Below are 72,089 nucleotides of genomic sequence, written 5' to 3' on the forward strand. Positions count from 1 at the left end.
GTATATTCATTATTCTCATAGTGGATTATCTCTAGTTTGCCCCGTGGTTTTTACCCTTCACATTGAAGGGGTTTTCCACGTATATCTTGGTGTTCTGTTTGATTGTGTTTCCATTTTATTCCGCTGCGTATTTTGGTCTTCTAGTATTTGTTCCTATACAAAGGTTATTCCTCTTTTTATCCCCATCACCAACATCATGCTCAGCAGTCGAAGCCCATCTTGGACATCCAACAACCCGCATGCTCATCTTTTTATTTTTGATCTTGTTAATCGTTACTGCTCCAACGTCATGCTCAGCAGTCGAAAACCATCTTGGACATCAACGACCCCCACATTCATGATATTACTGTAGCACAACAAAGAGACGAAGAAGCATCTGACGTTAGCCAAGGTGATTAGTAAGTAACATATTGATCTAGTAAGAAGAATCAGGTCAATCCTTAAAATCTCTCATTAGTAAGTAACATATTGATGCATGACTATTACCATGTGATATGGAAGTGATGACCTAATTGACACCTCAATAATACATGAACCACATGAGACCGAACATGTAAGCGCTGTGGGCTGCACTCCTCAATGCCTCGTGGTCAACAAGAAGTCTACATTTCATGTGGATGACATCTCGACATCATGTGACCAACTCAGACCAACCATTATCATAATTTGGATTCAACATGCCACATTACTACGATCACAATTAAGCTTAAGAGCAACATATAAGTTACCCCATAACCATCATCATTCACGAGAGTAACGATCCTTAGAATCCACTATAAAAAAAAGGGGATCCTTAGGTGCGTTCCTTACAAACATTAATACATACTCTAAGAATTCCATCCAAATCCTCTGAATCTCAAACTAACTTAAGCATCAAAGAGGCACTCAATGAGAATGCGCTCAACATAGTTTTATAGATTTGGTACCTCAAGAGTCGGAAAAACTGTATCTTCACTCAAATTGAATGAGACTAACTTGGCCAAAAAACTTTAATTAGCTCTTACTCAATATCTAACTCGAACAATCAAGATCTGAACTAATAACACGAAGACGTAAGGACTCTTAGTCCCACATAGCTAGAGGACAACTTTCTCCCTCTAGCCTTTCCTGCATATACTAAAATCATACAGCATTTTTTTAAAAGTCGAAGAGAATTCAACATTTGTCTTTTTTTTTCCTTTAATATTAAAATTTTATAATGGTTGGTGGTCGAATCATCCGTACGTTCATGCACGCCGGCGAGGTGGATCTCTCATTACAACCTGCACAATGGCTACAAGACGCTTACAGGTTTACTCGTTAAACTTTTTATTATCGATCTTGTTAATTATTACTGCTCTAACATCATGCTCAGACGTTGGGAAGGTGGAAGCCCATTTGGGACCTCGACAAACCCCACATCCACGATATTGTTGTGTTCGCTATCTCCGAGCACAACCAAGAGACGAACGAGCATCTGACATGGGACAAGGTGGTGAAAGGCGAGACCCACCTGGTGTCCGGGCTCCAGTACCTTGCTGGTGATGACCAAAAATGAGATGGACGCATCCGCTAGGTACGAGGCGGTGGTGTGGGAGAAGGAATGGATGAACTTCCGAAAGCTCGTCTCCTTCAATCTAGCAATCACCAGCTGAATGCCTTAGCAGTATGCATGGCGAATAAAGGAAGCTGAAAGTTTGATGTGTTGTCACTTATGTCAGCAGTAGTATGTATGTGTGGCTAATAAGTCATCGACCTACGTTGGTGAGAGTCGATGCATTGTTCCCTCATTAATGCAGTGTAGTTTGTGGTCGAAAAAGTTTAATAATTTGTTATCACACAGTCCATCTTATATTTCATTTGTTTTTCTATTCTTTTCATGATCATGATTTAGTAGCTCTTGTTTTACAATAGACACTTAATCCAAAAAAAAAAATTTGTCATCAAGAAACGGACCAATTTATTTTATTTTATGTACCATGACAAACATGAAATAAGTTATCTCCATTCAAAATTAGGATATGTGAGTCGAGTTCTCTCTAAATAGCTGAATTGCAAAATGTCACAACACAGTACATCAAGCTTTCAGATTCCTTTATTCGCCATGCATATTGCTGAGACATTTAGCTTGTGATTACCAGCTTGAAGGAGATGAGCTTTCGGAAGTTCTTCTCCTCCCACACCACCGGCGTCTCATACCTGGCGGGCGTGCCCATCTCATATTCGGCCACCAATAGCAGCTTGCATGTCATCTCGGCCACCACCTTGGCTAACGTCAGATGCTTCTTCGTCTCTTTGTTGTGCTACAGTAATATCATGAATGTGGGGGTCGTTGATGTCCAAGATGGTTTTCGACTGCTGAGCATGACGTTGGAGCAGTAACGATTAACAAGATCAAAAATAAAAAGATGAGCATGCGGGTTGTTGGATGTCCAAGATGGGCTTCGACTGCTAAGCATGATGTTGGAGCAGTAACGATTAACAAGATCAAAAATAAAAAGATGAGTGTGGGGGTCGTTGATGTCCAAGATGGGCTTCGACTGCTAAGCATGACGTTGGAGTAGTAACGACTAACAAGATCAAAAATAAAAAGATGAGCGTTGGGGTCGTCGATGTCCAAGATGGGCTTCGACTGCTGAGTATGACGTTGGAGCAGTAACGATTAACAAGATCAAAAATAAAAAGATGAGCGTCTCATAGCCATTGTGACGGTTGTAATGAATGTCTTATCAAAGAAGAAACACATAATTTGAAGCTTTCCACTTGAAGTTTCAACACCTATTAACTATATAATATATATACGACATGAAAGATCACACACTATGATGTGACGATACATAAGGAGAAATTAGCTAAGATCGGGAAGAAGGATCAGGTCGAATAAAGACGTGTGTAGAACTTGTACTGTCTTGTTCTTAAAAATAATTTATATCTATTAATTAAAAATAATATTTTTGATAATAAAAAGAATAAAATAACCTATATCTAATATAATAATAGCTTTATCAAGTAGATGTAGGGTGACCTCGTCAATAATCATTATAGTAACTTTTGCTCCATTGCTCACCTTAAGTTTCATCTCGTCTTTCGCCAATCTCTTAGGTCTTGTCAGAATTTGCAACGAATTACAAATGTGATAAGCATTATCGGTATCCAATACCCATGTATTATCATAAGAATCTAACAAATGGAGACTGATCATGAATGTACATAAAGTTTCTCTAAGCTTCTATTTTACCTTTTCTGCAAGGTACTCATTGTAGTTCATCTTCCAATGCTTGTCTTTGCCGTAGTGGAAGCACTGGCTTTTATTTTTTACTAGGTCCTTCTTTGCAACCTTTGTTTTATCCAGTTTGCTCTTGCCTATGCCCTTCTTAAGGGACTTCTCGGCCTTCCTTTTCCTTTTTATCAAATACAAAGGTGATTGGATTTAGGTCAAACTATGTTAGCACCCGACCTTATATCTACTGTTTTCTTTACTTCCCGCTCCATCGGCTATCTGAACTCCCTTCTTGACCCGAACTCAACTTACCTTGCCAACCTCTCCTCTAGTAACTAGAACTATGACTATAGCCAAGAAACTACTAGAAAAGAATACTAATATCTACTAATATATAATAAGAATTAATAGCCTAAGGGGAATGCTGTTAGGACCAAGTCGACACTAAGAGGGGGGGGGGTGTGGAAGGGTGAATTAGTGTTGTCATAAAATCATGTCGATTTTAAACTTCTACGATGAAAACCAATCGAAAAGATGTTAACTTGAAAATACCTTCATAAGCATAGTGGAAGTAAGAAAATAAAGCATTTTGCAATGAAAATAAAGAGTTTAAAGTAAATGCAAACTGAGTTTTATAGTGGTTCGATCGTCGTGACCTACATCCACTCATGATTTCTCTTTACTCGAGGCTATTGACTTACACTACCGATCTTCCTTCAATGAGCGATGATCAACTACCCTTTTATACTCTTTTCTCCTTTTTGCCGGCTCAAGAGAGGACCTTTACACTTCTCTTTTAGACCTCATTTCTCCCTTAGAAACCTTCTAACTCTAGGAGAAAGAGACTCACTAATCTAGAGAGATTATAATTTTTACTCAAGTATTCTTTCCCCCCTTTTTGCTTAGATTCATGCTTTATCATGTAGGAATATCTAGGGTATTTATAGATCTCAAATGACTTCAAAATTGGAGCATAAAAAGGTCTCATCCCGGGTTTTCCGGGTCCTGATGGCACACAACCTATGCTATGCAGTACTACCGCCTGCAACACTAACACTGGGTGATACCACTGTCCAGTCTGGTGGTACAACTACTTGACATAGTCTGGGAGATTGTGTTTGGGCGATACCACCGCTTAGACAAGTGATATCATTGCCTGATACTAGGCGGTAGCACCGCCCAGTCTGGTGGTACTACCGCCTAATACAATCTCGGAGACTATGTCTTAGAGACCAAGCCTCTAGCGATGCTATCGCCTGGACCGGCAGTTTCACCACCTGACCCAACTTTTGGGTCACTGAATGAACCATTCTTTTGACCCAAAACAGCCCCAACATAGGCTCAATTGGCCCCTAATTGAAATAGCTTAATTATATTCTAAACCAACTTAATTATAACTAAATCTACTTCGATCTAGATAATTATTACAAAGTATTAATCACATATTGTCCGGCATGTCATTGGTTCATCGACGCTTCATCCAATCCTTCGGCGCATCGTCCTCTTTTGCAACCTTTTGCCCAATCAGCATGTTGACCTCTGCAACGCATATCTCCTTGGCGCAATGTCTGCTCTTCTAGGCCTGATGCCCAAACTCATGGCACGAAGTCTCTTGCCGACATGACGGTCGATCTTTCGGCTCGACGTCCAGTCTTTTGACATGTTTTATTCCAGCCCAACATTAATTCTTCCTGCTTTAATTATCTCTTCATGGTCGAAGCAATTCCAATATCACTAAAAATGCAGATTAGATCATAACATTATCAATTGGTTTCATAATCACAATTCGATATTCAATAATCTGCCCCCTTTTTGATAATGATAACCAATTGATGATGGAGTTAACCTTAACTCTCTCTATCAATATGCCATATTGATAGAACCTTTAAATTCAAAAAATCATGCAATGTTTCAAAATATAAAATCATCATTACATGCATGATTCCAAATCATCATTCATAATTTCAAAATATTATATCATACCATGCATGATCATCATACCTTCTCCCCCTTTGTCATCAATAAAAAGAAGTGCAACTATCAAGTTTTAGAGATATGAAAGCTTACCTATTTAGCAAATTTTTCGTCACTTTAGAACATGCAAGCTAGTGAATTCTTTCTTCTCTTTTGAGAAGTGCAAGCTAGTAATTTTTGCTCCCTTTGCATTGTTCGAGCTAGCAATTTTTGAGAATCTTTTTGTGATGTGCAAGCTTGCAAGACTTTCTCCTTTGAGATGTGCAAGCTTACGAGTTTTGCCTTTCTTTGTAAGCTAGCAATTTGCTTTTCTTGAGATAGCAAGATAGCAATTTTCCTCCCCCTTTGTTATTGTCAAAAGGAAGGGAATGATATAATAATGTAAAATATTTTAATCATTACAAGGCATATAAGCTATAAATACAAAGGAATCATGTCATTAAAGATATAATATCAAAGATCATGAAGAATTAAGTCATGAATACCAAAAGACATGATTTATTTTGACAAATCTTCCTTTTAGTAAATAATAAAAAGAAACCTTAGGAGATCAAAGATCTTAATTCATGAAAAATCTCAAGTATTGAATATTGAGAATTCAAGATCATGATATAGATAAAGATATTCTTATAGCAAAAAGAGTTATGAGAGAATACATAAAGGATCTCGATTCATGTATAATATTTCTCAATTCAATATGAATCATAAAAAATTATAATTTCAAAAAATTATGATTTTTTTGGAAAATTCTCCTCTTTAGTAAACGACAAGAAGAAAGGAGAACTTGGTTCATGCATAAGAAATAACGAGTCATCAAGTGAAGAAATCATGATTGAAATGTCAAAAAGATTATCGGATTCATGCATTTGAATAAATATATATATTTTTAAAACCATCATTATTTTAACTCATTCAATTTGTTAAATCATCAAAATCACTTTCAAGAGATTCTAGATTTATCAATCTCTTATTGAAAAATCGATAAGATAGAGATAGAGAAATTTTCAAAATGCATTCCCTTTTAGTTGTTTCAATTTAAGTGATTTGATTTCATACAAGCATGTCTAAATTTTTTATGCCAAATCAAAATAGGCATCATAGTTTAAAATCGAAAGAGCAAATATACTTTGATTTTGAACTATGATTCCCCCCCTTGAATCAAACTCCTGATGAAAACCCTGAGGAAGTTAATTCAAGCGAAATGGCGCGACAGTGCTTCCTGCATCCATGCTACAAGAAGAAAGCGCGTGATAAAGCAAAAGTTGTAACAAACAACAGAAATGCTACAAAATAAATCAATCGCAAAGGAGCTTCCAACCATCGTTGACGGATCAGATGATTTATTTAGCTTCGACGAACGCGGTGCGGAATTATAAAAAGCCGCAGAACTCGGCTAGGTCGAGGGAGCCCATGTCGCCCCTCAAATTGTCGAAGAGCGGGGCGACCCGCTATGCGTGGTTGCAGCACTTCCTCCTCAGCGCTCGACAACCCTCGAGCAGCGAGGACACCTCGGCCACTGTAAATTAATTATCACAAATTATTATTTTTTTCTTTCTTAACAAAAATTTATTATCACAAATAATATATTTATTTTATTTAAATTATTAACTTTCTTATTTAGTATGGTTAAGAAAATAATTAAAATTTACTCTTTATTGCTTACACTTTTTTTTTTCTTTTTTAGTCGACTACATGAAACTAGCCTTAAAATATTAATGGGATCGAAACTACTGCATCGTCCAAATCATATTGATATTGAATTGGTCTAACAATTAATCATCATGTGAATAGGATTTTGGGATAATGTGTCGGATTAGATCATTACCTAATCCATATCACATGGGTGCTTAGTATAGGGATTTTGCTTAGACCCCATGTTGTATGATTGTTCTGATGGAGATATAAAGAGAAATGACTTTTGTATATAAACAAATACTAGTAGGCTATAACATACAGCGGAATTAAATGGAACCACAATCAAATAGAACACCAAGATATACGTGGAAAACCCCTTCAATGTGAAGGAAAAAAACCACGGGGTAAACTAAAGATAATCCATTATGAGAATAATGAATATACAAATCTCAATCTCTTGCCCTAAACTCTAGCAACAATTACAAGAGAATAACTAGGATACAAGGATCATGTCACTGTCCACAATATCTACAACCTTCCCAAGTAATCATAGTCAGAGTCTACTATAGATTTAATCTAACCTGAGATGAGAACACTGCTATATGATTGAGAACAGTCTCTCTACGTTGTCCTTGTTTTCTTCCCTTTCTTTCTCTTGTTTTTCTACCTTTTTCTTTTGTAAAGATCACCACGTTGCTGTAGTTTTTCTCCCAAAAACATAGCCACCTGTCTACCAAAACGTAGCCACCTGTCTACCAAAACGTAGCCACCACACCCCCCTTTTATTGATCTAGGGTTAGGTCAAAGGGGTGTGGGCTGTGGGCTGATAAAGCCCACAATGGGTTGAACATGGGCTGTCAGCCCAACAACCTCCCTCTTCAGCTCATAAGAGAGGCTGTCCCATGACTCCTCAATGTGAAGCCATGTCGACCAGCTGTCGGCATATCTCCTGTCTTTCTTTTGGTAAGGTCTTCATTCCATTTGGTAGTAGTACCAAATCATAAGTGTAGTTCTTCTGAGGAGCATCCATCTCTTCCTGCATAGCAACTAACCACTTCTCTTTCTGCTCACTTTCAACTGCTTCCTGGTAACTCTCTGGTTCACCTACATCATTAAGCATCACATACTCATCTGTAGAGTATCTTCTGGAATGTTGACGTTGTCTAGAAGATCTTCTCAACTGAGATTCTGCTGGAACTTGCTCTCCTACTTCTTCTTGCTTAGTATGTCCTACAAGTAGATCAACATAAGGTTCTACACCATCTTCCTGCACATCTCCCCCATCACCCTGATATACTGGAGGAATAATTGGGTTACAATCTGCTAATCCTTCTATAGAAGTCTTGGCTGGTGCCTTCTTCTTCAAATCCTCAAAGGTTTGATCATCAAAGAAGACCACATCTCTGCTCCTAAACACATCTCTGCTCCTAAACACCTTCTGCTTTTCTGGATCCCAAAGCCTATAACCAAAATGATCATGTGAGTAACCAAGAAAAATACATTCTTCAGTCTTACCATCCAGCTTGGACCTCTCATTATCTGGAACATGTGCAAAGGCACGATAACTAAACACTCTCAAATGCTTGTAGGAAACATCTTTCCCTGACTGCTTTGCAATATCACTATCTAGGACTGTGCATGGTGACAAGTTGATCACATCAACTGTAGTCCTCAAAGCCTCATCCCAAAACCTTTTGGGTAGTTTGGCCTATGAAAGCATACATTTGATCTTTTCCATGATGGTGCGGTTCATCCTCTCTACAATTGCATTATGCTGAGGTGTACCAGGAACTGTCATCTCATGTTGGATCACATGTGACCTCCAATAATTATTAAATAATCCTGTGTACTCACCACCATTATCTGATCTTATGCATTTCAATTGTCTTTCTATCTCCCTTTCAACCCTAGCATGAAACTCTTTGAAGACATTAATCACCTGATCTTTAGTCTTCAAAGCATAGACCCAAACTTTCCTAAAAAAATCATCTATAAAAGTGACAAAATAAAGTGCACCACTTATACCAGAAACATCAATAGATCCACCAGGAGTTTTTGTCCTCAAAAGACCATATACATCTATATAAACACGATCTAAGACATGCATTTTTCTAGACATAGCAGAACTAGCAAATGAAACTCTGTGTTGTTTACCAGCCAAACAATCAATACAAGGGTTCAAATGTATATCTCTGAGATATGGTAATACCTCTCTCTTGGAAAGAGCTTGCAGCCCCTTCTCGCTTATGTGTCCCAGTCGCCTATGCCACAACTCCATGCTGAAGTCTTTTTCTGTAGCATTTAACTGCTCACCATAAGCTTTGGTCTGCAACCTGTACAAAGTATGACATTTCTTTCCACTAACCACAATAAGAGAACCCTTACTGAGCTTTCATTGCCCTTTGTGAAATTTGTTTTCATAGTCTTCATCATCCAATCTTCCAACTGAAATTAAATTCAGCCTTAAGTCAACCACATGCCTCACATCCTTAAGTACCAACTTGCAGCCAAAGTTGGTCTTTATGTGGATATCACTCATGCCAATGATGTCTGCTATGCCATAGTTGCCCATCTTGACAACACCAAAGTTTCCAGACCTATATGTAGCAAAAAACTCCCTCCATAGTGTAGCATGATAAGAAGCACCTGTGTCAATCACCCACTCAAGATCTTGGCACACACAAGAAAAAATATCATCAGAAGGAGACAAAATCAAATAATCACCGCCCTGCACTGTAGTTGTGATATTATCTTTTGACTCTATAAACTCCACTTCTTTCCCCTTTTTCTTGCTCTTCTTAGGTTGCTTATATTGGTTCTTGTAATGTCCTTTCTCACTACAGTTATAGCAAACAATATCTTTTCTTGATCTTGACTTACTTCTACCCGTGCGTGAACTGCTTCTAGACTTTGACCTTCCTCTATTATCTGAGATAAGTGCCTGTGAATCATTCTGAGATGTTGCTGAACTCTTTCTTCTCAACTCCTCATTCAACAAATTGCTTATTACTTGACTCATGGTGACAACACCATCAGACGTAGAATTACTAAGGAAAACCACTAGTGTCTCCCAACTTTCTAGTAATGAACTAAGAAGTAACAATGCCTGCAACTCATCATCAAGAGACATTTTTATAGAAGATAATTGGTTAGTAATACTCTGCATTTCATTCAAATGCTTAGCAATAGAAGCACCCTCTCTATATTTTATGTTCATAAGTTTTCTGATCAAAAAAACTTTGTTGCCAGCTATTTTTCTTTCATAGAGACTTTCTAACTTTTTCCAAAGAGAATATGCAGAAATTTCAGTAGAAACATGGTGAAAGACACTATCATCAAGCCATTGTCTAATAAACTCAATTATTTTTCGATCTAACCTCTTCCACTCATCATCTGTCATAGTTGTGGGTTTTGCACTATCCCCTTGCAAAGGTCCATACAAATCTTTGCAATACAAGGGATTTTCCATTCTTAGTTTCCATATCATCCAATTGTTTCCATTTAAACTAATCATGCGAGAAACATTACTGGCCTCCATGTTCAAATACAAAAATTAAATCACCAAAACCCCGCTTTGATACCAGTTGATGGGGATATAAAGAGAAATGACTTTTGTATATGAACAAATACTAGCAGGCCATAACATGCAGCGAAATTAAATAGAACCACAATCAAATAGAACACCAAGATATACGTGGAAAACCCCTTCAATGTGAAGGGAAAAAACCACGGGGCAAACTAGAGATAATCCACTATGAGAATAATGAATATTCAAATCTCAATCTCTTGCCCTAAACCCTAGTAACAAGCACAAGAGAATAACTAGGATACAAGGATCACGTCACTGTCCACAATATCTAAAACCTCCCCAAGTAATCACAGCAAGAGTCTACTGTAGATTTGATCTAACCTGAGATGAGAACACTGCTAGATGATTGAGAACAATCTCTCTGTATTGTCCTTGTTTTCTTCCCTTTCTTTCTCTTATTTTTCTGCCTTTTTCTTCTGCAAAGATCACCACGTTGCTACAGTTTTTCTCCCAAAAACGCAACCACCTGTCTACCAAAACGTAGCCACCACACCCCCCTTTTATTGATCTAGGGTTAGGTCAAAGGGGTGTGGGCTGAACATGGGCTGTCAACCCAACATGTTCAAGATGAGCAAATTATATCTTAGTTGCGGATGAAGTATTTTGTTGAGTTATGCTTGTGGGATCCAAAATTATGCTTTAGACAAATGACAATAAAAGAAATCCTCATATATCACAGCAACATAATCCATCACGATTGAAACTTAATGATGAAGTCTGACTTACATTATCACGTTGTAGAGGAGCTTTACCATAAACCCTAAAAGATCGATTTAGGGGAAGAAACGAGTTATAAGGCTGCTTAAGTCAAAGACCTCCTTTTTCTTTTTTACTTTTTAATTAACATCTAAAATGATTATTTAGCTATTGATAAAATTGATAATTTCTTAGTGATGTTGCAGTGCTATGTCTTCCATTAGTGAAGCTGACAATATTAGGATAAATAATGTTAAATATCTTACTTTCAAAAGACTATAAAAATATTAATATAATTTTTTAAATATAAAAATTAAAATACTAAATGTTGGTGAATTGATGTGCCGTGGCTGGTGAGTCAGCATGGCCTGGTTCACAGGTCAATGTCGGGAGTAAAAGATCGGCTTGTCGGGTCATCGAAGTTGATCGATAGTAGGCCGGGGTACTGATGTCGGGATGATGGTCATTGTCTCCTGGTAGGGACGGTAGCGGCTCAGGATATTCACTCTCTTGGTCGAAAGTCATTGGGCACCAGTCGGATTGTCGGAGTCGCCTGGGGGAGGACGCCTTCGTGATATGGACAATCTAGTCTCGAGAGTGGCCGCTCTCCTGCACAGAAGGCCCTCGTCGGGTGGTGCCCGACTTTGGCCCCTCAACGAGTAAGTTAGTGTTTTGCTCTCTGTTTTTTTGCCTCCTCCTGGCCAGATGCTGGCCAGGGGATTTTATACCACCACCCGAGGGTAGGTCGTACGTGGATTTGGCGTGGCGGCTGATTCTCGAGGGGGTAGTTATTACCTTTGTGCGACCGTTGTCTTGGTACGCTCGGAACGATGAGGTAGTGCCTCTGTGCGGCTACCATCCTGGGATGCGCGACCACCGTCCTAGGATGCACGGGACGACGAGACAGCACGTCTGTGCGATCGCCGTCCTATGGCGCGCGGGACGATGTCAGACGACACTGTTCTGGACTTTCCGAGGCGTATTGGGGGACGTCTTGGTACGAACTCTGGGTCAATGTACGGGAGCTCTCCTTTTGTTGACCTGGTGATGGTGTGGCATAGCGTTGACTGTGGCATGACCAGGATCTAAGATTTACCTTATCACTTTTCTCCCCCCCCCCCCCCCCCCCCCCACCGGGGCGTGCCATGGGGTCCTTGCAAGAGGGCGAAAGGCGTGCCTAGGTTGGAGTGCTGTAGATGTATTGATTGCTCGTGAGGGGTAGTCGGGCTAGCTCGTCGCGAAGATGCTCGGTGGGTGGCACCTTGTGCTTTGTGGAGGGTTTGAACCGAGGTCTGCCATACCAAAGCGTACCGCCCGATATGTACCGGTTCGATAGGTTACCGGTACGCGGACCACCCGCTACCGGGCGGTACGCCCCAAAAACCCCCGTATCGGGCAATACAGGGCAAAATTGGGCTGTAACGGTCGAAATTTTGACCATTACCGCCCGGCACCACTCGGTACCGCCCGGTACCACTCGGTAACGGTCGATTTCGACTGTTACCGCACTATAGCACTGCTACAGTGTTCCAACGGTCAATTTGACCATTGGAGCTTTTTCTCCTCCTATTTAAACCATTCTTCTCTCCCCTATTTCATTATACTCTCTTAAACTCTCTCTCAAACTTTCTTTTTCTCTCCTAAACTCTATAAAACAACGATTTGTGAATTCAATCGAGGCTAATTTGGGAAGATTAAGAGGAAGAACTTTCTAATCAAGAGGTATGTATTCGTTTTCTTTAATTAGAGAGTAATTAAGATATTTATTATTTAAGATTATGATTAGTGTGTTTCATCATGAATAATATTTATGAATAATATTTATGATAGTAAAATAAGTTTTATTAAAGTTATTTAATACTGCGATTAGTCATTTTAATGATGATTTAATCGAAATTTGTTTGATTTTATGTCAATCCAATATCTTTAATACTTATTAGGGTGTTTGTCATGTTTATAGTGTTGAAAGAGAAGTAATTAGTAAAAAATTAACTATATTAATCATGTAATTAGTGTATCTAATGATTTTAATACTTCTTTTATGCATGTAACATATTTATGATGATAAAATATGATTAGTTATGATTTAATAAAATTACTTAATATTGTGATTAGTAATTTATGATCGATATTTAGTTAATTTAATATGTTTATACATTATAGTTTATTTGATTTAAATTTGGTATGATCATGGCACCAAAGGAAGCATGAAAGCTAGATGGAAACCGTCATAATTGGCAATGTATTTATTGTGACTATATTAACAAGGGTGGAGGAATAACTCGAGTGAAAATGCATTTAGCTGGTTGGTATCCTGATGTTGCAAAATGCAAGAATGTTCCAACGGAGATCCGTAAATTATTTTAAAGCAAGCTTAAGCAAGCAAAGGAAGATACATTAAAAAAGAAGGCAAGAGTTGAGGAAGAATATCATAGGGCTACACAGGAACCAGTTTATGATCAGTATGAGGGTTGCGGCGATGAAGTCGACCCGGATCTCACAGCTTGGATTCGTGCATCATTGGAGTATCAGTATACGGTCGATGAAGCAATGAGGCATCGACGACCTGACTCACAATTGGAGCATGGTAGTGGTAGTGGAATCCAGAGGTCAACCAGCATGAGGCAACCAATTGCTCCTTCTCAATTAGGTCGAACTAGTAGCATGAGGTATGGTGGACTCCATGGTTTTATGAGAGGTCTTGGCAGGAGGTCCGCACCAGATATTGTTGATATTGATTCGCAAGCCTATCCCCCATAAATAGCGAAACAAACACGGATTGACGATGCATACACAAAAGAAAAAAAATGGGATATTGGGAAGGCAATCTCAAAATGGTTCAACTTTCATAGGATTCCAACCAACACAGCCCAAGGTCCATATTTTCAGAGCATGATCTCTTCTATTCATAAGTCTGGCACGGGGATCCAACCTCCAACACCGAAGGAGATTTACGGTGTATACTTAGATGAGGAGGTGACAGAACTAAAGGATTAGATCAAATTCTTCAAGAGGCAATGGAACGAATATGGGGTGACATTGATGTGTGACAGTTGGGCAGGACCAACAAGAATAAGTATCATCAACTTTCTTGTTTATTGCAATAGAAGAGTGGTATTTCATAAGTCCGTTAATGCTACTGAAAAGATCCAAGATGTAAACTACATTGAGAGCTTGATGGATACTATGGTAGAGGAGATTGGACCACAGTATGTTATCCAAATAATAACCGACAATGGAGCGAATTTCAAAAAGGCTGATTTGCAATTGATGGAAAAAAGAAAAACTTTGTTTTGGACTCCATCTGCAGCTCATTGCATAGATCTAATACTGAAGGATAGTGGTGAATTGAATTCGATTAAGTATTGCGTAGCTCAAGCACAATCAATTACAAAGTTTATATATAATCATCATTGGGTCCACGCATTTTATTGCCTTCGACCTGGAATTACTCGGTTTGCTATCAATTTTATTGCATTAAAGTCATTACAGCAAAAAATGCATGGCTTGAAGGCAATGGCTAGCTCACAAGAGTGGTATGAATCAAGATATTCGAAATTGAGCGATGGAAAAAAGATAGAAAAAGCCATTCTTTCCTCTAGATTTTGAGAGACTATAGCAGAAATCATAAAAGGTGTGGAACCACTTTATATTGTCCTCCGTAAGGTCGATATGGACAAGTATCCACAGATGTTGTATCTTAAATATATGCTGATTTTAGCAAGAGAGGAGGTTAGGAAAACATTCAAAGATGATTTTAAGGCCGACCAATACGTACGAATCATTGATCGTCAGACCGAATTTCATATGGATCAAGATATCCATAATGTAGGTAAATTTATTTTCAGAATAATTTAATTTATTATTATTTAGATAATAAAAAATCATACTAACAAAATTATGTTTTGCAGCATATTATCTAAACCCGACAATTCAATATTGATATGCTCTTGGAACGCAAAATAATTTCCTAGCAACACTACAAAATGTTATATATCGGCTCTTGCTAAACACTACCGAGGCAGCCGATGCTCCTATGTAGGGTCGATTATTTCGAGAAATAGTTGGTTCATTCTCCGACGTTGTAGCAGTATCGTGTCATTACACTATGCATTCTAGTAAGGAAAAGTTATGCATATTGATTATCAATTATATTTAATGTTAATTATTTATTATACTAATAAAATCTTATTTATATCTTTTTACAGTCGAGTGGTGGCTACAATTTGGAGGCAATGCACCACATTTAAGGAAGGTTGTCGTTCATGTACTTTCACAGACAACAACATCTAGTGGTTGCAAACGTAATTGGTCAACGTTTGCATTGATTCATACGAAGGTCCGCAACAAACTCTCCTACAGACGGTTAGAGAAATTAGTATATGTCCATTATAACATGAGGTTAAAATTGTGATGTGCTGAGTTGGATAAGGAGCCAGAGGAATCAGATATTGATCCCATTGACCTCCAATTCTACAACGAAGATTCAGAGCCAATGTTAGATTGGATTGAAGCAACAGAGAACCAAGAGGATCCTTTACTTGATGAGGCGGGAGATCCTTAGCATCCTTCACGTTTTATCACTGAGGCAATAGAAGAAGAAGAAGCACAACCCCAACAGGTGGAAAATCCCCCTCGATTACAACGTGGTAGGAGTCAAACTGCTCGAGGAACTACCGACACCCAATGGTCACACTCGTCTGCCCAACGTGTAATGGCAAAGGGGAAGGCAGTAGCATCAGTTGCATCATTGGAAAGAATCGGATCAGACGACGAGACACCTTCACAATCACATTCTCTTTCTCGCTCGGTCCAGAGATATGACAGCAACACGGATAGTAGTGCCTCGACAGATATTTTACACATTCTCTTTCTCGCTCGGTCCAGAGATATGGCGGTGATGCCAGGCATTCGTTGGTCTCGTCTACACAACTTGAGAGTGGTGAATGGACTGAGGAGCAATATTTTACACATGGCACTCAAGATTCAGATCATGGAACTCGACAAGGTACTGGTCAAGTTTATATACGGAAGGGGAAGGGGAAGGGGAAGGCACTGGATGAATATGAACAAATACGATAGAGCATACATGATATAGACACAGAAAGAGGCTCATTATATTATGGAGAATCATACGGGCAACAACAATATGTTGATAGTTGGGCATCCTTCTCTGAGCAACAGCATGATACAGAACAACACCAATATATACCTCAAGAGCTGCCTCGGACAAATATGATTCATGACGATCAGTCTACGATCAGCACTACATTGATGCATCAATGACACACAGTGTATCAATACACTATGTCATAGGATAAATTTCATAATTGGGCCCAACAAACGTATCATATTGATATGTATCGGATCGAGAACCCTGATCTACTACCCGTGGAAGCCCATCGTTTGATTTGGTGGTAGAATCAACAATCAGGTATATCTAGATATGTGATAATTTAATTTATTTGAATTTTAGAGTTTATATTGTAACAAAATAGTCTAACAATTCAACTGATTTTTTAGGGTTGCATGACTCGGGAAAACATATATGCGTAAAAAAGATTTGAATATCGGTCGAACAAGTATGTACTAATCGGTATTAAAAATTGGTTTTTGTTGTTCTTTTCGATTGTATTGGATGGGTTTATCTGTGTTCGATGATGTTGGCATTTCGGTATCGGACTGATATTTAAATCCATGGTTTATGTTTATCTGAACACATGGAATTGTTTTGCTCGGAGTACAGAATGACTGAGTATTATATTCTATTGAAGAGAAAACAAATCTGACAAAAGCATATAATATAGATTTTACTACATTTCTAATTTAATACATAAAAGAAATTGTATGAAGAATGAAGAAGATGAAGGACAGACTTTGAAGAACAACAGCAAGAAAGTGCCATCCATTTGAGGAATTATCTTTCGAGGAAACCCAACACCTTTTAACTTTGTTGTTGAGACTGTTCCAAGTCCAAGCTCGCTAGTCTATTCCAAAGACTAAATACCAGAAGAAGTTACATGACTTTTAGTAAAAAGATCACTATCTTTGAAGTATTAATGCCTTCGGTCATTTCGATATCAATCATCTCCATTAACACAATAATTTTTTGTTTTCTGCAGAAGGATTAATCAGGAAAAAAAAAAAAAAAGGGGACACGAAATGAGTCCCCAATTTTCTTAAAAGTTTATTACAGAGCTTTATACAGTAATAATACCTTCTCTAACAGCTTAGTGTTCTTAATAATAATCGTAGCATCTAGTTGACGGTTTCCGATCTCAACACATTAGATGAGGCAGTGTCTCAGGGTCTGGCAACGAGAGCTCAGCATGTCTCGTGTAGCATGGAGTTTGTGGGTTTCGATGTAACACTTATTTCATAGTGTAATCAAATAACCCGTTCTAATATTTTTTCTCCACACTTACCGTGAACTTTTGCCTTATCGATAAACATTAAAACCAAGTATCAAGTAGCACCAACTAGACCTGGATTTAATGTGACATTATTAGTTCCGAGAGGCACCACAAAGAACAACCCTACTGATCCAAGAAACGTTCATACTTCTTCCTAGCATGGCTCCAACCAATGTTTCGGCTTGTGACGGGCTTTTCACAAGGCAAGAGGGGTTCCCCAAGCGGCGTTCAGGCTGTTTAGGAGCCGTACATCCCAGGCAGACACCAAATTTAGCACTTCAAGCAAAACGCACGGAACATATAGCCTCATCTCGTCTTAGCATTTACACAATTCAAGACAAAAATTATGGGCATGTTAAAGAATCACCCTGTAACATTAGACCAATGAAAAATACTACAAACCACCAAGGTTTGCTTGCCAGATGCATCAATGACCACCACCTGTGCTGCAGTCTCCATAAACATCACATCAGGTGCATTAGGCCTGATTTCACAAGCCGATGTACCCACGTGTTCAACCTACCAACTAGTGGAGTATAGCTCTCCTGTCATTTACAAGGATCCGTATAAACCTGAAATAAGGTACCATACAATCATCAGCTAAAGCGGTTCAAGGGATCCACTTTTTAGCCTCTCCATCCGTGCTTGCAATCCAGATAATGCCTTCTCATCCATTGGAAGAATATTGGTTTGTGTTGGTGTTTCCCCATCAACACGTTCTCCATGGAGCACATTACCATTGATATGTGCTAATGGTCGGCCTGAACCATCCAAACTGCCAGCGGCAGCAGCAGCTTGTATGCTTTTCATCCGCTCTCTGATGGCATCCAGTGTCCCCATTGTAACTGCAGGAGCTGGTAAAATTTAATTATCAGATGACAATTACCAGTAAGCCTAGCAATGCACCTGGTCATGCACATGTATAGAGAGAGAGAGAGAGAGAGAGAACCAGCTGGATATCGGTCCATCCGATCGTCTCCTAAGTGAGGCCTAAACTCTGATGCATCAGTTTGACCTCTCAGAGAAGCTGTTGACCCAACAGCATCATTGTCCACATATGAAGCAGCAACATTTGGGTGTATGCTTTCATTTTTTGCATTGATCAACTTCGTGTGTACAGGAGAGAGGGGTCCAAACTTTGGGGATGGAAGAGTTGCTATGGGAGGTGGAGTGGACATGGGAAGGCTAGAAGGTGTCCTTCCAGCTACTGCATTCTTCTCCATCTGGATGGAAAAATAACAGAAGACCAGATACAATAAACACAACTTTCGTGGTGCCAATTAGAGGCATATTGGGAATAATAACTGCTAACCTGAGCCAGCCCATCTCTGATATATGTTCTAAAAGCCTCACTTGCATTTTGGAGCTGAGCAAATATATCAACCTATGAAAACCAAAGAATTTCAACATATATACAAAAGAACATGAATCAGAAAAGTCATGAACAAATGATAATTCAGAGTATTTCCAACTAAGGTATTTACCTTAGGGTAGAGTTGGGTAATCCGGTAGAGTTCATATAGTCCAATTGTACATGTTTGCTTGTCACCAATTTTCTTAAACACTGCAGCAAGCTCTTGCTAGTGCAATTCAAAACAAAAGAACTCAGAAGCCAATAAGGGCAAAATAATAGGTGCATAAAAAGCGACAAGTAAAAGTTGAAACATGCAAGGTAGTGGAATGTCAAAAATGGTTAAAAGTGCAAAACTCAATAGTACCGATGGTGAACACACCTTCAATTGAGCATCTGCTGAATGGGTTGTAGGAGTTGGACTATTTGAAGCAGTGTCACCCCAATGTGTTTGTCCCATGGGGCCAGATGGAGTCAACATTCTAGCAGCTGCAAGAGTCTAAATATACAGAGATGTATACAAGGTCATAAATCAGTTCAGATAAAATCACAAATACAAAATTCAGGTTCAAGCTTCTCTACTCAAGTATACCTGAAGATTTAGGTCAATATAGGCAAGAATGATAGGCTGAGGTTCTGTGTCTATAGGTACCATAGAGAGGTGACCCTTTATAGCTGTACCTCGGAGTTTCACGAGTTCATGCAGAACAGTTTTAACCATCCGTAGTGGTTTGTCATCAGCTCCAGCCCTTAAGTTCAAAACAATCATTAAGAATTAGAGCCATGTAATTCTTCCATCCATAATGAAACAATTGTTAAATTGCTCAATTCACAAGCAAACAAAAAAATTCACCTCCTCCGTATCTCTTCCATCCCCAACTCTTGCAGGTATACATGAATGCTTTGAAGAATACGGTCAAGATCGACTTCATAAATTGTGCTCTGTAATACCTGTATCAGCCACATTCGATGAAGTGAAAAAATGCACTGGACTAGATAAAATCTTTGAATATTTTAGAAAGGCACCTTGGTTAACTTAATTAAACATTTAACAACTAGATCTGAGAATTTCTGATTCCTGGTAACGAGAGCTTCAGATGATACAGGAGATGGCCACCTCAAAGAGTCCAGAGGTCTCAATAAATTAATTAGCACGACGAAAGATGATGTTCTTTCTGCATTATCCTGCTCAAATATAGACACCAAGATATAAATAGTGGAGAAATGCAGACAATTAAAGGTAAAAACAAGAAAATTACGAACCAGAATTTTGAGCATTAAAACATTAAGTGCTTTCAGCAATTGGCTACCATCATCCATTAAAGGAACTCTTTCATCCAAAAGCCAAAGAAGAAGTTCAGTGATCAGGTTGTCTAATGTACTCTCTTTCACAGCATGAGCTAGTTTTTTGATCTGGAAGGTCTGCAGCAAAACCAATTGTTGTAAATTCTGTTCAAGACTGAACAAAATAGAGAACAAGAAATCCACTGAATAATATATACCTGCATAAGTGTATTAAGCACATATTTGCAAGATCTTGATGAAGCTCCAGAAAGGCTGAAATTAAAGGTATTAGGGACCTGCATAAGTTGACCATTAAGATCAGCAGAAAGACAATAGCACCTTTTGCAGAACATAATAGAGAAAAGATTCAACTACCATTGTGGCTAGGCACGAAACTAATCTGTCTGCATCTTTAACAAGATCTTCAATTACACAGCTGTCAGGGTCATTTGAGACCTGCGTTAGCTCATGGCATATAACTTTCATACCTTCAACTGACTGCACCAAAGCAAAAAATAACAAATCGAAAAGATATTAGAGCAACAAAGGCATCATTAAAAGTAGCACATGTTATAAACAGAGATGATCCTCTACAGGCCAAATTTAACCAAGATCATAAAAGAACCAAGCCATATTGACATTGTTCACGACAAATCCAGTTTTGGCCGATTTCTCAGCCTTATAGTCAAAATCAGCATAATCAACTCCACCACAGTTGGTTGATTTTGGCTAATTCTCATCAATTTAACAGCCTCAAAAGAAGAACATGAAGAGCTAATCAAGGAGTGTACGGGAAAGAAGAGGGAACCAGAGATAAAGGAAATACATAAAAGACAACTATGACCGTGAAAGACAGGGTACATTATTACTGCTTCATTTGTTATTTGTTAAGAGAGAAGCAAAGATAAGGAAATACATAAAAGTCACTCATAACTATGACCGTGAAATACAGGGTACATTATTACTGTTTCATCTGTTATTTGCTACAAACGTTGCATTGGTTGTCTCATCCAAGTGGCAATGCATCCACAATCATGTACATCAAAAAAGGTATAGAGTGAGAAAACAGGATTGACAATAAATAAGGAAGCTTTCTAAGAGAAGGAAATATCAAGAGATTGAAAATAAATTCCAAATCCTATCTTTCTCTCTTCAGTTAACATTATTTTAATTTTCCTTTTAATTACCCCATATTTTCCTGCATGGTGATTAGAAAAGCATTAGAGTCATGATAGGCACAGCATCTTCAAAAGTGCATGTCACCTCATCTCCCCCAAGAAAAACAAAATAGAAAACAACTTCCATTTCCTCCAACAAAGACAATAAAAAAGTGTAATCAGCAAAAAAATCATAAATTAACCCTTCTAAATTACCATGACCATAAAATGACTCCATGACAATGGAAAGGAAGTACTAATAGTGTTAAATTTAGCTAACAAACCTGCTCGGGCAAACCCATTGCAATAATATCAAGAGCTTCATGCCAGTCAGTGGGACCATTTGCACCAGCAAATTGTCGAGCTAAAATATTTCTTTCATCAGAGTGAGCATAAGATATATTTTCCCTGAATTAAACAGTTCATAATCAGCCAAACAGGGAAAAAGGGAAAAAAAGAACAAGTCATAACATGCATATGTGGGAGCACCTCATGCTTATAACCAGATTTCACACCTTATTATTACATTTACGAAATATCACACATACCTTGCTGCCATTGGAACAGAGACAGAGCGTGAGTAAACTTCTCCACTCTGTTCTGCTACATCTAGCCTGAGATTGCAATTAATGTACATGTTAGCATAGTATGTTAAAAACTTAAAATTGGTACAACAGTATATACATATATTTATAACAGACAAGACATTTCAGAGCCAAATATATACACTGTCTATCATAAAATTACATAGGACTACCCACTATTTAACTCACAAATTCTCATGAATACCAGACAGATATCTTTTCCACATTTTCTGAGACAATGCACCATGTAAAGAATTAACATGAAACATAACAAATAGTTGAGAATCATGCAAAGTAACCATATATATGGAAGCCCTTTAAGATCATTGTGTTAGGAAAACTCTAAGGAACAATAGAGCCATGAATCAAATTTTGGTTGTACTGGTTGGTACTGACTGGAATTTACCATGTCAGTCAAAGGCTAGAGTTATGTCAATCAAAAGTAGTGCTAAAACATCAGATTTATTGTGAAAGTTTTATTTTAAATTCATCTTTTTTACATAGAAGACAAATAATGCATAAGGTTTTCAAGTGGGTTGGAGGTGATTACTCATGTAGGCAGAAAAAACTAATTGGTCTGTCTAGTCAAACTTCACCTAGGAACTACAGGACAAGCAAAGCAACTAGCTGATCACCCAAATGCTGAGACAACTACTCCTAACTAACATTTGCTGTAGCTCAAGCGCTAACGCACAAGGAGGATATTACCGATGGCATGTCATGCTTGTTAATTTGGAATAGGCCAGCAGTCCCATTGTGTTTCTCTTCGAGAAACAGCTTCCACAAGGTCATTCAAGAAAGGTAGATGCCAAATAAGATTAAAAAAAGATAAACTTTGTTTTCAAGAAAAGGAAAAGAACATGTATTTTCTGAACAATTTGAAGAAAATGGTCAGATGTATATGTATTTTCTGAACACTTGGAAATTCTTTGTTCATTAAATTGTCACTTATTGTGTAAAAGCATTAAAAAATGTAGTTAAAATAAAACCCTACACATGGAAGATCTCCATAATCTAAGTTCAACCCATTCATTATCATGGAGAAAGACAAATTTAATACAAAAACTGAAAAATCAATTTCTACTATTTTCTTCCTAGCGACGAAATCCAAATAAAGAACCTGGATAATTTTACTGGGGAACAATGGGTAAACCAACCGGTGTATTGTTTTATAGACACTTTAATCAATAAGCATTTGAAGATTTGAATAAATTGAATGATATTAATAATAATCTGACAAATGGATTTCCTACAATTTTTTAACTTCAATCAAGTAAAACTCAAAAGGTTTGACTTATAAGCATAAATCAAATGGGAAAATCATAAGATGGTTTAACCTAATAGGGCAAGATTATATTAGACTTTCTGTGAGACAAGTGAGGTAAATTGAAAATTAATCGAGTAAAATTTTGAAGCATACAATATAGCTAAACGTAAGTCAAAAAAATACTTGAAGCCTATCTATCCACAACATATATAATGGATGTCCCAAGAGAACTAATATATCTGGAATTTGCCGTGGACCTAAGAAATACACACAAATACATACATTCATATATATATATATATATATATATATATATATATATATATATATATATATATGCACAAAGGGTGAATGATAAGACAGATCAATAATGAGAGAGACCCATTCTCTCGGACTGAACGCCTTAAAGCAGCTCTGGCATCACCAGGCTTTCCTTCCTTTCTTTTCTCCATCTCCCTAGCCTGAACAAAACACAAAACATATTGAGTAAGAAAAAGAAAAACAGCAGACAAGTAATCATTAATGGGAAACATCTCTAGCAATAAAATCATGACCTTTCCTAGCTCACCATTATCCTGTCTAAGACAATGATATTTCTATGCCTCCCATGTCAGTCAAAGCATATGACGGAGAAGTATATACTGACCTTCCATTTAAATCTATCATCAAGCATACTCCTTTGAGCATCAGATAGCTTCCCAACATATCTCCATACGTCCTCCCCTGTTCAATAGGTATAAATCTAAATGCAGGTATAATGAGGCACCAATATGGTACTTTTCTTTAATTGACAAGTATTATGAAAGGTGAAATCAATTTGTCACAAAATCAAGGGGCCTCAGTTACAAAAGAACAATCCCAGGGATAGTTGTACACTCAAGGCACAAAAGATGCACACCAAGATTTTTGTAAGCAGTAGCCATTGTGTTGAGAGCAGCTTTCCTAATTTCACCATCTCGTTCTGATGTTAACCCAGCAACAAGCTGCAAACATTTCAACTGTCCAATCTGCAAAAAGACAAAAAACAATAAGCATTTTGCACAAGGGCAAGACTGCAAAAGTATGATAGTTAAGGTTGACCTCAGCTCCATAATGATCAATTAAGTATTCAATAAAATCGACACACTCTATTCGAGTTCGATTGTTCTTTGAACGCAAGCCTTCCAATATATATGGAAGGAACTTTGATGCTGAATAGATAATAACAATTTGCTTCATCATTTCACGCATCTTCTCCCTGACCTTTTCAATGTTATGACCAGACTGCATTGAAAAACAAGATGAAATTACCCCACACTGCAGAAAGTGATATACAGAAGCTACAGAATAAATTCTGATAAACTAGGATGGATAATTATAAAATATTGTACATGATCAAATTATCAAGCAAAAAAAAAAAGAGTCAGTAATCGAACCGAGTAAACTGACATGCATTCGTTAGATCAAAATTTAAGCCAAAATAAGCATAAACAAATGAACCTTCTCTGCAAGGCATGGAAGAAACATTGCAGCTTCTGCCTCAGTCAAAGTGTAACCCTCATCCTTTAGAACACCAAAAAGCTCAGGAAGGAATTCAAGCACCTACATGTCATGTTTAGAGAAAAGATGCATCAGTACTCCATATTATAAACAGTTGCAACATAGCACCAAGAACCATAAACAAACAGGAAATTATTTACCTTCAACAAGCAGGTTGTGTTGGACTCACAAAACCGCAATACAAACCACCTTAAAAGTATGTCAAGTAGTTCAATTATTTCTTTCTTATTTGTTGCTAGAACCTATAATGACCAGAAGATGGGTAAGTTATTCAGATAATAAAGTACCTACAAATGATACATGCACAACATTGATAGTCAAAAAACTATAAAGTCAAAGGACCTTTTGCAACAATTCAAGTCCATCTACTTGCTTCTTGAAATCTGTGCTTAGAAGTCGTCTATGTAGGTCTTCTCTGAAATGCTTCACAAAATCATACTGCAGTAAAAAGTTTTAATATCAAATGATAGGAATATTTTATTTTTTATAAAAATACATATAAATATACCATTGTTGAAACAAATTTTTTTTCTGCATTCCTAAACATCATATACTGAGGTTTCTGCAAGCCTCACACTGGCATGGCCCACATGAATGACCATGTGCCCCGCCAATGGAGCCCACCAGCTTGACCAATCAACTATGCAGGGCCCTGAAAGTTTTCACATAAAGCTCTATACCACTAGCCATATATTCAAAATGCAGGGACTAGACATGTTAATGACATAGTTGCGGTCTTTATTTCGACATACAGGCTTTCCATTTGACAAATCTTTTGTTGCTATCAAAAAATTCATCAAACATCATCAACCAAAGAAAATCATATTGACTTTGTCTAAACCTGTGTGGTAAAACAAAGAACTAATTTTCACCTTCAATGCCATATGTGGTTCATCGCCCACCTATGTTAAATAGAAAAAAAACATAACATCCCCATTTTACTCCAATTCTGAACCTAGCAGACCTACCAAATATTTATTGAAAAAAATCAGACAAACATAACAATCATGGAGAACACTTTCTTCATCCTATGCGATCTCTGCAATATACATTTTTCTATGCATACCTTTCTATTGTGATTACTAACAACTGGTCATGGAAGTATCCCACCACACCTTTTAAAATTCTATATGGATTCATGTGCCCGATGTTCCAAATTATTTCTGAAGTTTGTTTTGTCTAACTGTGCCCATTACTGGTTTGCTAGATCAAACTAGGTAGAGTATTTATGTTACAGTACAAATAAAAAAGTGGACAGTTTCAAAATCCATTGATGTAAAATAAAGAATCCTTTTCCAGGGTTGGAGACAATGCAAGAGAGAATCCATGAATAATCACTTGTAAAGATACTACCATATTCAATTGAAATATCATCCCTTCTCACAGTTTGTAACATTTAAATTTGACTCTACATGTGATTCTCCTATAAGGAGGGAAATTAACCACAGAATTGGAATTGAACAATATATTAAACTGGAATCTTGGCAAACATTGACACCCTTCAATTTATGCAGCATCAGGCACATAACTACATATTGCTGGTGAAATCTTAGGCATTGCATCTTGTTAAATTTTCATCAATTAGGTTTCAACAGTGCACAAACAGAAGGTACTTTTCTGAATTTATGATCAGGGAAGCATGAGAAAGATGTTTCTGATAGTAAGCTTTTCTGAATCCAATTGTTAGTTAATGTTTGGAAATCTTATTCGACCACTGTGCATGAAAGGATAAGATTGCTGGTCAACATAGGGAGCAAAAATGGATTGGATATGTGATAAACATCTGTATCCAGTTCTACTTAGTGAATATGAATTCAGATATGGATGCTAGACCAATAAAACATTTTGTAACATCATTCATTCAAAATGGATGCACAACAATAACAAATTCAAGTTAGATCTAAATGGATACAGATGTGATATTCACGAATTTCCCATCAATAAGAAAAGAATCAACTCAAACCTCATTTTTCTAAAAAGGAATATGAAGACTTGAAAGCATGTAAAACAGAAAAATGAAGGATTTAAGAGAAAAAGAAAAAAACTAATTAAACATCTTTCCTAGGATCATACAGATAATTTTATACTCATTTATATATTCGAATACTTTGATTTTTGATATCCAAAGATGGATAGAATTAAATCAATAGATGTACCCACATGAGAAAGATTTTCAGTAAATAAATTCTGACATGAATACAGATCAACATAGATATACCCTCATATCCAAAACCTACTCCAATGGTCATCCCACCCCTTTCATGACAAGCTAAATGTCATTTTAACTCAACCGCAAAACATCTCAAACCAATGAGAATAGCGTTCCCATATTTGTTTTTATAACTGTATGTGATAAGGTACAAGAAAAATTTCAGATCAGAGTTATTTGAGATGCAAACCTCCAGATCCTGAATTTGCTCTGGACGTGGCTCCTCGAACTTGAATCTTCGAATAACAAGCCTCTCCCTATCTTCCTGCAAAGTACCCATCATAAATGATAAAGCTTAAAATCCTAGCAAATATGTTGATATTATCTCCACCATGGAAACACACCTTATTTGAGTCCTTGATGTTAAATAAAGCCTGTGACTGGACTGCAAGATCTTGAGCAGAAACAAAAGGGTCAAGTTTTGAAGCCCTAGTTGGAACACCTCTCTGTCAAAACAAAAACATAAAAGTAAGCACCATCCCTGGTAAATATTATCTTACGACCAGGAAGAAAAAACACACCATTGATGTAGTCTTGGTGCCAGGTCTAGAGCCACGGTCATTGCTAATGTTCGATCCTGGTTTTCCATTCTTTATGATCGGTTTTGATGCCAGACCCATGGAAATCAATCTTGTGGATTCTGAAGCTTCTAAAGATAGCAAACAAGAAACAAAATTTTAAAAAATAAAGTTGAGAGATAACTAAATTTGTAAGACAGGAGACTTGCAATAAGATACCTTCAGTCAGACTAGAAGGCTTTATCCGCTCAAGTACAAGAGCTAAGGCAGGCCCCTTTAGATCCTTCATACACTTAGTAGCCTAAGCAATTATGACACAAGATATACATGTTACTAATCCAGGACATCAAGGTGTGCAAGAGAAGAGGGAAGGAGGAAAGTAGGTAATGCTAAATTCACATACTGCCTCTTGTCCACAAACCCTCAGCACTTCACCTATACAACATTCAGCAGCCTTTCGAACTTCTGCTGATTTATCCTGAAAAAAAAAAAGAAACCCATCCACTATTTATAACACATCTTTCTCAAGGTACGTGTAACTAATGCATCTCTAAGTTAAGACCCACAGTCAAAGCAGCAGCAGTTGGCTTTAAGAGGTGTGAAGCATCAGACAAATCGTTAGCTTTTGATAAATGCCTTGTTAGCCAATCAAAAAGATCTTTTCGCCCCTCTGCCCCTAGTTTTGAATCAGCCAATGCAACAGTGATGTAAGGAACCTAGAAAAAATGCAGACAAACATGTTAGCAAGAAATAATGGGAGAAAGCAAGTTAAAAATCACAATATGTCAAAAACGCACCATCTTATCCAGGTGAACAGCAAGAACCCATGAATCTAAGGTATTTAGAGTGCATTCTCTCATATGCTTTTTGTTATCACCGAGACATTTCAGTATATCTGACAAAATTCCCTTTATAAAAAGAATGTCAGTTATTACATCAACAAGGCTAAAAGGTCCCTTGATATAAGAAAAAAGAATTTTTGTCGAATAGGACTGCCAACCTTGCTAGATTTCTCAACAGGAGAACCCATTGCAGATGCAAGACTTCCAATGACAGTCAAAGTTGCCATTACCAAATTTTTATTGCTATCACATAGACGGCCTCGAAGAGCACCAAACAACTCAACTGGTAGTTGGAGGAATACAATAGGCATCAACATCAAAATGAATTTGTTGATATTTGTAAATCAACTTTAAGAACATAAGGAGTACCAGTTCCAGAAGGTTGGATACGTTTATGTGCTTCTTCCAGAATCTTGTTAATGGACTCAATTGACTCCAAACGAACCTATAAATCCAGCGAAACATATTTAGACTGCATTATATCATGAAGACTAAGAAAGAAGATTAACAAAATAAAGCCATAAAACCTCATACTTTCCAATCAGGACTCCCTAGATCTTTCAATAGATTAGGTGTTATCTTTGCACTAATATCTTCGCGTGGCAGACCATCAGACCCAGCAGCAGAAATAGATGAACCAGAATCTAAGGCTTTTACTGCCTTCTTGGGAGCTGCAGCAGCACCCTGTCAATTACATAATAAGTACCAGAAGCTTCGACTCAAAGAACTCCAAGGAGAAGTCATATTCCAGCCTTCATTTTTGTACCTCATATGGGTTCTTTTCATACTCAGCATCCAGAGCACTTAGAAGAGCAGGCTTGACATCAGTCATAAAACCCTTGATATCTGCAAGGAAGCAAAACTTAGAACACTGTTTAGGTCTTGACCAACCAAGCCTTAAGCAAGCTGAAGAATTTTACCTGGGCCAACAAACTTATGTAAGGTTCCAATAAGTTTAATCGTTGCATTCCTTGTCGCAGCAGTACTGGATTGAAGCCCAATATCTTTGCAAAAATCAATTAGATCCTGCAACCACATATTTTTACAGTGAAGATAAACTTAAAGAATTTTTCAGAACACCTAATGGAAAAAACTCCAGATAGTACCTTTAGCTTTATGTGGGAAACTCCAAAATCTTCAACAGCAGAGACCATCCATGAAATACCCTCACTAAGAACCTTGGGGTTCTTGTGATCTTTCATGATTTTGTACAGCTTATATGTCATGGAAACAGCTTGTGAGTGGTTCAAGTATGACCAGGTGAAAACAACATACATGAATCTTGTAAGAAATGTACTCAATCCAATAACTACTTACTCTATCAAAAATAAATCCTGGACCAACTGCTTCAGAAAAAGTCGTAAGGCACTTCATTGCTTGGGAACGTGTTTTAATATCTGCAACCCTTTCGCTAATGCCTGTCAACATGATGCCTCCCTCAAAAATTACTTAATTGGTTATCACTATAATTCTAAATTGAAAAGAAGCAACAGTCAAGCCACTTGTTAAAAATCACATAAAGGTCAAAAAGAAAATACTTTTTTTGTCAAATGCAGTGTCCATTCTTATTTCAAAAAATTTGTATGCTTCAAGACTATACAAAGACTGATGACTTGGACAAGAACTAGTGGTATTTCTGGGCTTGAATCAGACGAGGCTCATTGAGGCCGGAGCACATTCATGTCAGAGTATAGCCAAGCCTTATGAGTTTCCAAACCTCAAATGGACTGATCATACAAGCACAAACCAGCTTTTCTAAGATTGGCTAAAAGAAAATTAAAAAAATGTTACCACTTTATTGAATACCTAAAAGGCACAGCACCACACATCGCTTAGGAAGCCTTTTCACAGTGGAAACTATGTATGTGATGACCTCAATGACCTGTTGTTGGACCTGTCCCACAAACATTTTTACATATCAAGAAAAGCATATGTCAGTGGCTAGCTTTTCAACATTCATGTGAAATTACCTGTACGTTTTTCTCACTCCATCCAGGAACAGCACATAAAAAACGAATCAAAATCTCAGCAGACTGATCAAGATTCTGAAGATTCTCAACCTCCTGCTTCAGCAGGCCAACAGCTGTCAGAAGGCATAGTGTGTTCAGCATTCAGTTGATCATGTATGGAAGGGATGGGTTGTTTTAGAATCAGAAAAATAAGATATTAAAATGAACAGAAGATTAATCCTCCTATGTAAGGACAAATTACCTACATAGACTAGACAAGCAAATTGACAAAAAAAGAGAAACAAACGTTAGTGGAGATCCTCTGGCAAAAGGTCATATTATCTTACAGAATTACAGATAGCAAACAAAATAAAGCAAGGGCTGGCCACATAAAACACTATCCTGATTTAGTTTTTCAAAGCAAATATACATTCGGTATTATTAACAACTTTGAGCAATAAAAGAACTGTTGGTCTAATAAGAATTTTATCCAAGAACGTTGAGCCACTTAAGGAACAACATATGTAAGTGCAGCGGCATGGGCCATTGATGGGGTCATGACAGTTGCATGTCATGCCAAGAAACATGATTATAGCTTGGCAAAGGGTACAGAGATACCAACAGCATATTACGGGCTTGGCATAGGGTCCACAGAACACCATACCTGCCACCATCACATTACAGGCATGGTATATACCAACTGACGTTAAGTGGCAACTGATGTAAAGTGGCAGCCATCATTAAGCAACATCGCCATCGCAGGAATTCAGGAATTTTAGAAGGAGATTTTAAGATTAAACGATAAATTCTGCACATTAAATACCAACAAAGTAATTGGAAAGAATGAACTAGCATCCATTAACTTATGGCCTGAAAAAAAAAGCTTCTAGTCATATGACACACAAAATGATAGAAAATTCCCTTGCTTATGATACGCAGTAATGCATACAGCATTAGAACATGAGGAGATCTTTAGCTGTTTGTTCTAGAAAAATAAACATAACTAAATGGATCCTTTTTTTTCAGTTATTAGGGTCGTGGATACATAAATGAATGTATCCTAAAAGAACATCAACAAACTTCAAACTGCAGGTATTGACAAAGACTAGAAGAGACCACAAAACTTGAGTGGAAGTACAGAAATACATATTATTGTCAATAAATTCTATGGAAACAACAGCAAGGCATAGTGAACAAAAACCTTCAAGGCGTTCCTTCCAAACACCACTCTTCAGCTGGGAAATAGTTTCGGCCTTTATAAGAGAACCCAATCTCCCTTCAATTTCCTCCAAACTCATTTCTCCTGGCTGATATTGACCAAAGTAAATTGAAAAATCAGTGCTACACTTTTTTTTGTATTGCATGTGTTCCAAAAAATACAAGATGTCTTCTATTTTTAAAACAATTTTATTTTCACATCACAAATTACCTCAACATCTTCGGTCTCAACTGATCCTAAAGCTTTTGATTGTCCTGCCCCATCGGCCTTTTTCACATTGGTCTTAACTGAGACACTTTTCTTCGTGGCCGTCTGATTAAACAAAATTATTCAATTTAATCATATTAGTAATTTGATCTAACAAAACACTTGTTACATAGTCATATCCCAACTCACCCCCACCTGAATGGGCTTCCTCCCACTAAGCATGCTTACAGCAGAACGCCTCACAAATGAACTATTGGCGCCCTGTACATGCAATGACAACAAACATAATTACTTTCTTACATTAAATATTACTAAATAATATATTGCACGCATCCATAGTACCAATGAGTCATATGAAAAGGGGGACTTGGTTATTACAGATGAAATTGCAAATGTACCAACATCATCAAGAAACAAGGCAAAAAATGTCTAGTTTTAAATAATTAAATGTGTGAAAAAGTTTATTTTCACTAAGTGTATGATAAAACAAGTGACAGATCAGAAGAACAGCCTATGTGTAATACAGCTTCAAACTTGGTTTAGTCAATTAACAAACCAACAGGCATAACAGATCACTGACGTTGATGAAATGGGAATTTGTGTTCTCTTTAAGTATAAAAAGTTGATCAAAAGGGAAAAAAGATAACTGATCCATGCACAAATTAATGATAAATAAATGAGTCCTTGTAGAAAATGTACAGTAAAGAAAAGTATAATTGAGTACAAACCTAAAGAAAATTTACAGCTTGCAGAATTAGCTAACATGCACATTGACATTTATATAGAATAAAATGTCTGTATGCAATAGTCATGGAGACATGAAAGAACAAAAAATGAAATGAGTAAGCAAACAAATTAGATGCATCTTGCACAAGTATCATGAACATCTGGAAACTCACACAAAGGTAATTAACAGTGAGTTGCTTAGTTTTTCCTTTTCTGATAAATTAGTTAAATTGCACAGAAATAAGAGGCTAATCATAGCCACAAGGAAGTTGAGGCAAGAGCCTCCGCACCTCAATCCTTATACTACAAATATAACATGAAGTGCCTCTGCACCTTGAATCCATACACTACAAATCCAAAAAATATAATTTTTAGGATTTTAGCCTCATATGAATGGAACCATGGCCTAAAAGATGAGCATTAAAGTCACTGTTGTCAAAAGCGCTATGTGCTAAAAGGCGCAAACATTCCATACCACCTGATGTATTGGTTGCTTGTCCAAACAAAACAGGCACTTACCTTACAAAAACTTTGAAAATATAACAAAGCTTATAGATAATTATTAAAAAAGAACTTCAATGAGACATTGAGTTTTATATCATTATATATGCAAATGATTACCACTGAAACATCAATTACATATATTAAATAGAATTTTAATTGATATAAAAATAAACCATAGCCATAAAGAAAATCAAAATGTAATACCTCCAAGCAAAAAATCAAAGTTCAACCCTACCTAGTTTTGATGATGTGGCCTTGACAACCATAAGTTCCATGGTGTTGATGGAGGAGAGAAGAAGAAATTACAGAGGGAAAGGCACGAGATGCGAACGCCATGACAGCGGAAGGAGCTGCCGTGCACAGAAGAGAAAGAAGGGGAGGTTTCTGCATAGTCCGCAGCTGAGCACGAAGGAGAAAGATTGGAGGGGAAAGAAGAGGGAACCAGGTGGCAATGGCAGTAGAATCTTTGTAGAGGTGAGAGGAAAGAGTAGTAGGGATGAGAAGAAAAAAGGAAGTGAAGAGCAGAGAAGATGCACAACAGAAAAAGGGAGAACTGGTCAGCAACGTTGGACCACCAAGATCAGCAGCAGCAGAAGTCCAACAACCCAGACCACAACATTTTCAGATAAGTTAAAACATGTGTCATATACTTCAAGATGATTGTCATCTACATTTATATTGATTACAGTATGCGTATGGGAACACACGTTACTAAATTAGGCTTCTATACATAAAAATGTGGACGTCGATATGTGTATGGGAGCATACATTACTAAATTAGGCTTCTATAGAAAAAAATGTGGACATCCGAGTCTGACAAATATTGCCATTGGTTTACCATATCATTCAAGTCTCAGATCATTCCAGCATGGCTAACAAGTTCTGGCTAACAAACTCCCATTCAAATTATCTAGTTTTATGTTGTCCAATGAAAAATAGGTAGATAAAACAATAATCACAACCAGCATGGTTGTGCAAAGGAGAATAAGAAAAGAAACTTACCCCATTACTGGATATTCTGGTGGTTGAATTTAAGATTGTAACTGGCAGCAAAATAATCAAAGATAAGTACGACAAACATCAACAAAAACTCAAAACTACCAACTCAACCAAAATGTAACTAGATTTTCGCACCTTCTCCTGAAGTAGAGTTCTCACCACCACCAGAGCTTCCAATCAGATCTGAGAGTTTCTTTTTTCTGACATCATCAAGTTTCTCTAATGATCTTTCTAAAGGTCTCATGCCAACCATCTATAACAAAGCAATAATTCCTCGTTTAAACTAAGAAATAGTTTTCCACTGGTGAAAAAGATACAAAAATGCACCTCTCATATGCAAATACCTTAGCTACAGCTGCCAATGCAGCAAAAGCAGCATCTCTCACTTCAGGAGTACCATCATTAAGGCTCTGCAAATTGTAATTAGAAAATTGTATTTAAAGGCAACAGATGCAATGACAACTAAGTTATGTTGTGGTGTTCTGGTAAGAAATGAACAATTCTTCCTATCTAACCTCCAGAAATATAGGTACATAATCCTTATGCAATTTAAGAACAGTTGCTTTGTTATTTGTCTCGATACAGAATGTGACCCAGTTTAATGTTAATGAGCGCACATGTGGAACCTTATTCTTGATAGCCAATTTAACATCTGCAGCAACAAGCAATTAATTATTCAGAAAGCAGAGAGAAGCTAACAAAGCTAATAAGACAGCCTGGTAAAACTTGTCAGATGACAGTCAAAATTTTGCATAATCAAATATCAGATTAGATACCACAGAGTACATCAAAAGTTTAGTTGCAACTTCCTTGACAATAATATAAAGGTATAAGTTAATTACCATAAAAGTTCCATCTGTTTTCGACAAAATGACTTAGATGAGAAGCATAAAAAAGATGAACAGGACAAGCTGAAATTCACACAATTGTCTGTGATGTAGTACTATATTTGTGCAGTCCAAATTTAATTTTCAGTTATTTTACCCTAAAAACATAATTGAAAAAGCACCTAAGCAAGATAAGTCTCAAACTTGCTGGAACTTTTTTTAAAGGAATTAGAGTATCCATGATCAACTATTTTGCTCCCTCATTATCTGATCAACAATCAGGGTGGTCCTATTCTTCTGTTGTTTAGCTGGTTTTCCTTTGACACCAGCCCATTGCATGGGATTAAAGCTGTCTTATCTCCCCTGTAGATAGATTGATAACTAGTTGCAATTGCTCACGGCACAAGGTTGCGATCATGATTTCTGACTCATTTTCATGGCTTTTAAAAAAGAAACGTGCATTGTTCAATCGACTTTTTAATTATGTTCAAGCTGAACCTGCTAGGTCATGCTACGCCAAAAGGCATCTTAGTTAAGACTCAAAACTTTTTCTAATTGTTAAAAACTGATTAAAAAGTAAATATTCAGTCCAATTCTGCCAACAATTAGATGACAATTACAGGATTAAAAGTGAGGTAATTTAAATTCTGTTATTGGTTACTTTTAGTGTCTGTTTCTGAACACATACTCATGGTAATCAGATCTTAAAGTTCAACATTTTTCGATATGTTTATCAATATAAAAACATATAAAAGCATTCATGCCATGATTGTATCTGAGCCAGATATTAAAAAGTTTAATAAAATTCTAGTTACTGAAAACGCATCAAGGAAAAGATATATAAAAGTCAATTGCACAAATGAATACAAATATTGAACAGTTTAGAATACTTTACTTTGTAAAGTTATAGCTTGAAATAATCAAGCATTCACGTCATGATTGTATCTGAGCCAGATATTCAAAAGTTTAATAAAATTCTAGTTACTGAAAACAAGGTTTGAAATTTCGTACCATACCGGTGTATCGAGTTTTGCTCAGTACGATATGGTACGTTGTATGACGTACTGAGCGGTATGCCTATATATATATATATATATATATATATATATATATATATATATATATATATATATATATATATATATTAAAAAAGGCATACGTTGCCTCGGCAACGTCACCTCCTCCTCTTCTCCTCGTCTGCGGCATTCAACGAAGAAGGCGACAAAGACGTCGAAGGTCACAGACGTCTCCGGCCTTCAGCAAAGAAGAAGGTCGCAGAGTCGCAAACGAGGCGATGAAGGAGACCGTCTCTTCTGCTGCTCTATCTACTGCCTCCCCTGATCCCCGCACCTCCAGATCCTCCTCTTTACGACTCTCCTCACTGTTACCTCCTGGATCGAGATCATCGAGAGAGGGCAGCACTGGATCGGGATCGAGAAAGGGCATGGAAACAAGTTCGCACCGAGGTTCTACCGATTCTCCCTCTTCTTCGAACAACCTCTTCTTCTTCCTTCTTCGATGCTTCTCCCTCAGTCTCGCCACAACCAGGCCGCTATATCAAGCAAGCCGACTGGTAGTGGCGGTCCGCGTACCTATTCACGGGCGGACCAATACATACCGTCTAGTACGATTCGAAATTGCAAACCTTGACTGAAAACACATCAAGGAAAGGATATATACAATTCTAGTTCAATCAAGCATTCATGTCATGATTGTATCTCAGCCAGATCTTAGAAAGATTACTAAAATTCTAGTCACTGAAAACACATCAACGAAAAGGTATATAAAAGGATTCAATTGCACAAATGAATACAAAAATTGAACAGTTTAGAATAACTTTACTATACTGAATAAAGTTATAGCTTGAAATAATCACAGGGCACAGTATATAGAAAACAGTACATACTAACTGAAAATGCACAACTGGAGTACGACAAGCATCACCTACTATCTCGCATACAATGGAGCAGCATAATAGTTATTCAAATAAGACTCACCTTCAATAGCATCAGCAAGTGTCAAACATCCAGACTTGTGCATTCCTTGAAGAGCTTGAGTAAGAGCCTCTGTCATAACTGGTTTTTTCTCCTTCAACTTTTCCTGGTAAACGAAACATAGAAGTAAATGTTTATGAGCCTGTTGCATAATCAAATTTCAAACAAACTGTAGGTCTGAAGAAAGAGGACTTTATGAAAGAAAACCATTCTACAATAATGAAAGTGTCTGGGACCTCAATATGTTAAAAAGGATGACAAAAGGGGACTTTTAAGTACTCACAAGTAGTAAAGGTAACAGAAATCGTGAGCTTGCAGCAAAGTGATTCCTCAGACCTTTTGCCAGATTTCCTACTGCTTGAATTGCCTCTACAGAAACAGCTAGATTCACATCTGTGACAAGCTGCAAATATAGCAATGTGCACAATATAATAAACCTGTAAAGGATGTGTACCACCTTAGCAAATAAAGCCATTATCAGAGCCATGAACCTCATTTCAAATATTCGGGCAACAGAAAGCAAAACTTAAGAAATTTTGTTGGTGCTACGGATTACAGAACACTCAAGTCATGAAGTTCGGAACCCTAAACCAGAACATTCCATCAAAATTAAAAGTCATACAGAAATTGGGTCTACAATGAACAGCAAATTAGCCAATACCAAGCCATGGAATCAAGTCTATATGCACACCATAGTGGTACCTTTTTGAGGGTCCGGCAGAGTTCACTAAAATCACCAGGAGCAATTCTTTTAGTTGAAGAAAGTTTAGTAAGCTCAGCAACAGCATCCCTCCTTTCAGACCATTTAACAGCTTTCTAGTATAACACGATGGCACACATGATTATTCAGATAAAAAGACAAAGAAACAGCCTACCAATAAAGACCTAATATTTCAGATGTACAATCTACCAACATATAGAATAGGCAGAAAACAACATAAGAAAAAGAACTAACCACTCCATCCCAAAAGCCAGACTTATCCAAAGGTGTCAAAATGTCCACAGGATCAACAAGCTCGTATTCATCTATTTCTTGAGGGGCTGAAAGATGAAATATATTAGCACAATTTGTGAAGCAAACAAAAAATCCATTTATCAAAATGGAGAATTTGTTCAAACTAGCAGCCAAATTTATATTAAGTAGCAAAAGAATATTTTTAATTCCCTTACCATCCACAGTAGATTCTTCAGAAGCACCAGCACCCAGAGTTTCAGAAACAACTTCTTGTTCTGGTTCCTTGTCTTGCTCAGATCTAAAACATATTTTAAAAATATATATTACTCATAAACAAAAACTAGCTAATTTTTTAATATCCCCTTTATTATGAACTAATTGCAAAAGGAAATAAGTCTTGCTGATCTAAAAACAAAATAAGTCTTGCTGATCTAAAAACAAAATAAGTCTTGTTTATTATATCGTACAGAAATGATATAAAAACTAAAAAACAAAATGCACTATTAGAAGTTTGAGCATCCAAACAGCATTATGTCTTTGCAAGTTTTATTTATCCATCCTAAAATGTCTACTGAAAATATTTTCATGCTTCAGACATATGACAAACATACAAGTTAAAATGCAACATACACATTAGCCTAGTCACCATATCAAAATATTGGATCATGACGTATATAATGTCTGATATCCAATTTATAAGTTAAAGAATAAAAACAAGGTGCATGTGCAAGTGTGCCAAGGACAACCGAAGAAAAAAAAAACATTGGGAAGACCTAATATTTGATGAATTTGACCAGGTTTAAATATTTTTAAACCAACATGAAGATTTAAAATAGTATATTCAAAGGTAATTTATATAGCATAGCCATCACTACTACTAATGAAAGTTCAGCTCCATAGACAAATAGATGATAAAGGTTTATATTGCACTGGTTATCTTAAAGTACCAAAAAGTATACTTTCAATTAGCTCTAAGAAACAATATTAACAATTACCAAAGTACAAAAATAACAAAACATTTAATGTTCCAAAACTTATCAGAGCTAACGATACTTCACTGCTGCAGTGACTATTAAATGTCAAATGATAAAATAAAAGGAAAAGAAAGCTCCGTTAGATCGTGAGAGAAGCATAAAAATGAAAACAATCATTTGAAGAAAAATCACATCAAGTTTAGCACAAAGAAACCACTGCAACATGTATCCACGGACACCTACTTCCCTAAGCATACTTAAAAACCTTGAGTGTGCCCTCATGGATATTTGAAGGATGTTTCCATGCTAAGTTTTGAAATGAGAACAAAAAGTTCTTCACCAATTAGTGGAAGAGTGCGGATTATAAATTTGGACAAAAAGAACTGAAATGATTGTACAAGAAGAACCAATTGATACAAGATACTGAGAAAGCATCCTAAGGTATAACTCTTAGTTGAGTAATATTCAAGTCAAGTCTGAGATTAAGTTGTATTTTCTACTTTGTGAAAATTGTGGATGATTTTTGGCCTTGGCACCAACTCTCTTATTATGATTTTTTCCTTTTAGATAGTATCATATCCTTGGACTCTCAATGAAGAGAATTAGAGGCATCAAGTTTGTTTTGCATGTTCATGTAATGACATCAGGTCATGCGATCAAATTATGTAAAACAAAAGCTGTCTGTTTTGGGCAGGACACTTCGGTGGCTATGAGGCTAAATCTTCTCAAGATATCCTCCTCTTCTGTTAGGCATGCGCGGCCTTTTTTTTTTTTTAATAAAATTCACTATTTTTCAGGAGAGGAGGGGAAGGGGTTACAAACATCATAAGTTGTCACATGGGAGCATCTTTTATATTTCTACTTTTTTTCCCAAGTTACTAGAGGAGAAGAAACAGCAAGCTGAACAAGAAATGTAGAAGAAGTCAACATTGAGCATGATTAAATATTGTAGGGATTGATTGAAAATTTAATCCCTAGAAGAAAGTTGAGATTTGATTAAGAATCTATAAAGAAAAAAGTCTATAACAGAAAACATTATGTAAAACCAAATTTTATCTCACAAAATAGATGTGGGAGCAAATAATCCCTAAAAAGTAGGACAATCAATTAGATTTGATTTAAGGTTCATCATTTTTCTTGATTGTATTTTCCATATTTCTTTAGTTTTTCTTGTTCTTTTTATACTCAAAATGCTATTTAAGGAAAAATATATATATATTTCATTGAACAACATGGCTAAACAACTGAATTTTTTTTAATTTCCACATATGAGTAGTGTCAGACCACCATCCCTAGGAGTGACCCCCTAGAAACTGGGCCAATTTAGTAATTATGCCCGATAGAACAATTGCATCATCCACATTTGGAACATGTGGAAGTGTGAAGCCTTTATCCTAGGAGTTAATCCATGAGGCTAAGTGAGTGATATTTGTCCCTTTTCTTCTTCATTAATCTCATATAATATCTTCTCTTTTTCTATTATACAACTATCATGTTCAATATAAAAATAATATATTTTCTTTGTTCCAAGAGGTCTGTCCGACACCAAAATGCAGGTTTCCAAACACAAAGCCTTGTATTTGCAAATGTTGCATTTACAAATGCATGCATTACCTTGGGCATAGGCTCCAAAAACACAAGTTCCAAATAGCCCTAATTGAAATGATCTAAATCATACTTCCATGACAAAGGGGTATTTAGACTGTTGTTTTTTAGTTAATTTGGTAATTATGTAAAATTATGGGGTTTTAGTTTCTACGCTGTTCGTTTGAGTGACTTCATAATCAATTAAGTTGATCTTAATTTAAAAGCCCTACATTCATGGTTTGATATAAAGGAAATGAAACCTAAATATTTACAGAAGGTTTCCTAATCATATATAAATGATTAATAACGATCATATCCAAAAGAATCTTCCTAAACAAAAGACAATTACTGTTCCAGACTAAATTCAATAATCATGAAAAATATACCACATACCTCCTTCAAGTTTTGAGTATAATGCATAATAAGAAAGGAATATGAACAAACATCCATTAAATCCTTGATTTAAAAAAGCAATGACTAATTTATTGCATGTAACATGCTGATACTCCAGTATGATTAACTGTTATACTCTTTCAGAAAGGTCCTATTTGATCTCTATTATAAAATATAAATATTAGACATTCAACGAAGAGAGAGCATATTAGTAAGATAACTTTATGAAACAAACTAAATTTAATAACTAGATTACCTTATTTTTCGAGTAGGCCGAGCAATTCCAGAGACATTAACAAGCTCTGCTTCCAGCTCTTTTTTCTTCATATGATTAGAAAGGTTAATTCAGCAGTACATATTAGCATTAGATCATGACAATTAAATGACCAGAATCTTACCATAGTATCTCGCATTTTTTCAAATAGAATAGACTTTACTGGTTCTTTTCCAATCCAACGACATAGTTCAAGAGTAAGCCCTTTTGAAGATGCCCGAACATTCTGATCTTGGTGATCAAAAAGTTCAGGAAGCATTTTAAGAATTTTCTTCGGAGGAACCACCTTTGCCCCAAATTCACTAGAGCAAGCAAGTAAAAGGAATGTCAGTTCTAAAGATCTAGAATGAACGGAAACCTAGAAGAAATGAAACATAGAATAAGAATGAGTTTGATATACACCTAAGAGCCTGAAACATCACATCGATTGCAGGCACAACTGCCTTAGCAACTTTATTTTTTATTGCTTTCTCCATTGCTTCCTGAGATTCAATATAATTGACTTCAGAAAGTTTGGTAAAATATACTGAAAGATTCCAACCAAACAACCATATAAGTCATGGTGCACAATGAACTAGGAAAGGACCACAGAGCATAGGCATCGGCAGACCATTGAGAATATTACTACTCAGTCAACTACCATCTTATTGTAGTTTAGCTCTTAAATGTAATGAAGATGCATTTCTAATCAAACCTAACAACAAGAAAATTTGCCAGCAATACAAAATATATAAAGCAACACAATGATAACAACATAAATTTAATGCTAAGGTAGAAACACATAGGTAGCTTTTTTTGCCTTCAATTTAAAAATATTCTCCAACCTATAAATCAGCCATCACCCCAACAGTAAGAAAAGTCACAACCTCAATACCCCACCACCACTCATTCAACCCCCAACAAACATAACACCCCCCTTACAGGACACACAGAATGCACACATGTATACGTGCAGACATGCGCGCGCGCACACAGCATGTCCATGTCCATATGCATGTGGACTTGGACGTGCACATTAACAGTCATACCCACAAGTGGAGGTGCATGCACACACACTCAACACACAACACATGTACATGCCGATGCAGCCCACGTGGATGCACACAAACTCAAATAAACATTTAAAATATTAGTGGGAAAATAAAAATAATTTGAAATATCTTATATGTAGCTTTTATACCTAAAATGTAGCTACATAATCAGCACAGCATTACGAGATGACTGGTTCTTGGATATTACTTGCAGAAACTTACCCTCAGAAATCACAGTGATATAACTGGTTTTTCTGTATTTTGGGGAATGCTCAACAGTAACAAGAGCTAGAAGAAAATTCTTTAAAAAAATAATATTAATCTAAATGAAAAGTTTAAACAGCCATCTTCAACATAATCTACAGCTTATAGCATAATTAAGTGTATACACCAGAATCTGATTAGAGTCTGCACAATGTCACATTTTCAAGAAGAATCTATAATAACATACCAAAAAGGGAGGTTTGGTACACAATGCCGCCACCAATGCACCATATTTTCAATATAACAATGCCAACCAAGAAAACATGAAAGAGAATTCAAGTCCCTTAAGCATATAATTTTACTATGTTCTATGTGCTGACTTGTCTTGAGTTTTTATCAGTAAACTTCCGATTGATATCTAATCAGTTTCAAAGAGTGTAATAATCAATAAATAATAATTAACTAATATATCTGACAAATCTCTGATTTTTGCCCATGCTCACTGGAATAAATACTGATACCGGCTTTCTAGCCATTTGTTCCCAGTATCTCTGTCTCTGATCGAGCACGTGTATAAAAGCTGAAACAGTTAAACACATGACTGTTCCAATATTCAACATATACATGATACTATTTAATCCTACTTCCTCCTTATATGAAGAAGCAAATACTTCATTTTTAAATTAGCCTATATACCAGTTCAACAGCAGAATGATATACAGATTCATGAAATCCATGATTGTATCCATGCATCAACAGGTTAACATCCAGATTAGAAGGACAAGTCAAGACTCCTAGTCTCTAAGACATTTGGTGAGAAGTTATCATTTGTATCTTCCAAGAGCAGTGGCCAAAAGATGAGACTCAAACAAATTCTGGAGCTGAATTACTCGAGGAAATATCAAGTTTTGCTTCATATATAAATTATCAATGTTAACAGTTAATTTGTATGACGTTATGTCACTAGATCAGTTAACGGAAAAAGAAATAACAGGAACAGGAATGCCAAATGGCAAGAATGAAACTCAAGATTGAACAGATTAGAAACACACAAAGCATATTAAGCTCTTATTCCAAGCTCAGAAGTGAATCATGGACAACCACATGACAAGAAATCTAAACCAAACATAGAGCTCACAACAGTTGAAGCCTTGCCTATGTTTATAGTTTGGAGTTATATGCTAAGAAAACTCTATAAAAATAAAGAAACAGGGACATATTAAGCTCGTATTCCAAGCTCAGAAGTGAATCACGGATAACCACATGACAAGAAATCTAAAACAAACATAGAGTTCACAACAGTTGAAGCCTTGTTTATGTTTCTAGTTTGGAGTTATATGCTAAGAAAACTATAAAAATAAAGAAACAGGGACACATACGCCAAAAATGCAAATGACAATAAGAAGCAGAATGCCAGTTCATGCTTCACAGAACTGGTCAGAATTGTCTAGAAGGACAGTTACAATCGAAAGAATATAAGCAAGAAGCAATGTTTTCAGCAAACACTGAGAAGGGTGTCTATGGAAGTTATTCCCTTCTTACCAAGAACACTTCGGTTGCCTCCAACTCCACCCACAAAAGAAAGGCAGTCTGTGCTTTCTCTACTGTCTTCGGCCTGCCGGTGAGACATTTAGCAACGATGGAATCACAGACTTCCTTCGCATACCTACAACAAAATAGAGAAATAACTCCATAAACAATCCGGAGGCAATACTGTCGCCAAAACCAGTATCAACAGAGAAGAAATAAGCAACCTCCCAGCATCAGCATCCGCAGCACGCAAAAACGCAATTAGGGCATCCAGCGCCTTCTCCTGCACTGGCGCATTGGAATCCGCCACAGTCTTTCTGAAGAGAGGCCCTAATCGACAAAAATTCCAAATCAATCAAAACTAACAGCTTCAGTCAAGATTCAGTAACTACCTAGTGACAAAAAAATCAACCTACAAAATTCTGTTCATCCGCGTCACCACTCATCCACCCGACCAAGAAACCCACAGATCAAGTGGAAGCGGACACGGAAAAGGCCAGAATAGACGAGAACGAACCCGATCGAGACAGGATCGGGGCTTACCGAACTCTTTGAGGCGCGGATCCTTCGGATCGGTGATGGAGTCGCAGAGTGCGGCCAGATCGATATTGGCGTCGTTCCGCACCTTCCAGTTCTTATGGAGGAGCCGCTCCTCCCACGGCAGCTTCTTCGCCTCCTTGAGCAACTTCTCGTCCTCCGTCGACATCGCGCCGCACCCCTCCTCTCTTCACCTTGGAGGAAATGTTCGCGGACCAGCAGAAATACTTGCAGATCGGACCGAATGGGCGACGGCTTCGCCTCCCGTCGTCGCTTCTCTTCTCGTGATCCCTTCACCGGCGAGTGGAATGGGAAGAAAGGGAAAGAAAACAAAAAAAAATAAAATAAAAGGAATGAGGGGGGAAGAGAGAAGAAATGGGATTGGGGACGAGAGGGAGAGAGGGGAGAGCGGAGATTTGTTTGGGGGTCGAGGCACGTGGGAGTCGGTAGGTTGTGGGTCGGGGTTTGAAGCGAGCGAGGGTTCGCACGTGCGAGACGAGACGTGCTCCCGCGAGCAGGCCCCCGGCGAGGAGTGGGTGGGCCCATGACGCCGTCGGTTCGAATTGAACGGAGCGGAGCGCCCTGCCCCCCAACAAAAAAGAAACAAGCGTCGATTCTGCCACGACCGACGAACGAACCCGCAGCCTGTACCGGCTGGAGATGGCATCATCATAAATGAGCAAGCGTGGGACCCACCGGAAGGCCTCTCGGAGTAGGTGGGCACGTAAATTGAAAATTTATAAAAAGGAAAAGAAAGCGTCATCCGGCACGGGTGTGGCACGTGATTCGTGGGTGCAGCGTCTCTTTTTGTGCCCCTTTCGTCGAGTTTTAATGCTGCTGTTGTGATGAGACTACTCGATCGTTGGCCAACACCAGTCTATCCTACACCATAACAGATGATGTGCGTATGGAGACTAAAAAATTAAAGTTTCTGTAGCAAAATACAACATTAATGACAGTACGTGAACATAATGCATTTAGCGGTTAAAGCCCCCCTATTTAGGTGTCTAGTATAATATATATGATGCACATATGAAACAGGGCAAATTCCTCAAAAAAAATTTAAAAAAACAATTTTTTTATTTTTTTTCCTCGATGAATGTCTTTTTTTTCATTTACCTTCGAATAGTATCCCTTATTTTTCTAAAATATAATATTATCTATAATCTTCGTCTTTTCGTTTTTATCTTTTATCACTGTAATGTCTTAACGTGATGAGAGGAGAAGAGTGGAGATGAAGCACCACCTCTTTTTTTTCAATCTTCTTTCCTTCGTCAACATCGACGATGAGACCTTAGTGATGCATTGTTAATAATAGATAAGGATATAAGCAAGGACGATGGACAAAAGCAAAAGTATACTCGATAAATGAAAACGAGTGAAGATGAATAGTGATAAAGAATGCATTACACGATAAGACGAAGACGACGAGCGACAACAAGAGACAAACATAATTACAACAAGATAACAAGACTGAGATAAGAGGTAATATTATATTTTAAGAAATAAGAGACACTGTATGAGAATATATAGAACGGGGATGTTTCTTTGGAAAAAAAAAAAGAAAAAAAAACTTGGGGCTTGTTTGGATAATTTGCCTTACTTCACAATTAACATATATGTATGTATAAGATCGAACGGCACAAAATGTTTCATTAATAAGAATATTGCAAAAACAATTCGTGAATTCTATTATCAAAATTTTTATGTTCATCGAACATTATTTACATATATAGAATTTTATATAAATCATCCTAATGATAAGCAGTGCACGACGACGCCTAATCTCAAATTAAATATTAAGACGTGCTTGGTTGGTCTGTCTGATCTCATACAACATATGTGTCAAAAATAACAAGCATAGGATGCAATTCGTGTCCGGTACAAAAAGGTTCCGGTAAGTCCAATTAAAAATCTTGAGATTGCACATCCGTATCGAGAGGTCATGCATGAAGATTTCGAATTTTATATAAGCATCTAATTATTTGAATTTGATTGAACTCGAATCATGATTTTTTACCTTATATAATTAATAGATCAAATTTTTTTAATATTATGGCTCGAAGGAGTCATCCGAGTGATAAGATGCAAGTCCAATTCTCCAAAGTATATTTCATGCATCGTAAGTATGCATAGTTTATTAGCCAGTAAAAACTTTGATTATTGATTATAATAATCATCGAGATTATAGTTTCGATACAACATGATTCGACAAATATAATAGAATTACGCTTAAATTAATCCAATATTATACATGCACTTTAGCAATTTATTGACATTTACAAATATTCGGTGCAATATTCATTCTATAATTCTGCACAAGTGACAGAATTATAGCCTTTTTAAATGCCTCATGAAACAATCAAAGAATTCATGCTCGTGTTGGTACTTCCATTAGTCCAAAGTAATCCTATATAAACTGCAAGAAAAGAGGAGCGTGCATGGATGGTGTGGAGAGAGGAGAGCATCGAGAGGAGAACGGGTGAAGGAGAGAAGAGTTTGACCGGTCGTGGAGGCCCAAATTGCTCCACCCATCGATCCAACCGCGTCTTCTTTGCCAGCTATAAAACCAGGTCGTGGCCATGGAGCAAAAACCGAAGCTCCCAGTTGGCCTTCCGCCAATTCCACTTCATCTTCTCCAAGCGGTAGCTGGGATCTTCCAATGGCCTCCGGCTAGCTTTCCTCCTCTCCATTTGCCACTCTTCACATCCTTCAGCTGTTGCAGCCGAAAGGACAGAGAGGGAGGTGGGAGGGAGAGAGAGAGAGAGAGAGAGAGACCGAGGGAGACACTGTTAACCAGGCCGGCTAAAGAAGGGAGGGAGAGAGAGATGTCGGGTGCCGTGTTCATCGCCCTGTGCTTGGTGTTGGGCCTCTCCGGCGTCCGCGCCGAGGACCCTTACCTCTTCTTCACGTGGAACGTGACCTACGGCACCATCGCCCCCTTGGGCGTCCCTCAGCAGGGCATCCTCATCAATGGCCAGTTTCCCGGCCCCAACATCAATTCCACCACCAACAACAACATCGTCATCAACGTCTTCAACAACCTCGATCAGCCCTTCCTTCTCTCATGGTCAGTGTCACCTCTCGATCTTCGCTGTCTCCCAGTCGTCGATCGGTGCTCGACATGTGCTTGTCGATGGTCTGTGCAGGAACGGGATTCAGCAGAGGAAGAACTCGTGGCAAGACGGTCTGGCCGGCACCAACTGCCCCATCCAGCCCGGCAAGAACTTTACTTACCACTTCCAGGTGAAGGACCAGATCGGCAGCTTCTTCTACTTCCCGTCATTGGGCATGCACAAGGCGGCCGGTGGCTTCGGTGGCCTCCGGATCAACAGTCGCCTCCTCATCCCGGTGCCGTTCGACCCCCCAGCCGATGATTACACCGTCCTCATCGGCGACTGGTATGCCAAGGACCACAAGGCTCTCGCCGGGATCCTCGACGCGGGCCGCAGCATCGGCCTCCCCGACGGCGTCATCATTAACGGCAAGACCGGCAAGGACAGAACCGGCAAAGACGGCAAGCCGCTGTTCGTAATGGAGTCCGGGAAGGTCTACCGCTACCGCATCTGCAACACCGGGATCAGGGCCTCCCTCAACTTCCGCATCCAGGGCCACTCCATGGAGCTGGTGGAGATCGACGGGTCGCACACCATGCAGAACTTGTACGACTCCCTCGACGTCCACGTTGGGCAGTGCTACTCCGTCCTCGTCACCGCCAACCAGGCCCCCGGCGACTACTACCTGGTGGCGTCCACCCGGTTCATGAAGAAGGAGCTCACCGCCACTGGCATCGTCCGCTACGCTGGCTCCAAGGTCCCGCCGTCGGCAGTCCTCCCCAAGGCACCCACGGGCTGGGCCTGGTCGTTCAACCAGTGGCGCTCCTTCCGATGGAACCTCACCGCCAGCGCCGCCCGGCCGAATCCCCAGGGCTCCTTTCATTACGGCAGCATCAACATCACCCGCACCATCAAGTTCGCCAACTCGCGCGCCGTCGTCGGCGGTAAGAGCCGGTTCGCGCTCAATGGCGTCTCGCACGTGGACGTCGACACCCCGCTCAAGCACCTGGAATACTTCGGCGTCGCTGACAAGTTCTTCAAGTACAACCTCACCGGCGACGAGCCGCGGGAGGGCAGCGGTCCGGTCAACCTGGCCCCCAACGTCATCACGGTGGAGTTCAGGACCTTCGTGGAGGTCATCTTCGAGAACCCTGAGAAGGGGCCGCAGTTCTACCACTTGGATGGCTATTCCTTCTTCGCCGTCGGGTACTTCATCTCTCTGCTCTCTCCTTCTCACTGACTCGCTCATGGATCCGATTTGACTCGCCATTTGCTTATCATGGGGAGCAGAATGGGGCCAGGGAAGTGGAAGCCGGAGAGTAGGAAGCGGTACAACCTCCTCGACGCGGTGAGCAGGCACGCGATTCAGGTGTACCCCAAGTCATGGACGGCGATCATGCTGACGTTCGACAACGCCGGGATGTGGAACCTGAGGTCGGAGCTGTGGGAGAGGCGTTACCTGGGCCAGCAGCTCTACATCAGCGTGCAGTCACCGGCGCGGTCGCTCAGGGACGAGTACAGCCTGCCGGACACGGTTTTGCTCTGCGGGGCGGTCGCCAGCCTCCCCAAGCCGCCTCCCTACACTTAAGACGCCGAGCTTAGCGGTGCATTGTACTGTGTGTGAATGAGAGTGGTGTGAAGATTGATCTTTATGGGCATTATCAGCTCGTCGGCACTTGGTTTGGCTTCATGTAAAGATTCACAGTCTCCACATTAATGAAGACCATTTTTCTAAAGAATTTGATATATTAGCATTTATTTATTTTTTTTGTTAGGCTTAACATTTTAAAATATTTCATTAATATGAAACGGGTGAATTTTTGAAAAATAATCTCTAAATTTAAGAATTTTTCACTTCTCTTTCGTTGGTCACGGAGGGATCAATTACTCCTCGCCATCGATCGTTAGTAAGGGAGGAGGTTATGAGCGTGCTCATATCCTCGTCGTTGCAAGTAACCCCTCTCCCCCCCCCCCCCTCTCCTTATCATTGCTTGTGAATGATGAAAGAGAGGGGTAAACTTAATAATTGGTCGTAGAAAGGTTATGTCTTTGTTATTAGTTAGGTGGGGATCGATAAAGATTAATGTGCTCTCGTAGAGTGGTGATTTACGAAAGCATAGTGATCATTATTGTAAAAAAAAAGTTAAAGAGTATTATTTAGGAAAATTTTAAACATAAAGTTTTTTTATAAAAATTCATCTATAACAAAGTCGGAAGAATATGTTGACTTGTTCTTGGTTTTCATTGTATTTATATATATTTTTGCATAGGGTATCAATTCCTGATTTTCTGTTTCATTGGAGGAGATTTAGTTTTACAAAATATTTCATTTCGACAAAAAAAAGTGTTTGGATCCGAATGAAATTCCACTCGGTTGATGTTCAACTAAATCAATTCACTATTAAATCAAACTGATTATATTATATTTTTAAAAATCATAACATCTTGGTTTAATGACTAGTGTTAGTTGACTTATGAGGTAAAGATTTTGATAATTATCATAAGATCCTGAATCCCATCTTTGTCATCTATCATTTACATTATATATATAATAACCTTTTTTTATTGTCATTCTTTCAAAATGATTCTTCGATCAACCACTAAAATTAAACTTAGTAAAAACAGTCATCGTAAAAAGGAAAAAAATAAATATATTCTTTAAAGAATATCTGAACCTTTTCTTAGTTTAAGCTGAATTTGTATAAAAGTAAAAAGAATGGATCATGGCATATAAATTACATGGGATGATTTCGTAGGAAAAACCCCATTTTGTATTTGGTCTCCGGAGAATCCTTCCAATCTTCTATTTGCAAAACGACGATCAGATCAAAGTGCCTCGGAACAAAAAAAAAAAAAAAAAGAAGGATGGTTGGATATCGTTGAATTCCAACTCAATTGGATCAATTTTTAATTAAATATATTTAATATTGAACAAAATCGATTATAGTGCTTTTGAAAAGAGTTACAACATTTCGACTTAGTAATCAGAAATGTAAATGTAAAAAATATTGTGGCCACGTAATCGCTCACACTATTTTATTGTCATTTTCTCAAAATAAGTGAATACAAATATATAGATCTAAACTAACACTAAATGGGGGGCAAAAAGGATTTGTCGTCTTATTGTCATTTAGAACCACATAAACTCTCATACAATTTATCTTATGATGTATCAAAAACCTATAATCAAGTCAATGATTAAGACTACACGATCTTTGAATAAAAAAAATTACAGTAACATGGAACACTATAGGTGCATTAAATAAATGAATAGTAACCGGCTATATATATATATATATATATATATGTATGTATATATATATACATGTATGTATGTATATATGTATATATATATATATATGTATATATATATATACATATATATATATATATACATATATATATATATATACATATATATATATATATATACATATATATATATATATACATATATATATATATATATATAGTTAAATTCAAAACTAGGTGAAAAAAAAAGGATTCGTTGTCTCATATTTTAGAACAGCATCCTTTTTGATGTCCGTCCAAGATCACTCAAACTCTTTGGGATTGTCATTTTAACTTTTTTTATTTCCTAAATTTGACTCTTGACATTTTCTTTATAGATGCATCATATTTAAAAATTAATTATAATTATATCCTTCACAATTTTTAACTCTTAGCAATTATTAAAAAAATTATTTTATCTATTTTAAATTATATTTCTTTTATATATAGTTTTTTCTTTTATTTTCAATCTTTTAAGTTTATAAAATTGATCTTCTGACTTGTTATTTTATTTTAAAATTTAAAAATTAATGTCCGAATGATGGATTTGTTTTATTTTACTCTGTCTAGGAGAATTATTTTTCATATATAACCTTTTGTTTTTACTTAATATCATTGTCTACTTTAAAATTTCTTAAGGTTAAATTTATTTCTATTTAGTATTTTCATAATTTTTCTATATTATATATCTTAGATTATATTTCAGTTTCCTTTTGATTTTTTTTATTATCTTACAGTGGGTTATCTTTTTTATTTTAATTAATTTCGTGTACCTGTGTTTTGAGTTTATCATTTCTTTATTTATTTTGAGCTTCACAGCTTAAAAACATGTTCATGTCCAATACATGGAATTCGGATTCCTAGTGAAGCGAGTTGTTCATTAAATCGGTTACCTGTCAGATTTAATCTCCGGTGTACGTGTAACAAAAAGCTCATGTAAGAAAATCTTCGTATCGAGTCAGCAACCAAAGAACACATTCTCATGGTTCAAAATTAAATTAAACTGATAAAGATAAACTAGCATTAAACCGCCTGAAATTTTGCTGCAGCAATGTTCGATCGACCGTAACCAACTGGTAATTGTTCCAATGGGAGAGATTCATATAAACCAGCCCAAAACAATTAATAAATGCATCATCCTACATGTATTTATTTTACTCGGCCTCGACAGCCAGATCCGATGGATAATGTATTACAGAAAACAGTGAGGACAGTCCCATCGTAGAACTAGTTAATCACAATCAGGTGGACCTAATAAATCACAATCATGTGGCATATCTTAATTAGGTTCGAACGAAAGAAATCAAGTCGGTGCCGAGTAATACAGCAAAACCTTCTCATTGCACTTTTGCCAGGCAGGTGCAATGCGTTTGTGCTCTGTTTTGTCTTAACGCCAAAAGTAAACAAGAAGCACTGGCAGCAAGTGCAGCGAAAGGTTTTGCTAACCAAGTTTACATTAAACAAGTTTTCCAGGCAAGTTTTGGCACTTCAAAAGAAAGAATTGCAGACGCGAGACACCAACTATACCCTTATTGCAGATAAAAAATGGACACAGCAAAATTACATTAAAAATAATAGTAATTAAACAATAGAATACTAAAGACAATATCATTTCTGACTAACCAAGTTTTCCAGGCAAGTTTTGGCACTTCAAAAGAAAGAATTGCAGACGCGAGACACCAACTATACCCTTATTGCAAAAGAAAATTGAACAACAAGGGTTGAAAATAAAAAGTAGGGAAAAAAAAAATAATAATCAATTTACACGGGTCCAAGGATGGCATCGATCCAATTTGAGGTGCCAATCCATCAAACTTCAGACTATATAACAAACGAATGATGCAATCGGCTAATACGTGAACTTACCTGCGACATACTACTATTGTAGACTATCTTCCTACACCCCAGTCTCTTTTCCCATCTCCTCGTCGAGAAACGAAAAACTAAACCAATGCTCTCGTTGTCGCGCAGCCTATGGATATTCATTAATCAGAAATATAAAAAAAACTTCTCCAATTTTATGGACGACTCTCGACGGTTGAAGTACCCGATGCCTCTGCTGTACTCTGCGGATACAATGTCTCGAAATCCAATATCTGAAATTAACTGAAATTTGAAGCAAGCAATATTCTGTCACCCAGTCTTTGCCTCAATTATGGTCCTACGCCTCAACAGCTGATGTTATGGATTAACATTGCATTCATCCATGAACCTCTCTTCTTGCGTAAGGTACTTCTTCCAGTACTTCTTGTACTTTGGAATGCCGAGATCAAGCCAAGGCTTCATGTTGCCATCATAATGCAACACTGCCGCATTTTTTACAGTCTCATCGGGGACTCCATAATCATGACCAAGTCCTTGCCGAAACAAAGTATCATCCAGAGAATATATCTGACCATGAAAGACAAGTAAACTTGCTGGAAGTGTTGCAGTTCTCCATGATGCTTCATTTTCATGATTCAACTGTCATCCACAGTGAAAGCAAAAGAATTAGATAATAAAAAAATAGTCAAAATCAATATATATCATTATCATCTGGAAGTTCCATTTAAATGGAAGTGGATCAGCTTAGGTGCACCAAGGAACCTGACAGACGCTATAGCAAATTTTAAAACATTGGCAAAAATCTCAAGTAAACCAACATCTGATCTATAGCAATTACCTCACGGAGAAATCGTCTGTACATTCCAGTGATATCATGTTCTCTCCATTTATCCAAATCAATTATGTTTAGTCCAGACATCCAGACACAAGAATTACCATCGTACCTACTGGTGCCCAAATATGATTTCAGTTGACCCAATTTGACCCCACAAAATTCTGTGGCACCATTTACTTTTCCTCCCAAATCAAGATTCCACAAGAATGATATATCTTTTTGGACAACGACATCATCATCCAAAACGATTACCTTCTTTAGATTCTTGAATATATCGGAAAGAAGAAAATGGGAATGACCAAATACTGAAATATATTTAGTTCTCATCTGCAGAGAGGATGGTTGAGCAATAGTATGAGTGGAGATACGGAACTCCTCAGACATTGACAGTGCTTCCAAATCTAACCCCACAAAATGATTAAGATCAAGCTCATCAAAGTTCAAGACGTGAATTGCTGCATTTCTGTAAGAATTTCTAGCAAACCAATGCTTCATAGAATAAAAGTTCTGTTTATCAGTGAGCACATGGAAAACCATGTTATCAGATTCCTGTAACAAAAAGTAATATCATTGACAACATTGGGAATAATATCTTCATGTTCAAAACCAGAGAAAATCAAGATTCGGATGCCATACCTCGGAGTTCATTACGGTAGAATTAATTGTTACCGATAATGCTAGTATATTTCTTGAAAAGATTACATAGTGTTGAGAACTTGGATTATCGATTTTATTAGCAAATGAATGCTCAATCTCTGCCGACGGAGATTTGAAATACTCTACTGTCAGTCTCATTGAAAGGCAATGGAAACTTTTGGACATGGTCTGGACACCAAGCTGATAAAGGTATGCACTTTGCTTCATATGAAAATGAGCTTCATCTTCTGTCAGATCAAGTATCTGTCTTAGTTTCCTGTCAACATTATTGCAATCTACAGAGCATGATTTGGCTTTTGCAATAACCTGATCCATCTTGTGCATCTTCCTCTCTATGCTGAAAGGGTAGAATACCAAATTTCAGAAACAATTCACAATAAGAAAACAAAAAAAAAAGTGACGCAACATCTACATTGGAGTTTCTAAAGGTTATTTCAATGAAAACTGCAGTGAAGAACTTGAACTCAAACTAGGATATGAGCCGTTAATTAGAAAAAGAGAACATTCAAAATTTGTGGGTCATTAGAACTTCAACATTTGGTTTTAATCAACCAAAAAATTAAAATTTCAAGTAGCATAATCAACATTTCATCAGTTAGGAGAATGTTGAAGTTTCTGCAGTCAAATAATTTATCTCAACAACAAGAACAAGCCAAAATTACCAACTATTTGAGGATGGAACTTCATGATTCGTCTCTATGACAACATATCTAATGTAATTCATACTTTATGTATGCATATATATTGGGCCAAAGATGAATGTTTGAACATTTATAAGCCAGCAGCACATTCACTATTCTGAAAAATCAAAGAGACTAATTAATGTATCACAAACGACATAGAGATTCTAACTCAAAAAGACAATTCCCAGAGGTTATGACATATTGCTTACTGTGGTGGAAGATCAGGATCAAAGAGACTAATTAATGTATCACAAACGACAAAGAGATTCTAACTCAAGTAGACAATTTCCAGAGGTTATCACATATTGCTTACTATGGTGGAAGATCAGGATCAGAAACTGCTTCACTAAGAATACGCTCATGATCCTGAATGTTCAGCTTCAGTTCACGTGTCAGGTTTTCCTGTCCCTGAAGTTTTGCAATGCTTGGATAGTAAGCTCTTGCCACAAACAACTGATCCTTGAGTCTCTTCACAACAGAATCTTTCATTACTTCTCTGTGTTCCTTGGACCAGAGGCAATAGCTCCCAAATTCAAGTTCACAAGATCTCTCAGTCTCACCAACATTTGAACCTATGGAATGGTCATGATTCCCAGATTTCGCATCAGTCTGCAACAATACAAAAGCTAAGAATTCCGTAAAGCCTACAAATAAGAACATAAAGCATAAAGAACTAAAAGCTGTTTCACATAAATGTCGAGGATGGAAACATGGTCAAATTCAACACAAATTCTCGTCTCAAAAAGGGAAATTAGCAGTTCACCAAAGAATAGAAGAAAAACATTACTCTGCTACAACTTGTTAATACACCGGACCAATCAGTTGGATAGATCGACCAAATCGTTCTTAAATACAAGACTGCATAAATCTTTAGCCAATAAGATATGCTTACTCTGTTAGGCAGAGATGAAGTTTCTTTTGCAACACCATTATTTTCTACAGGTGGACCTGCAAATGATTAATAATAGTCAGTTATCTTCAGCCAAAAAAGAGGACTGAGAAAAAAAAGGAAAATATATAAATCATCGGTAGAAATGAGAATACACCTATAATAATACTGGGGCTGGGCGTTGCACCTTTCAAATTGGGCACGTTATCCTTCGACACAGCCTGAGAATTGGCATCCTTTGGTTCTGAAGTAGATGGAGAACTAACAGTGTCATTGATTCTCTTGTACAATTCTTTATCGGGAGATACACTTTCAGTATCCTAATACACAAGCAATAGAAGAATTTCCATTTTCAGAATTTTTATAAATACTAGTTAACCATATAATAAACTGGCACAAATTTCAGATAATTTCTAAAGACAACCTTTTTCAGATACAAATGCATCGCAAAATTGCAAAAGTTTGATTCTCCATTTTACAGTTGCTACAATTGACCATTGATTATCCTAGAAGAATAATTATCCAAAAAAAGAATAAAATTAAATTAAATAGCTGATAAAAATGCAAGAAAAAAATCCATTGCATGTCCAACCTAACCCAAGTCAAGTCAATCTGAAGTTTTACTTCATCTATTCAAAATTCAACTTAATTGGTCATATCATTTAAAGATCTAGGAAAGGCAACTGGCAAAGAAGCAGATTCCACATCTTTAATCCTTATGGTAGTAAGGTCCCTTCCTCAATCCAAAATGCAGGTCAATGCCCGAGTCAAGACCAAACCGAGTCTCAAATATAAGTCCTAATCTTGCTTGAATTAGGAGTTTTAAGTCCTATATTTTTTTTTCCTTGTCTTTAGGGACAACTTTAGAATGTCTCTAAAGTCCTAGTCTAAGAATTATCAAGTTCTATAATAGGGGATCAGATACCGGATTAAATTTTTATCACTTAACTTATGTGATGGTAAGAGTTAAGTTCGAGTTTGGTTAGCAAAAGGATAGGGAAGAAACAAGAGCCTACAACTAGAGGTCTTGTGAGTCTGTAGTTCCTCCGTTTCCTCTTCCTCTTCTTTCACTTCTCGTATTCTTCTCTATCTCGACTCTTCTCTATTTTTCTTGGAGGATACATTCTTCCCTCAAGGAAAGATCCTTGAAAATTCTAGCATCTTAGCTCCCTCCAATTTTATTATACATCTTTGAGATACCGATGCACACCCTCCAACCCTCATCATATACACTGTCTCTAGTACATCTCTTGTTTTCACCGCCTTTCCCATTTCCTCCCAAACAGTAACTCAGAATTTATTTGTCCATGCAATCTAGGTAGCATAGGGATGCAGCAAATAGTAACAGAGGATATCAAAGGAGGTTTGGGTATAGTGACACTGATATAGGAGCCAACCATAGTGGTTTTCCCAACTCACAATGAAAAGGGACTAAGATAATAAAAACTATGATTAATGACATCAAGGCTCAAGGAAATGAGCATTGCTGGTCCGGGTGAGGCGATTGAAGAAGGCGCCCCTTAGGCGCATGCTTGAGCTGAAGCGTTGGGCGCCTCAGGCGTGCATCCAAGCCAAGTTCACAAGTGGTTCAGTCTGGGCAACTAAGTTGGTTCAACCGAACCAACTAATACAACTTAACACCCCTCCCCTCCTCATGCACCCCACCCAGCAAAACCCTAGCGCTTCATCCACCCGTGTCTGCAGCTTGGTTCGTTGCCATATGTAGCTTGGTCTGCCGCTGCAACTTCATCCACCGCCGTCTGTAGCTTGGTCCACTACTGCAGCTTCATCTGTTGTTGTCTGCGGCTTTGTCCACTACCATCTACAGCTTTGTCTGCCATCGGTTACCACCTTCCCCTCCACTGTTGGCCCAACCTCCGCTATCGCCTTCTCAACAGTTGCAACCTTCACTTCCACCTATGTTGTTGCCACCTTGGCATCCAGTTGCAGCTATTATCTTCTCCTCTCATTACTGTTATTGCTTGCTTCAGTAGACATCACTACCTCATCTTCGCTTCCACCTATGTTGCTGCCACCTTGGCATCCATCTCCTCCAGTTGCAGGCTTGCAGCTATTATCTTCTCCCCTCATTGCCGCTTTTGCTTCCTTCAGTACGCGTCACAGCCTCCTCTTATCCTCCAATTCCTTTTTCACTTCCTCCTGCCCTCTTATCTCCCCTTTTCTCTTGGTCCAAGTGATACCGAGCATACTTCGGCCATATCAGAACCATACTGGTTTTTCAATCAACAGGTATCAGCACCGAAGCTGAGTTTTTAAATCTTACTAGATATAGTGCAATTATTCATCAAAACTGCATGGTAACTGATATCAACATCAATTTGTGAAAATTCGGTATTGAAACTCAGTGGATCATATCAAAATTAGGCATAGCTGTTACCATATAAACTAGAAAGAAAGAGGGAAAAATGAGCAAAGGTGGGAAGAGGAGGAAAAAGAGAACTGGCAGAAAAAAAGGAGATGAAGGAGGAAGAGGAAGCCTAACAATAGGAGGAAATGACATGCCAGACAAAGAGGAAGTGGTGGCAACGTCATGGTATGCAGATGAGGTGACAACAGTGATGCGATAGGAAGAGGCTTCCTAAAATAAAGAGTGGCAAGTATAAAACTCGTCAAACTGCAAGAAAGATTTTTCCCCATACATTTTAAAATAAAAAAGAAAATTTCCTAAAATGGTTTGTTCTCATTTACGGAAGAGTTTCTTGTGGCTTTAACTTTCTTGATCTTTTGGGGAGAGATAATTATCAACAAGAAAGCACACTTCCTGACCATATTGTCTTCATGATAAATCCACTTCTTGACTATATACAAAAACTTCTAGAACATTTTACAACTCCTATTCAATCATTGATTTTGTCCAGTATTTTGTTTCAGTTATATGTCAAAACCACTAATTTATTTTCAATATTTTTCATTATCATCAAAATTGTGGTCATACACAAGACTCTTAGAAGGACCATCTTCCAAGTCTTAAATATCAATAAATTGTTTAAGATCCAAAATGTTCTCTTTGGTTTGACTTTGAAAGAAATCATTAGATAATATGATCCATGTTTTGTCTTATTATCAATTCTGCTTTTGCTTAATGTGTAGACCATGAAATGTTTCTTCTTCTTGAAGTCCTGCTCAACCTATCTCCATACATACAACAATAAAGCAGGCACCTCACTTCAGAATATATTTTTTAATCTATTCCCAACAAAAGATGGAAGTTCAACATCAGGATCACTAACATTCTGCCCCTCTCAACCTCAAACTAGTCTTTCCTTTCAGTCTCAACTTCATCAAGAATCTTAAATAAAGTCAAGAAGCATAATCCAGCATATTAATTTATCTGCTATAAAAACACATGACCATAAGGTCCCCATTCTTCAAATCAACTATAATGGTCAGACATAATAGCTAAACAGTAACTATGGTGCTCCACTAGGATGACAAAGAACCAATATCTAATAGAAACTAATATCATGAGGTTTTATGAATCTGTTGCCTAGGAATTTGTCACTCATGTGTACAAATTTATATATTATGTGCTAAAATGGCAAAGAATTATATTAATTTTTTTTAAAAAATAGAACCATGTAAACTTAATGATCACCTAGAATATGTCATGGAAATTTAAAAAGTTCTAAGATCAAAGATAATAATGAAGCATTTTTCAGAAACTACTGAAGCAGAGAAGTATAGCAATTGTCATTACAGCACAGGTCTTGTAACAGGAATATTGAAGCATGGATACTCTAAAAATGGAATTGTTGCAGATGGTAAGTCTAAAAGCAACAATTACAGCAATATATTTATGCAACAGTATATTTTGAAGTTATATCATGGATTGAAAATGATGTATGGTGCAAGATACCACTAGTATGAAAAAGAAGAAATGATATAACAGAAAAAAGATTATGAAAAATTGAAGATAAAGGTTAGATAGGCTATCAATCTCAAATTTGTCTCCTCAATGGGTATTTCACCCTTGTCATCATGCACAAGAAAAGACAACTTCATGATGGCATTTCTCAATATCAAGTTTACTAATTTTCTCTAAGAACATACATGTAGAACCTTCCAGAGAAGCTACAAACTACCTAATTGAAGATTAGATGAGTAATAACAACTATTAACTCAATTTAAAGGCTGAAAAACAATGCTTTGCAGTATCAATGCCAAACAGAAAGAAAGCTGAAAAAGGTGCCCTAATCCGATCTTTATTTGAAAACTGAAAAAGTACTATGTATTAATCAGTAACCAGCAGAACCACATCATGTTTACATGATAGGGTGGTATAACAACAAACGTATAAGAACTCGACATATGATAAATAATAAACAAAACTAAACTATCCCCATGCTTATCTGATCATGGAGATTATAACTTAGAGACATTCCTGTAAGTGACTGACAACAAGCAACATCAAAACAATTCCATCTTTGGTGAAAAGTATAACTCAAACAGTGTATGGCCCAATAATTAAAAAAAAAGAAACAAATTATTGCATCAAGCATCATGGAAATATACAAGATTGGTTTCAATTACATAATTTTGCAGATAGGACGAAAGATTAATACATCCATAACAAGAATATATTCCTTGTCATTTTCCCCTTCACTGCATTCTGATTTCAACAAGTTTGAAACAAGCAGATGCAGGCAGCATAAGTAAAAGAAAGGATTACAAGACACGATCTTTCTATGCACTAGAAGAAAATGACGAAGTGTCAAGATATTCAAAGTTAAAAGCCTAATAATTATGTGTAGGATGAACCTCTTGGAAGGTTGGTACAAAATTGTTTAAGACGTTATGAATCAACGGCCGATCATCCTGTCAAATGCCAGAACCAATATGTTATAATCATCTGTGAAATGGGATGTCCAACACAAAAGCCCAGTTACAAAAGCAGTGTAAAACCTCATCAACAATCACGTCAACTAACAGAAAGACAAAAGAGGGAGAAGAGAACCTCGGAGGGATTCTTCTCTTCACCACGATCCACGTGATGGTAGATTTCGAAGCTGCTTTCCTAGAGATAAACCAAACCAGAAATTAGGTGAAATAAACCTATCAAAACAATTTCCTAGCATCATCCTAGCTGATTTGCTCACCTGTTGGGAGCGATCGTCAGCCAGGTATCCTGCAGAAAATGACAGATGCTGATTAAGAAACCTCACAATCTCAGAGAAGATTTTGAGATCAAGAAACAGACAATGCAATAAAAAGGAACCACCCAAAGTCCATGATTCCCAATCAGACCACGGATCAGGAGCACCAAGAACCCGAGCTCCACCGCGCAATGCAGTAGGACCGAGACGGCGCCGGGGCTACACCTCGGCGGCGAGATCTGAGGGCGACATTAGGGTTTTAACGAGGGGGAGGAGAGGCAGATCTGAGATCACGCACCGGACGGGAAGCGGTTGTGGAGGCCGAGGAGGAAGACGAGGGGAACAAGCATCGAGAAGAAGACCAAGACGAAGACGGCCGCAGCTTGCCCCTTCGACCGCCGCTTCGACGCCGCCTGCGCTGCCGTCGAGACCACGCCGGCGGCGGCGCCGTACCCTTTCATCTTAACCACTGCTCTTCCTCTCTGTCTCTCTTTCTCAGTAATTGAGAGGATGAAATCATCCACTCACGTCGTCGTCGTTTCTTTCCACAGCTCTCCGACTGCGGTTCTCCGATCACTATCGCTGCGACTAAATCCGAATGTAGAGAAATCTCTCTCTCTATCTCTATTTCTGTGTTGATCTTTTCAGTTAAGATCAGATTTATGTTTGTTTTCGAGCAATACAATCACAAGAGAGAGATAAAGAGAGGCAGAAGATAAGAAGATTCGGTAAATAAAGAGAAAAAAAAAGAAAGGCAGAAGATATGAAGTGTTTTGTTGCCTTTTATATATGCACTTGTAAAATTCGCAAGACACTTACTGTTTAAATAATATATTTATATATATATATATATATATATAATTATGAGAAAAAACACATCAATAATTTCACGTGCATCCAACATTGTTGTCTCCGTCATGCAATAGGGAGAGTTTTGATTTGAAAAATTTTGATCGAAAAATATGTATCGAAAATACGTTTAACTTTAAAAAATTTTGATCGAAAAAGGTTTAACTTAGTATGTGAGTAAGGGTAATGAGTAACTAAATTAGTTAGTAATAACATAAAAAAAATATAAAAAGAAATATAAATTAGATTTATAGTGGTTGGTCATCCCGACCCACATCTACTCCTGATTTCTTTTTCCTTGAGATTATCGACTTTTATTACCGATCTTCTTTTCAATAGGCGAAGATCAATTACCCTTGTTATAAATATTTCTCATTTTTATAGGCTTATGAGAGAACTTTCACACCCTTATTCTACAAGAAAACCATACAAGGAGGAAGATACTTAACATTTTTTAAGAGAGTTTACATATTTCAAATCATAAGTTTTCATATTTGCATCCTGCAAGCATGAGTGAAATATTTATAGACCTCAAATGGAGTTAAAAAAAATAAAATCTCTGAGTTTTCGAGATACTAGCGGTACTACCACCTACGTCGGGTGATACTACTACCGTATAGAGCTTCGGAATTTGGACTTTGGTAGTGCCATTGCCTGCTTGGATGGTATTACCATCGAATAGAGCTTGAGAATCTGGGCTCTAGCGGTACCACCGCCTGCTTGGGTGGTACTACCATCGGGATTCCCGAAAAAACATAATTCGTGCTTTCCAACTTTCAAGCGGTACAACCACTTGAGCCTAGTGGTGCCACCGCCCAGCCCAACCCTAGGTCAATGAATTGACAATCCAATATGCCCATTTCGACCTTGATTCAGACCCAATAGGCTCCTAATCAAGTTGGTATATTTATGTCCTAAAACTAACTCAATTAGACTCTAACCGACTTTGATCAAGACTTAACAACTCTAATTACAATCATAAAGCCTTTAGGGCATGTCATATGTTTATTTGACAATTCGTTTGAACCTCTAGCGTATCGTCATTTCCTTGAGTATATTGCTCGATCCATCGGTATGTTAACCTCTCACAACATCCGATTTTCTTGGTGCAATACCTGATCCTTCCAACTCGATGCCCGAACTCATGGTACAAAGTCCATCCTTCGGCCTGTCGACCAATCCTTTGGCTCGATGTCCAATCTATGACATGATGCTCTCCAGCCCATCATTTGATTCTCTTGCTTCAATAATTTGTCTTTCGATGGTTTAAGTCCATGATCGAAGTTTATCCTGTATCACTTATTTCAAATGCTTATTAGTCCATTAACTCATCAATTACTTTCATCATCAAAATCTAGGATTCAACACCACTACCTTGGATACCCTTGTTGGCTCTACCCCTACACGTATTGTCTACGACTTACATGAGGGAGGAGGGGTGCTAGAGTCATTGTCATCGTACTAAATCCTTGTCGTCGTCATCATTGTTCCAACCCTAAACTTGAGCCTAGCCACCACCTTCTACCGTGCATAGGGCCCTCCTCTACTTGATGCTTAGTTGTCCCGTTTTGTCAATCCTCGTGTGAGGAAAGAAGGGGGGGGGGCGGGGAGGTGGGGGTGCTAGGGTCGCCACTACCTCCACAGACCTTGTTAACCTTATTCGATTCATCGTTGCCTACACGAGTAGGGTTGGATCCGATAAGGGTTAGCAGGGTTTGTGAAGGTCGCAATAGCCCTTGTGCCATCTCCTTCCTTATACGAGAGTCGTAGGCAAGCACAACGAGGGCAGAGGTGAAGACAAATCCGATGCAAGCTAGGCGTAAAATAATTATTTATGAAAAGATTTATTTTATAAAATTTTTAACATTGGGGCACTGCACAATAAGTCTCAAACTTTTATAAAAAATTTACCAATGTATATATTATTCATTTAATTTAATTAAATAAGAGTTGCAATAGGATAATGCATTTATTTATTAGATGAGAAAGATCTAGCTTTTGGATTGTTAAATCATAGGGAATGTCTGGGGATCCAAGTATTTCATATATGAAAGTTAAAATCCATCACCCCCATTAATAGATAGTTTAAAGTTTCTAATTATTGGAATTAGATTATTTTCTTAATTTTTTTTTAAAATGTAATCGGTGTGCAGGTTTGGCTAAACTTACTCTATCAAATCCTTTTTTTTAATAGACGGTTCATGATTATTTTTTCTACAAGTACGAGTTTATTAGATTTATTATTATTTTACAATAAATTATTATTAATTATTAATATTGCAAAGTTGGTCAAAAGAAATTAAATTTTAATTATTCATAGAGAACAGATAATATAGTATAGGGTGATTTCCCAATAAAATATCTTTATTTTAGGTATTTTTCAAATAATTACTCATATTTTGGTTTTTTTAAACCATACTCATAGTTGAAAGACTTTCTAAATTATCTCTCCTTCTCCGATCCTCTTTCATTATCGTCTCCACCTCTATCCTTATACCCTTATCGAACCTAAGGGTATTATGTAAATCGAAAGGGTTACGAGTGACGACTTTAATGTAGCGATGGATAGAAAGGGTGGTGCAAGACATATAGGTGATGGCGAATGCAATGTAGAGTGACGACGCAAGAAGGATGAGTCAATGATGGGTCCGATAGGATAGCCAACTATGATGGAGTAGCAACGGTAAAAAGAGGGGCGAAGAAGGGAAAGTGAAGAAGGGTTAATTTTGGTTTTTTTCAAAGTAAAGGGTATGATTTAAAAAATCTAAAATGAGGTTAATTGTACGAGAAATACCCAAAAAATATTTTTTAGGAAAATCATCTTATCATATACACACACTAACATTGTTAAATCCCTTATTTCAATTTCTCCTTCTACCAAGATATAATCCACCTATATAAATATAATATTCTAACCTAATTTAATAAAAAAGTATTATGTAATATAATAAATCGATTATTTAATATTAGTTACATAAATCCTTTACTATTGATCTATATAAAAAAACATTTTTAATTAAATTATGAGTATTTAAATATTTATTGATAATTCCTCTACCTCTCACCACTCCAGCTCAATCAACAACATAAGGTTTAATTTAGTCTTCCAATAATAAGATCTATCTAAAAAAACATGATAAATCAATAATAACATGCAACCTTCTTTTAAACATTATTGTTCCACATTAACTCTCCTTTCTATTGTTGTGGACTTTAGGACGCTTTATCTTGCATGCAAAGCTACGTGACAGTGACTCGTACCCCATTTAGCTGCAATTGTGGCCCTGCAATTGATTACTTTGACTACGTTTTCCCCAATTCAAGAAAATAACAAGTTTGCAATACGTAAGTTGTACTTCTCATGGATAAAAAATTGATATCCACAGGTCCAGTGCCCAAAATCAATTGGAAGTTTATATGTTCAAAGACATGTATTAAACAAGTGGAAAAATCTTATGTTAGGGTGTCTTATTAGTAAACATTTGGCATTAAGCAAGAAATTAGCTCCAACAACTGAAGGACAACTTTGTTTGGCCGGACTTGATTGATTTAAAAGTCGCAACTAAAACAACATCAACCTCAAGTTCATTGTCCCATAAGACCATATCTAATTGGATATAAACAAGACAAAACATCAATTCAAAGGGAGCATCAACAGTTTTGTTATCTTTTGAGGACTGTATATTAATTATCAAATCAATAAGGAATCCTAAATGAAAATATGCTTTAGGATTCTATGCTAACAAGTTAATCGAATTACTATTTGAATAAATACATTCATTTGATATTTGTTTTTATTAAGATTTAAATAGGCATAATAATTATTTAAATAATCAGAATTTCTTGAATTTCTGATACTATACGGTTTGAATCATGTTTACATCTTTTGAATTATATTCCAAAGATAAGACCATGTAAATGTCTGAATTTGTACAAGAATATAAATCACACCATTCCTTAGTTGTTTTAGTTTTTATCCACAACCTAATCACTGGGAAGTGGATGAATCAAGCCTTCTTGCTATCTTAATAATCAAGAAAAATGTTTTACAGCAAAATAACAAATAACATATTAATTTGGTTGTTTATTAGACTAAGTCCTCATATAATAATAATAATTCATTAGTATATACCACATCCACTTTATATATATATATATATATATATATATATATATATATATATATATATATATATATATAAGGAGTTCAACTTGTAAAATAAAAATAATGTACTATAATATATTTGTTTGATGATGATGATGATGTAAGACTCAAAATCTCATGCAATCTAGTTATAAAATTTTCAAATCAAATATTTTATTTTATTTTCGTAAAAAATAACAATATTATAGACAAATGGAATGAATAAAAAGCAAGTAGTTAATGTCATGTGCCCCTATCAGTGTCAGTATTATTGAATCGTGTCGGCAAAACCGGTCTCTTTCAAGCGCTGGATTCCGGTGTTCTCATGAGAGGGCCCCAAGCATGCCGATTTGCGAATCAACACCAAACACCGACGACATCCGATGCAATCACATTATATATATGTAGTAATAGAAACAAATACATTTATGTATTGAGAGGTCAAAAAGAGAAGGCTATAACTTCCAACGAACACAATTTATATATATAGAATCAGATTCTATGATTGACACATTTAAATTGGGCTGCTCGAGCAAGTTAAACACTAAACACAAAAGCTCTTATTTATGAATGATGCCCACATCCTTACCATCAAGATTTTTTTTCTACTCATCGATGCTGAGTCCTTTTGAACCCCACTTAGATATCTTCTACTCATCGATGTGAGTCCTTTTGAACCCCACTTAGATATCGTGATATGTTATGATTTGTCACCCACCGAAGAGCTAAGAATTGGTGATGCTCATATTTATGATATGATGAATTTGTGCTTACTAGATAAGGTTAAGAATCACAGTCTAGAATTCATAAAAGAAAAAGTGACACATAGAATAAGATATCTTTTGCATAGTGGTAATGAAAGGTGAGAGAAGCCCGAGCAACGGAGAATAAACTCTCCTTCCTTACCCAACGATGGAGGGTGCCACGGCGTCTCATTGGGATGTCGAGGCCTTCCTTGCCTGCCACTCTTTGCAGCCTCAACCTCTCATAGATCCTTCGTTTGTTGGCTAACGGTCGATCGATTTTTTTTTATAATTTATTTTTAATTATATTTCTTCCTAATTTGATTTATTTAAAATTTACTATAATAAAATTAAAAATAAATAAAATTTTAATGAGCTAATTAGTATATATGTTTAGAAAAAAATAAGTTTAAAATAAAAAAAATATACATAATATTTTGGATATTACCCGAGGAGTAGGTAAAATTAAAAGAAAGTTAAAATAATTTATAAATATTATTTAAACTTATAAAAAAATCTTCACGATAAAATACTGCTTCTATGACAAGAAAATAATGTGAAAAAGAATTATAAGGGAAATGTATAAGTCTGACCTTTTGTATATTTTAAATCAAATATTACATAAATCCTTTTTTGATAGTTTGGGGATTGATTTTGATGTTTCAATATATATTACCAATAATAAAAATTTATTTTAATATCAAAATTAAAAGAGAATGGACTATTCATTGTTATAAGAAATCATCTTAAAATGAAAACGATAGTAGTTGATATTTATTACCTATGCCTAGAGATAATTTTTTTGATGGATCTTAAGAATACATACTTTCTTACCATTCTAGAAATTTGGGTTATTTACTTATAATTGTTAGGATATTATTTCTCTCTTGATAATTATAAACTCAGTATGATTTAAAAAAAGTTATCCTTTTAACTATGTATAATAGTTTATATATAATTAATATGAATCCTTAGTTTATAATGATCTTGTAATCAAATATTGGGATAAAATATATTTTCATAAATTCCTTGAAATCTATCGCCCAACCCAACTCCAGGTTACTGAATTGGCCTTTCAATAGGCCTAATTCAGCCCTGATTTAGGTCTAATGGATTCATAATCAAGTTGACATGGTTATACCCCAAAACTAATTTAATCAGACCCTAAACAACTTCGATCAAGACTCAATAACTCTAATTACAATCATGAAGCTTTCAGTACGTTGTCCGACATGTCATCTGTTCATCTATCACTTCATTCAAACCTTCGACGCATCATCCTTTCCTTCGGTATATTACCCGATCCATCGGTATGTTGACCTCCCACTATATCCAATCTTCTTGGCGTAATACCTGATCATTCTGACCTGATGCCCGAATTTATGGTACGAAGTCTATCCTTCGGCACGTCAACTAATCCTCTCGCCCTACGTTGAATCTCTAACATGTTGCTCTCTGACCCAACGTCTGATTCTCCTACTTCAATGATTTATCTTTTTATGATCAAAATTTCTCCTACGTCACTTATCTCAAATGCTTATTAGTTTATAAACTCATCAATTTATTTCATCGTCAAAATTCAAGATTCAATAGATATAAGTCTGACCTTTATATATTTCAAATCAAACATTATAAAAATTCTTTTCTAATACTTAGTGGATTGATTTTGAAGCTTCAATGTATGTTACCAATAATAAAAATATATTTTAATATGAAAACTAAAAGAGAATGAAATATTTATCATTATAAGGAATCATCTGAAAGCAAAAGCGAAAGTAGTTGGTATTTATCACCAACGTCTAGAGATAATTTAATTTGATAAATCTTGAGGATATATGCTATGTTCTTATAATTCTAGAAGCATGATGGATTATTCTTTTGTACCATAATCAATATGAGGAGAAGCTCTAAGAATGATTATGTATATCTTAAATAGGATTCTTAGTAAGTTAATTTCATTAAGTTTTTTTGAGTCATAGACTAATAAGAAACCAACTTAAGACATTTACAAATTTAGGATTGTGTTACATAGATTAAGGTCTTCAATTCACATGAAAAGAAATTAGATTCAAGGACTATTTCTGGATATTTCATTATTTATCTAAATAAATGCAAAGGAGTGCATAATTTATTATCCTAATTATGGTACGAGGATAGTTAAATCTTGTAATATAAGATTCTAGAAAATAACGAATGAAAATCTTAAAATTTAATCTTGACATTGAGAAGATATAGGTTGATACTCCTCTATCATTCGAAAGATTGTTGTTACTTAAATATCTGGGTTTTTGGGATACTGATGATACTACTGCCTGCGTTGGGGGATACTACCGCTTAATAGAGCTTCGGAACTAGGGCTTTGACGGTACCACCACCTGCCCAGGTAGTACCATCGCTTGATAGCTTGGGAACCCAAACTCTAGTGGTACCACCGCTTGCTAGGTGGTACTACTGCCTAGCCTAACTTCAGGTTACTGAATTGGCCTTTTAATAGGCCCAATTCAACTCTGGTTCTGGTCTAATGGGCTCCTATTCAAGTTGATATGGTTATGCCCCAAACCCAATTCAATTAGACTTTAAACGAGTTTGATCAAGACTCAACAACTATAATTACAATCATGAAGCTTTCAGTACATTGTCCGACATGCCATTAGTTCATTTGGCACTTCATCCAAACCTTCAACGCATCATCCTTTCCTTCGGTATATTGCCCGATCCATCGGTATGTTAACCTCCTGTTGCATCCAGTCTTCTTGGCGCAATACCCGCCTTCCGACCTGATGATCAAACTTATGACACAAAGTTTATCTTTTGGCACGTCGACTAATCCTCTAGCCCGATGTCTAATCTCCGATATGATACTCTCCGACCCAACGTTTGTTTCTTCTGCTTCAACGATTTGTTTTTCCATGATCGAAATTTCTCCTATGTCACTTATCTCAAACGCTTATTAGTCTATAAACTCATCAATTGATTTCATTATCAATATTCAGGATTCAATAGGTATAAGTCCGACCTTTATATATTTCAAATAAAATATTATATAAATCTTTTTCTAATACTTGGTGGATTGATTCTAACGCTTCAATGTATGTTACCAATAATAAAAAATTATTTTAATATGAAAACCAAAAGAGAATGAAATATTTATCATTATAAGGAATCATCTCAAAGCAAAAGCGATAGTAGTTGATATTTATCACCAACGCCTAGAGATACTTTATTTGATAAATTTTGAGGATATATGCTATGTTCTTATAATTCTAGAAGAATGATAAATTATTCTTTTGTACCTGAATCAATATAAGGAGAAGCTCTAAGAACGAATATGTATATCTTAAATAAGATTCTTAGTAAGCCAATTTTATTAAGTTCTTTTGACTTATGGATCGATAGAAAACCCAACTTAAGATATTTACATATTTAGGATTATCCTATACAAATTAGGGTCTTCAATTCACATAAAAGGAAATTAGATTCAAGGACTATTTCTGGATATTTCATTATTTATCTAAATAAATGCAAAGTAGTGCATAATTTATTATCCTAATTATGGTACGAGGATAGTTAAATCTTGTAATATATGATTCTAGAAAATAACGAATGAAAATCTTAAAATTTAATCTTGACATTGAGAAGATATAGGTTGATACTCCTCTATCATTCGAAAGATTATTGTTACTTAAATATCTGGGTTTTTGGGATACTGGTGATACTACTGCCTGCGTTGGGGGATACTACCGCTTAATAGAGCTTCGGAACTAGGGCTTTGACGGTACCACCACCTGCCCAGGTAGTACCATCGCTTGATAGCTTGGGAACCCAAACTCTAGTGGTACCACCGCTTGCTAGGTGGTACTACTGCCTAGCCTAACTTCAGGTTACTGAATTGGCCTTTTAATAGGCCCAATTCAACTCTAGTTCTGGTCTAATGGGCTCCTATTCAAGTTGATATGGTTATGCCCCAAACCCAATTCAATTAGACTTTAAACGAGTTTGATCAAGACTCAACAACTATAATTACAATCATGAAGCTTTCAGTACATTGTCCGACATGCCATTAGTTCATTTGGCACTTCATCCAAACCTTCAACGCATCATCCTTTCCTTCGGTATATTGCCCGATCCATCGGTATGTTAACCTCCTGTTGCATCCAGTCTTCTTGGCGCAATACCCACCTTCCGACCTGATGATCAAACTTATGACACAAAGTTTATCTTTTGGCACGTCGACTAATCCTCTAGCCCGATGTCTAATCTCCGATATGATACTCTCCGACCCAACGTTTGTTTCTTCTGCTTCAACGATTTGTTTTTCCATGATCAAAATTTCTCCTATGTCACTTATCTCAAACGCTTATTAGTCTATAAACTCATCAATTGATTTCATTATCAATATTCAGGATTCAATAGGTATAAGTCCGACCTTTATATATTTTAAATAAAATATTATATAAATCTTTTTCTAATACTTGGTGGATTGATTCTAACGCTTCAATGTATGTTACCAATAATAAAAAATTATTTTAATATGAAAACCAAAAGAGAATGAAATATTTATCATTATAAGGAATCATCTCAAAGCAAAAGCGATAGTAGTTGATATTTATCACCAACGCCTAGAGATACTTTATTTGATAAATTTTGAGGATATATGCTATGTTCTTATAATTCTAGAAGAATGATAAATTATTCTTTTGTACCTGAATCAATATAAGGAGAAGCTCTAAGAATGATTATGTATATCTTAAATAAGATTCTTAGTAAACCAATTTTATTAAGTTCTTTTGACTTATGGATCGATAGAAAACCGAAATTAAGATATTTACATATTTAGGATTATCCTATACAAATTAGGGTCTTCAATTCACATAAAAGCAAATTAGATTCAAGGACTATTTCTGGATATTTCATTATTTATCTAAATAAATCCAAAGGAGTGCATATTTTATTATTCTAATTATGGTACAAGGATAGTTAAATCTTGTAATGTAAGATTCTAAAATATAGCGAATTAAAATATCAAAATTTAATTTTGACATTGAGGAGATATAGGTTGATACTTCTCTAACATCATTAGAGAGACTATTGTTACTTAAATCATTAAATGATTTGATAAAGGTGAATAATAAAATAATATTAGTGAACTCCCATATAATATTGATATCATTGCTAATGATCTTGTTAAACAACTACAATCGACAGATTTGAGAAATCTCAAGAGGAAAGGAGACATATAATTTCTGATTATTATGTGGTATATTTACGAGAATCAGATTATGATATAGAAATCAAAAGAATTCCTTATTATTTTCATAAGTTATTAAAAATAATCATTCTAAAAGGTAATATGATGTAATAAAAAAAAAGTTAAAATCAATAACTAAAATGGTATTTGAGAACTCATCAAATTGCCCAATAACTATAAAAAGGTAACAAAACACTTGAAGTTTTCTTTCTTTCTCTTTATTTACCGTATCATCTTTGGCCTCTCTCTTTCTTTATCTCTATCCTCTCTATCTTATCTTATGATTGTATTGCTCGAAAACAAATACAAATCGAATCTTATACTGTGATTGTATTGTTGCCCTTTCTTGCTTTTACATCAACAATTTTGACATCTAAAGTATTACTAAAACAAATACAAATCAAATCTTATCTTGTGATTGTATTGTTGTCCTTTCTTGTTTTTACATCAATAATTTTGACATCTAAAGTATTACTAAAACATAACACATGTAATTCAAAACCAATCTTTCGTATGAACAGCCTGACTCTGATACCACTATAGGAAAATCTAGGGGGTAACATCACAGACGCAGCGAAAGAACATAAAA

The 72,089-nt window shown here is 36.7% G+C and overlaps 3 protein-coding genes across 5 annotated transcripts; 1 reads left to right on the forward strand and 2 right to left on the reverse strand.

The window, feature by feature from the left end:
- Positions 1 to 17,859: 17,859 nt before the first annotated feature.
- On the reverse strand, positions 17,860 to 44,553 carry LOC103974309 (protein MOR1). Of its 2 annotated transcripts, none has more exons than XM_009389101.3 (54): positions 44,174 to 44,553; positions 43,855 to 43,960; positions 43,643 to 43,766; positions 41,268 to 41,347; positions 40,990 to 41,167; positions 40,848 to 40,912; positions 37,853 to 37,935; positions 37,638 to 37,723; positions 37,385 to 37,498; positions 36,966 to 37,085; positions 36,686 to 36,788; positions 34,377 to 34,513; positions 34,206 to 34,271; positions 33,997 to 34,114; positions 33,865 to 33,905; positions 31,828 to 31,893; positions 31,636 to 31,737; positions 31,408 to 31,513; positions 30,228 to 30,340; positions 30,064 to 30,151; positions 29,575 to 29,675; positions 29,364 to 29,471; positions 29,178 to 29,283; positions 29,024 to 29,103; positions 28,792 to 28,941; positions 28,627 to 28,702; positions 28,416 to 28,540; positions 28,213 to 28,323; positions 27,982 to 28,131; positions 27,819 to 27,893; positions 27,635 to 27,716; positions 27,419 to 27,546; positions 27,242 to 27,343; positions 27,088 to 27,162; positions 25,031 to 25,126; positions 24,829 to 24,930; positions 24,629 to 24,730; positions 24,230 to 24,412; positions 24,048 to 24,156; positions 23,796 to 23,872; positions 23,531 to 23,610; positions 21,847 to 21,912; positions 21,583 to 21,706; positions 20,517 to 20,639; positions 20,360 to 20,437; positions 20,121 to 20,279; positions 19,884 to 20,042; positions 19,711 to 19,808; positions 19,450 to 19,606; positions 19,240 to 19,356; positions 18,991 to 19,086; positions 18,819 to 18,890; positions 18,456 to 18,729; positions 17,860 to 18,360 (listed from the first exon to the last, which is right to left on the reverse strand). In XM_009389101.3, exons 1-54 carry the CDS (start codon positions 44,334 to 44,336, stop codon positions 18,107 to 18,109), a joined length of 6,054 nt encoding a protein of 2,017 aa, XP_009387376.1. In that variant the 5' UTR covers positions 44,337 to 44,553; the 3' UTR covers positions 17,860 to 18,106. The 2 variants fall into 2 exon arrangements, with proteins under 2 accessions (XP_009387376.1, XP_009387375.1); XM_009389100.3 differs by having other exon boundaries at positions 31,822 to 31,893.
- A 2,235-nt stretch (positions 44,554 to 46,788) lies between these two features.
- On the forward strand, positions 46,789 to 48,962 carry LOC103974310 (L-ascorbate oxidase homolog). Its single transcript, XM_009389103.3, has 3 exons — positions 46,789 to 47,237; positions 47,317 to 48,429; positions 48,514 to 48,962. The coding sequence occupies exons 1-3, from the start codon at positions 46,996 to 46,998 to the stop codon at positions 48,809 to 48,811; spliced, it is 1,653 nt and encodes a 550-aa protein (XP_009387378.1). The 5' UTR covers positions 46,789 to 46,995; the 3' UTR covers positions 48,812 to 48,962.
- A 3,208-nt stretch (positions 48,963 to 52,170) lies between these two features.
- Positions 52,171 to 61,249, reverse strand: LOC135595920 (probable galacturonosyltransferase 7). 2 transcript variants are annotated; one of them, XM_065087436.1, is made up of 10 exons: positions 60,815 to 61,249; positions 60,520 to 60,548; positions 60,378 to 60,437; positions 60,182 to 60,238; positions 55,590 to 55,722; positions 55,406 to 55,461; positions 54,827 to 55,122; positions 53,810 to 54,167; positions 53,177 to 53,722; positions 52,171 to 52,977 (listed from the first exon to the last, which is right to left on the reverse strand). In XM_065087436.1, exons 1-10 carry the CDS (start codon positions 60,975 to 60,977, stop codon positions 52,696 to 52,698), a joined length of 1,980 nt encoding a protein of 659 aa, XP_064943508.1. In that variant the 5' UTR covers positions 60,978 to 61,249; the 3' UTR covers positions 52,171 to 52,695. The 2 variants fall into 2 exon arrangements, with proteins under 2 accessions (XP_064943508.1, XP_064943502.1); XM_065087430.1 differs by having other exon boundaries at positions 55,560 to 55,722.
- Positions 61,250 to 72,089: the final 10,840 nt, after the last annotated feature.

The sequence above is a fragment of the Musa acuminata genome, chromosome BXJ1-2 (assembly GCF_036884655.1).
Source record: "Musa acuminata AAA Group cultivar baxijiao chromosome BXJ1-2, Cavendish_Baxijiao_AAA, whole genome shotgun sequence".
NCBI classification, from domain to species: domain Eukaryota; kingdom Viridiplantae; phylum Streptophyta; class Magnoliopsida; order Zingiberales; family Musaceae; genus Musa; species Musa acuminata.

Bases quoted from the DNA above. Each gene is read 5' to 3' on its own strand.
- LOC135595920 (XM_065087430.1), bottom strand. From the start codon at position 60,977: ATGAAAGGGTACGGCGCCGCCGCCGGCGTGGTCTCGACGGCAGCGCAG. The intron at 55,462-55,559 runs GTGTATTCTCAT...AATCATTTGCAG, and splicing joins CAGCCCCAGTATTATTATAG to GTCCACCTGTAGAAAATAAT. The intron at 52,978-53,176 runs GTAATTGCTATA...TGTGGATGACAG, and splicing joins ACAGACGATTTCTCCGTGAG to TTGAATCATGAAAATGAAGC.
- LOC103974309 (XM_009389100.3), bottom strand. From the start codon at position 44,336: ATGTCGACGGAGGACGAGAAGTTGCTCAAGGAGGCGAAGAAGCTGCCG. The intron at 27,717-27,818 runs GTATGTGAATTT...ATAATTGCTTAG, and splicing joins GGGTTTGTGGACAAGAGGCA to GCTACTAAGTGTATGAAGGA. The intron at 27,547-27,634 runs GTATCTTATTGC...TGCTATCTTTAG, and splicing joins GCCTTCTAGTCTGACTGAAG to AAGCTTCAGAATCCACAAGA.
- LOC103974310 (XM_009389103.3), top strand. From the start codon at position 46,996: ATGTCGGGTGCCGTGTTCATCGCCCTGTGCTTGGTGTTGGGCCTCTCC. The intron at 47,238-47,316 runs GTCAGTGTCACC...TGGTCTGTGCAG, and splicing joins CAGCCCTTCCTTCTCTCATG to GAACGGGATTCAGCAGAGGA. The intron at 48,430-48,513 runs GTACTTCATCTC...CATGGGGAGCAG, and splicing joins TATTCCTTCTTCGCCGTCGG to AATGGGGCCAGGGAAGTGGA.